The sequence below is a fragment of the Tasmannia lanceolata genome, unplaced genomic scaffold (genome assembly GCF_043159265.1).
Source record: "Tasmannia lanceolata isolate RefF3 unplaced genomic scaffold, GAP_Taslan_0.1 ptg000003l, whole genome shotgun sequence".
Taxonomy (NCBI): domain Eukaryota; kingdom Viridiplantae; phylum Streptophyta; class Magnoliopsida; order Canellales; family Winteraceae; genus Tasmannia; species Tasmannia lanceolata.
Window position 1 is genome coordinate 40099518 of NW_027518680.1, and position 72089 is coordinate 40171606.

Consider the following 72089-nt stretch of genomic DNA (forward strand, 5'->3'; position numbering starts at 1 on the left):
AATGAAAGCCTTTGGCCTATTCTCTTTGTGTTGCTCTCTAATGAATCTATTCATTGAAGTAATCATACTAGGGGCGTCTTTTATGACTTACGTCATAAAAGATGTCAAACAAATAATGATATTTGAAATGTTTATTCTCAGCAAATAGAGACTAGAGAAGATTGAACACATTCTTTTGAGTTAAACTCCTCAATCAATTGTTTTATTTTGGAGTCAAGTTTTCATAAACTCTTATCCCAGCAGAGTCTAGAATCTATTCTTGCAATCTTCAAACCTCAGCGGAGTACTGTTTCACCTGTTGAAAATGGTTACAACCTAGAAATTCCTTCAAGTTGCTTGAGTCCGGTCTTTAGTAAAGATCATGCATTCTCCTTATTCTCTTTGAGAAGCGATTCTTCCATCAGTGAAGTTGATATGATTTGTTTTTACTAAGAAAAAAATTATTAAATTCCTTGTTGCATGGTCTGATCTTTTGTTCTATATTTTTGAAAAGAACAAAAGAAAAAAACTTTGGTTTACAAAAAAAAAAAAAAAACTCTTTCAGTAATTAGTGTGTACTTGTTTGATTTGTACTCTTTGAGTATTTGGTTTATGTTTACTTTAGTAAAGCTTCAATCTATAAAGAAAAACTCTATGAGTGTTACAGACTCTTTGAATGTTACATGTTGAGTTAGTTTAAGTGTTGCATTACCCTAAAGTACCAAGTTGAGAGAGTGGTCCGCAATGTGTCGCTACCTAACGGGTTAGGAGTCAGGCATATCTGCGAAGAGGTTTGTATGGAACCGTATTGCATGACGGGCATACAAATCTGTATTTATATGGGACAATTTAGCAGTGCCATGTAAATCTGGGGGTGGCCCGCAATGTGTCGCTACCTAACGGGTTAGGAGTCAGGCATATCTGCTAAGAGGTTTGTATGGAACCATGTTGCATGACGGGCATACAAATATGGATTTATATGGGACAATTTTAGCAGTGCCATGTAAATAAGAGATGGTCCCCAATGTGTCGCTACCTAATGGGTTAGGAGTTGGGCATATCTGCAAAGAGATTTTTATGGAATAGTGTTGCATGACGGACATACAAATCTGGATTTATATGGGATAATTTAGCACTGCCATATGAATCCGGGATGACTCGCTACCTTGAAAGAGAGGAGTCATATTTACCTGGATAGTTAAACAGATGGATTCGCAGCAATGGTCTATATAGCTATCGCCTGATGAAACTTTGCTTCACCTTGGTATTAGAAATTTGAATTTTGCATCAAATATTCAAGTACCACAATAATTGGCAGAATAAATTCTGGCTGGGCAAAGATAAAATATAAGAGACTCATTGGATAATTGATTTGAGACTCTTTGAGTTATTGATTTGAGACTCTTTGAGTGATTGACTTGAGACTCTTTGAGTGATTAGTTGGTATCTGTATGAGTGATTGGTTTGTAATTATGTGAGCAATTTGGTTTGTACTGTTTGAGTGATTAAGTTGTGTTCGCTTTTGTAAGGCCTTGGTTTAGGAGTAAAATAGGTGTGGTTGTGTTTTGTGTTTGCTTGCTTTAATAAAGGTCCTTATGAACTGGCTTAGATAGTTGAGTCATGAATGTTAGAGAGATGCTATTTCTTTGAGATATCGTAACTGTCATGATAAGAGTTAGTGAGATACTGGTTCCCTATTGCTTGAAGTCTTAGAGTCTTGTTAAGAGTGATTTTGTGGCTTTACCCTTGTGAATACTATTCTTAGGAATTGAAAATCTCAAAAATTTGCTTTGCTTTGTTTTCGGGTCGATAAAAATGTGTTGTCTGTTCAGTTTTGGCATTCGCGCATCAAGAACGCTCTGCCAAAGAGGGGCATCTATAGACACCTCATTTTGACCAAACCCTAATAGCATCATTAGAACAAAAATCCTTTAAACTAGTGTTTTAGAGTCCCAAATTGTGCCTCAAGGTAGGTTAGGATCCCAAGTAAGTACCTTTAAAATTTTGTTGAAATTCGTCGTGGTTTGCCTAGCAAACGAGCGTGGTAGGAAGCGTAATGTAGTATAGCGTAGCAAAAGGGGAGTGATTTATCTGGTTCAGGGATGGTCTTGTTAATGTATTTTCTAGTAGATAGGTGTGCCTAGGTACTAAAGAGTTGGTGTTTATTTCTTTATTTTTCATTAAAACTTTTCTTTTAGACCACTCATTTTTAACTAAAGCAAAAGCCCAGTGTATACATGGGAGTTGTCTATGTAACATTAGAGGGTTAATATTTTTCAGAAAAATCTATAAATAGCACATTAGGGCTCATTTGAAGGATCTTCTTGTGCAAGCTAGATTTTTTTTTCCAAAATTTAGAGAGAGAGAGAGATAGAGGGGGGGGCTTTTGCTTAGAACCGTAACCCTAGTTCGTTTATACCTTCTTCTCCGGCTGATTTCTATTCTCCGGCGAGCGAGAACTCTAGCTAATCCTTTCCTTCTTCATTTTACTAGCTTCCTTTGCTCTAGCTGAAAGCCTAAAACTTTAGATCTTTGTTTTTTAACCCTAATTTTAGATTCAAACCCTAGTTGTGAGAGATCTGAGTTCTAAAACTTTAATTTCCACAAGATCAGCTATCTTCCTTTGTTTCTTCGGCAAGATCTGCCATTTTTAGCCAATCATCTCTGTCAAGTTTACAGGATTTCTAATTAGCTCAGATCAGAGGTTTGGAAAGGAGCTCATTTCAGATCTTGCTGAATTAAAGATCTACGAAAGTCCAGTGCTAATAGCTTTGAAGATTTTAGCTATTTTACATCAGATCAGAGGTCAGTGGAATTTGAAGAGCTCATTTCAAGTAAGTGCTATGAATTTTCTCTGTTTTCTATCTGATTTATATAAACGTGTTTAGATTCAGAAGTTGTTTCCTTAAAAAATGTTCAATTGTTTCAGGTTTTAAATGATTTTTATTATCTAGTAGATGTATTTTCATTAGAATCAATATAATCGGTATAATTATATATGTGTTGTGAAATTGTAGGTTGAGCTACAAAGTCCTATGATTTATTGAATCATGTTATGCTATTTTTAGTTCAAGTAACTTCCTCAATAGAATCAATGCTCTGTTTTCATTACATGAGGAATATTTTGCTATTAGCGTGAATTTCTTGGATGATATGTAAGAGAATTTGATATACTTGTTTTGACCTTTGTTGTGTTTTATTCAAGTTAAAAGAAAATATCTTTTTTGTAATGATTTCAGAATTAATGAACTTATTGATTCCATCAATTGTACGAAATAGTGGTGAATTATGAAAAATGAGTCAATTTTTCAAAGCTAACTGATTTCGGAAAGTATTTTTATTTTAAAAAATGATGAAAAGAGAGTTAGCTCTGAAAATTTTTAAGAATATAATGTATGCTTGCATTTGACAGCTAAGTAATAAAGATTTTTTTTAGCCATTCTCTTAGTGATTAAGTCAGTATAGTCATTGTCATGTTACTAGCACAGTCCTAGCATAATTTCTTCATCAGTGCCTTCTTATTTATTTCATGTGTCTGCCGTATGAAATTAGTCTGTCATGTATATGGATTACTGGAACTAGGTAATGTCGCCATAAAGTAGGTGCAAACATCGGAATTGGATAATTTTATGCTGATGTCTTTCATTTAGTCTTGCTATGGAGCTATCACTGGTTGGGGTATTCCAATCCTTTTAATGATCAGCATTGACATGTTTTAATACTTGTCTGAAGTTAAATTTTCCCCTCCTAATATTTCAGATAAGCTTACAACTTTTAGATTGTATATAAAGCCATTTATTGAATGTGGTCATGAGGCATAAACATGTTTCATTGAATGTGGAATAGTCATTTATGGAACTATACCTATTTCAATTCTGTAGCTGATAAGCATGGAAGCTTACAACCATTGTTGATTCAGATAAATGGAGGGTTAGTTGTTGTCATCTTCGTGCTCCATTTTATTTCTGTCTTGCTTTTGGCATTAGTGTATACTGGAATTTGATATGAATAAAGGTTTAACCCCTATCAATCTTTACACCTCCAAAATAGTTCGGTTCCTTGTATGATTGAATTGTGGCCCATCTTGCTATGTGTTGTTCATTGAATATATATATATATATATATATATATATATATAGAGAGAGAGAGAGAGAGAGAACGGTTCCTACACATATGTGTAGAGAGTTCTCTACACACTAGCTTAAAATACAGTGGGGGCCCACATTGTTTGGGTGATCCAAGCCATCCATTTTAAAGGCCCTCACATAGATAGGGTGTCTACAAAAAATCAGATCCCTAGGATCATCCCAACCCTACGATTTGTGGAGGTAAAATGGATGTCTTTAAACCTTCACAAATTAGTCCATTTTTTGCCTCTACAGTTCGAATGGTTAGGATGATCCTATGGATCTGATTTTTTGTGGACACCCTATCTATGTGAGGGCCTTAAAAATGAATGGTTTGGATCACCCAAATAATGTGGCCCCCAATGTATTGTAAGCTAGTGTGTAGATAACTTATCTACACATATGTGTAGGAACTGTTTTCTCATATATATATATATATATATAGAGGAAAGTGTTGGTGAGCTTAAGCCCCCAATCACATTGGGGCCTACTTTGCTAGGATGATCCAAAGCATTCATTTGAAAGGCCCTTACATAGATGGGGTGTGTACCAAAAATCAGCTCCATAGGATCATCCTAACCCATCCATTTGTGGAGGTCAAAATGGACAGACATTATTTGTCCACAAATCTGCCCATTTTTGTCCTCCACAAATGGAGGGGTGAGGATGATCCTATGGAGCTGATTTTTGGTACACACCCTATCTATGATAGGGCCTTGCATATGAATGGTTTGGATCACCACAGAAAATGTGGGACCCATGTGATTGGGGCGCGTAAGCTCACCAACACTTTCCTCATATATATATATATATATATATATATATATATATATATATATATATATATATATATATATATCAAACTATTTTGAAGATGTCTATTTCAACCATATGGTAATGAGGGTTCAATTTTGGTACCAACATAACTTTGGGTTAACAATTCTTGTATGATTGCTCGTTTGCTTTGTATATTGTTATAGATGTTACATCCATTTCATGGTAAAAGTCCAAGGTTCGTCTGTCAGTTGCATTGCTAATGAAAGAGCTTTGAGTTTATTAGGTGATATGGATAAGTGTCTCATTCATTTATTTGCATAGCAGGTTATTTAGATCTTCTTTGAGGGATACTTGGCTTGGGTTTTGAGAAGATATAATAACATACTTTGAATCCATGCTCTTTGGGGTATATATTCTTACAATAGATATGCGCTTGAAGTAATTTTTTTTAGAGTGGTTATGATGTCTATAGTTTGTAATGTGGTCCTGATAATCTGATTTAGTTACCAAAGTAATAATTGAATAGCATGTGTATATCTAAGCTGTTTGAAATGTTTACAAAGTACCCGAATTTTTTCTCGATGTGCATAAGGCCTGAAGCTTCGAAAATATTTTTTGTATGATGCATTTGGAGTTGAAATATCTAAGCTTTATTGGAAGTGGATATGTTTTTTCTCTTAAATACAAAATCAAATTGTTTAAAAGAAGACAAAGAAACTGTGGTTTCCTTTTCCTTATTTATTTATTTTTTAAATCTTTAAGTCATTGGTTCATGTTCCTGTGGGTAGGGAGGATATATTAGAATGATACTAACAATTATTTGTTATTGTCTTGTGACAAATGTCCAATGACTTATAAGTTGTAATTTAGTTTGTGTATTGGCTCTTAAATTAGGAAAAATAAGAAAGTTCAGAACAAATGCTAAAAAAATTGTGGATGAATACCTTATTGGAATTTAGATATTTTCCAATTGGCTAAAATTTCTTATTTTAGATGCGTGAGTGTATGTTTTGATGAGCATTTCATTATCGCATATGCAAGTTCAGGGGGTTTAGGACGATTATAAATGGCTGAGATTCCCCTCTTCATATGCCTACATACATAGTTTAGAGACTGTCTTTTTGGTATTCTATACAAGTTTAATTCATTTGGACATATGTAAAACAACAGAGATTTTATTTCTTATATGTGAGTTCAATTCATTAGATCATTTGTAGAAATTTGTTGAGATTTTCCCTTTTTGTGTTCTGGTAATGTCCTAAAGATTATTTCATTTATGGTATATGTGTGAGTTCATTTTGATTTTCAGCTTTTACACCACAACTCCACTCCTTAAGCCATTTCCACCAAAGCCCCCTACTATTTCTCATTTTAGCCTTTCATTTGCACCTTCACCATTTCTAATTCCCTTCATTTACCATCATTCCCTTAGCCATGATAACCCCTATCAGCCACCTTTGTACCATCAGACCCCATTCCAGCCACAATCTTTGTTGGGCTGCGAAAACTTTACATCTTAGCTTTACTTTAGATGAAAACAAGACCTTGGGCTGGTTTTGACCTTCAGATGAACACTTAAGATTCTATAAGTAGCAAAAAGTGGTGCTTATTTGATTGCTATTGTGTACACTTGAGTATGTTATTGCAGATTTTCATATTATTCTTTTGTTCATTCCCATTGAAAATCATATTTAGAGTGGCTGTATTAGCTTCCCTTTTAGGATTCAGGAGGTGATTTTGTGAGTTATGTCTTACAAGTTGGAGTAATTTTCTTTAATGGAGATCTAGATATGTATTTTATCTCTTGGTTTAGGGAGTGTGCTGTAGTTATAAAATTTGGATAATGTTTGTAAGAAAGGTACCACTCTGTTTTGGTAAGTGAATTTAGATGGGTTGGTTTTGATCCGGGTATCCATGACCATTATACCCTTGATTTTGCTAGCCCTTATACTCTTATGATATTAGCAGCCCTCTTGCATTTCTTTTTCTTTCTAATTGATATTAGCAGAGCCCTCTTGCATTTCTTTTTCTTTCTAATTGATAATGACATACCCTCGTTTGTCCTTTTTGCAATGATATTAATCTTGGCTGTAATTTCTTGCTATGATTTTATTACCTTGATTTGTATGCTTATGTTGGTAATACATATTATTAACAGAGTGTAGAAAATGTAATTGGAACTTTACTATTTAGGTTAAGTATATTTGGATACTCGAATTAATGTTATATCATTCTTAATGTTTTATACATACACCCTTCATTTTGGCATATATTAGAATAGTTATAAAGATTAAGGTATGTGATACATCTGTGTAGTGATGGTGAGATAGATATGTAAGTTTGTTTTCTTTGCATTTTTTTCCAGTTTGTCACATGGTATATATACTGGAGGTATTGACATTTTCTTGAAGCAAATATTAATAGTGTATTTTAATAGGATAAGTTAAAGTATCACAGTAGTATGGATGTAAAAGTAAGGTAGCTTATCTGTGAGGAGGGGATGGGCTCTATCCTTTTGCATTATCTTCCTTTTATTGCGTTGAGTTTTTTTTAGAAATTAGACTTTGGTCTATGTTGTATACACAACAATTTAAGCAATATTCCTTAAAGAAGAAGTATTTGGATCTTTGAAATCATAGTTTTGGATTTAAGAATATTGTGCTTTGAGTTGGCATAGGTCATAGGATAAGTTAAAGTTTGTGATAGTGTTTCTCATCTTTACGTAGCATTGAGTTGATCCAATTGTCCTCTAGCTTAGGAGTATGTCCTTTAATGTTGTTATCACTCCCCTTTTTCTTAGAGACTAGTTTCAGTTTTGTTAGAGTCTATCTGCTTGGGATCTTAGCATTGTTACTTGGGGAACTAGTTTATTTGTTTGTGATCATTTCATTTTGACACTAGTTTACTTGTTTTAGGGTTTCCCCTCTTGCCCTAGGGTTTTGCCCCAGGATGTTGCTTTGTGTGTTCCCTTTGGCCTTTGACCAAAAGGGTGAAAACGTTTTAAAACTCAAAACATCAAAAATTTGAAACTTAAAAACATTTAGAAATTTAAAAATCTAAAAAACATTTGAAATCTTGAAACTCAAAAACACTTTAAAATTCAACAAAAACTTTAAAACATAAGAAAATTTAAAAGTTTTTAGGAGAATAGTTAGGAAAGTTTGCTTCCGAATTACGTTGGCTTGATCCTCTCCCACAAGGTACGTAGGCAGCTTAGGAGTCCAGCCAAACTTTGTAGATAGAACTTTGTAAATCTTTAAAAAAATATTCAAACAACTTTAAAACCTTGTTTTCAAAAGGTTCTTCCTTTAGAGTTAGGATTTTGTCCTAGATATGTTGAGTGTTTTAGATGTGTTGTGTTTGTGTTAGAGTTAGGAGTCTATCCTAGCTAGGAGTTTGTCATCGCCTCTGTCCGGTGAGTTGGCGATCTACATCGCTGACTGATGACTAGAATAGGGTGCGTTAGATTGCCTACCTCTTCCCTAGGGTCACAGCCTAGTGCACATAGGATGTAGGGCCCACCTGCATTAGTTCAGGGCTAAAAACTTGCATTTAGTTAGGGCATATAGGGAGTCTTAAAAGTTACAATCCACTTGAACTTAAATAATCGCTCAAGAAGCTTTAACAACTAGTCGAGTCTAGGATAGTGGTCCTAGATGTGTTAGGCATTATAGTTTAGAATAGGCGCGCAAGAACCACATGGCCTTGATTTCTGCAGAGGCGGGGATACGCAGGCGACTTGGATGGATGTAAGGCCTTCCAAGATTCGGGCGAAAACATTTAGAGTTTTAGGATTTGTTGTTAGCATTTTCAGATTTGAGTCTGTTATTTAGCATTGTTTCTTGCTCAGGATCATGATAGTGTGTTCTCTTTTAGGCAGTGATCATTTCTTTTCTTACTCAGTCACATGCTCAGCTGTAGCTCATTACTGTTTACCAGTTTATTACTTCTTGATTATATTGCTTAGTTGTAGCTCTTTTATTGCTTTATTGTTTTTCCATCTTATCATATCTGCTATATTCTGCTTAGCTGTAGTTGTACATGTGTTTGTTACTACATTCCTAGATGTGTTGAGTTAGCGCTAGATGTGATGAGTTAGGACTTGGATGTTTTTTTTTTTTACCCATCCTCAGGTTTTGCATGCTTAGGTAGACATTTTTTCGGAGATATTTGTTCCCATTTCACATGATTTTTGTCCAAAACTCTTCAAAGTTAATAAATAAATGGCATAAGAGACCGAGTGCGCTCGCGCAAATGGGATGCCTAATACCTTCCCCATTCGTAATCAGGCACGAGCCCTTTTGTTTCTGGTTATCCAATGCAAACAGAGCATATTTTTTGGTTCTATGGCCTATCTATGGATGGTGACTCTGAGTTATTTAGGTACGTTTTGGTTTCAAGATTATTGTCTCCGGATTAAGAGGTATCTCATTTATATCGCCACTCTTGCTATGCTTTGAGGGTGGCACTGTTTCGAGAGTTCCTTGGTGTAGACATCCCCTTTTTGTTATGCTTTAGAAAGTGAAAATATTTAGTTGGTCTTTTGAATCCCAAGTCAGTATTCTGCATTAGGGCAAGCATTCTTGCATTTTAAGGTAAATTTTATCTCATTTCAGGTGTTTTGGTATTGATTCGCATTCCCAAAAGTCTCTAGGGGGTTCCATTAGTCTTCGGAAGATGAGAATTCAAGTTTCTAAGCAAATGAGAAAACCTGCTAAATTTAGAATTTCTCAAGGTTTTCCTTAATTGATCAACTTTTGCATCTCAGGGGTATTTTGGTCATTTTCAGTGTCTCATGTAATCCCCAGAGTGTGTCTACGAAATCATGAGTTATTTTGAGTATTTTGAAAAACCTGCTATTTTTAAAATTTCTCAGGGTTTCTATCTCTTTTTGAAATTTTGTATCCTAGGGGTATTTTGGGTATTTCCAGGGTAGCCCGAATGGTCTTGGTTGACGTTATCCTTCATCTCAAGTGAGTTTCAATACTTTCTATTTTTGAAAACTCCCCTCACATAATTGCTATTTTTAACTTCAACCTTAAAGGGGTATTCCGGTTCAAGGGCATTTTGGTTACTTTTTAACATGTGTTGATCAAACAAGGTCATTTTGGGCAAAAATGATTTTTTCAAGGGGTGAATGAGGTTAGGCCATGTCTGTAGGACCCACCATGTGCATCACATCGTGTGGGCCAACAATTATAAATTTTGAATTATTATTTGAAATGGGTTGGATTTCATGAAAGATGAGAAAGAGAATGGGCTAATATGATCAGATCACTAAAACGGCCATAACTTTTTAACTACTTCTTCAAAAAATTCGTAGTTTTACTTGTTGGAAACATCTCGAGAAGGGCTCTAACTTTCTAGTTTAAAACTTTTCGCGATTCTTCCACGAAATAAGTCAAAAATGAGCTTTAAAATCTGGCAGTGCCATTTGGACGGGAATTACAGCCCACTAAAATTGTCATAACTCTTTAACCGATTGGCCAAATTTAAAGCGTAAATATGTTCGAAGGGCTACAACTTTGTAGTTTACAACTTTTCGTTATTCTTATGCTAAATAGGACAAAAACGAGCTTTAAAGTTAGGCAGTGCTTTTTGGACGGAAATCTCCAAAAGAATCTTTAGAAAAGAAGCTTTCTTATGAAGAGGTTTATAGAAAAGTCATGAAAAGCCTTGTTTTATACAAAATAGAATGTCTTGGAAATTAAGATAGCTTCTTATGATGAATTTAGAAACATAAATAATTTGGTAACAAGAGGGAAAAGGAAGCTAGTGGAGAAAATTAGAAAGAAAACAAGAATGGCAACTCTCACATGGGAAGTTGTTATACTAGTTTTTGCCCTAGCTTTCTCTACAAAAAGAGATTGAACCAACCCTTTTAGCACTCTTGGAAAAACATCCACCCATCCCTCTCTCCCAAAAAATTCGTCCACCTCTTGTGGTGGAATAATTGGCCATATTTCTTTGAAAAAGGTCCATCTCCTTCATCTTCTTTTAATTGTTATTCGAAGCGGCTCTTCTTTATGGGAACTTTGGGATTTCTTCTTGCGTATCAAAGAGCTGGACAAAGCGTATATCTCGGATTATCAAAGGTTAGTATCTTAAACTCTTTTTGGTTAAAAACTAATAACATGTTTATGAGTATTCCTTTCTTGTTCTTTCATGTTTCTTGTGGAAAATTCATGGAATTTCTTTTTGCATAATCATAATAAGATTCTTGATGGGCCAATTCATGTTATTATTAATTTTTGTGGAAGAAAATTATTTTTTCATGAAGAAAATAAGATAACCAATGAATTAGGGTTTTAATTGGGTTTATAATCGATTTTCAAAGCAACTAGTTTAAAACCAAGGGTTTTTTACGAAGTTAAATTTTTTTAGTGTTAATCAAGTTAAAAGAACATTGAAAATCCAAAATTAGTGGAAGAAAAACCGCTTTACGTGTAGAAAAAAGATGTTCTACGAATTAGGGTTTCAAATGGGTTTTAAGTCGATTTTCAAAGCAACTAGTTCGAAACCAAGGATTCTTCGTGAATTTATATTTTCTGAGTTTAATTTGAGTTAAAGGAGTAAAAAAATTCCAAAAACTTCAGCGGAATTCGTTCATCTAGATAGTTTTAAAATTCGTTCAAAAAATACATAGAAAAAGAATATTTGATGAATAAAAATTCGTTTGCATGTCAAAATAATTCAAAATTTGACAACATTTTGTTTTCAGTAGCTTTTTAATTTTCTAAGAACATAGGTAAAGTTTGAAAGGATTTCAAGTTTATTTGTTATTTTGTTTGGATTTTTTTATGAAAAAGCAATATTTTCTACATGTTCATAGGAGTTGTCACCAAATGAACTCTTCGGACGCTAAAATTTTGTAATAAAATGAATTGGCTTAGCGAAATCATATTATGAATTTCTCAGAATTTAACTGCATGTTTTGTTATTTTTATTGATTTTTACTTGATTCGTCCAGAACATAAATAAATCTGTTAAAAATAGTAAAATCTAGAAATAATATATGAAATTTCTACTGTGATTTTCTATTATTATGAGCATATTCTTGTATTAATTTGGATCGATTTGGATGATTTTTGCTATCAGTTTCTTTGTAGCACAACTAAAACGGCTTGATTAATTAAAATTATTACAAATTCATTTTAATTCTAAAAATCGTGAAAATTTCATAATATCATAAGCTTCCCTTAAGTTACTGGAACAGAAACCTTAAAAATCATTAATTTCTTTCATAACTTGCTATTCTAGGTCATCTTAAATGTGAGAGTTGTATTCATATTCGCTTCTTCATTCTGATCGACCTTAGACTTTTTAGCATCTAAATTTAAATATATTATTAGCTCCGAGGTCTTTGTCCATGGAAATCCTGAGAAAATGCCAGGCAAAAGTATATCATAATTTATTTGCCGAACTGTGTAAGGGTAGAAAGCACGATTCCCTTTCATAAATTCAACCCAAACATGGAAATAGCCAATCCTTAGAGCCTTTTCTAGATGTTAGAAACCCTTAAAAGACGGAAAATCATTAAATTAGTAACTTCGGTTGGTCTAACCCATATTCAAATCAATTTTGGAACAGTTAGATCACGGTCCCACCTTATACGAGCCTTTAGACCCCCTTTAAGAACACCTCCGTCATGATGAGTTCTACGTCTTAGGGAGTCCTAGAGTTAGGAGTCCAGTTAGCCACATCACGGCCGATTGCTATTATTAGCAACTAAACCATAGATTAGGTTTCACTAGTTAATCTCTTTTTCCTATAGGACAAGCCTAGTTAATCTAGGATGTAGGTCACACCTGCATTAATTTAGGGAGCGTCTTGCACTTAGATAGGATCATATAGCATCTTAGATGGAGTCTTAGGATAATAAAATATAATAAACTTTATTTAAATAATTTCTCTAAAACCGTTGAAACAGTCTGTCCAGTCTAGATCGGTGTCCTAGATGAGTTAGGCATGTAGCTTAGTTTAGGCAACCGAACTACGTCGACTTTGATCCCAGTGAGGCTTGGGTACGTAGGCAACTTGGATGTTTGGATGGCATACCAAGCACGAGTCGACCCTACACACATTTTAGTAAGGTTTCAAGCTTTTATTTTATTTCTTTATCATTTTCCAACCCTAAATTAAAGTGATTAAATCACTTAGGACTTCCTCCAAATTAGAATTTTAGGTGGACTTTCACACAAATTGAATCTGAACAAATCAAGAAAATCAAAAGACATATCTAGGAATCACATTAAAATTATATCATCTATGATACATGTCCCTTAGTTTGCATATTAAGAGAGTTAAAATGAGCCTTTTAAAAAAATTTAAATGAGTTATTCATTGGAATTGAAGACCGGATTATTGGGCAAGAATGGTGCATATGGTGGTAATCTACCATACCTTCCATTCTTGTAATCAGGTAACGAATCTAGATTTATGGGATCGCAGATCATTGCAGTGGCACTTATGGGTCCTATGTCCTTTATCTAGGTGGCGACTCTGATCATTTGCTTTTGCGTGAAATTCGAATTTCTTTTGTGATCCCAAGTTCAAGGAAAAGATGATAAAATCGAGAATAAAAAGCACACGTCATTCGCGTGGATACGAGAAACCAAAAAAGAGGCGGGTTGCGCCCCTATTACGGGATTGGGTCCTACAGTCTGACAACTCTGTTGGGGACCACCTAACTAAATTTAAAATTTCAAGGATAACTCATTTGAATTTAGTTTAATTGGCTCATAAAATCTCTATCTTATATGCTTGTGTTGCTCTTTGCTAGATTGGTTTGTCTGTTATGCTTTATTTTCTTATCACATGATACTGCAGACTAAATCTAACAAAAACTTGAAGGCATCTAGATTGCGAGAACTTGTTGCACACACTTACATCACTTGCATCCAAACCCTTGCATCTCACATACACACACACGTCCAATTTAGGAACCCAGAGTGTTATCTAGCATGGTTGACTGGGAGGCTTCTCACACGTCCAATTTAGGAACCCCTGCATCTCACATACACACACGTCCAAGAATTGAAAATCTGCTGGAAATAGGCTTCTCGGAACTCCGAGAGAATTCTCGGAGCTCCGAGCTCGGAACTCCGAGAAATTCCTCGGAGCTCCGAGATTTGGTCCAATAACATTTTTCTATCTTCTGTTTCAATTCCTGGAACTCCGAGAGAAATTCTCGGAACTCCGAGACCACTATTTCGGGAAGAAATTATAGTCGTTGGGGTTTTTGCCAAATTTACCACTATGCCCCCAAACGGTCATATTTTGGTTTTTCTATATATATGGGTATTCTAAACTTCCCAACTATCAATCCTAACTAGACTTGGCAAACTCGACCCGTGCCCGCAGGTCGACCCGACCCACCCGCAAATTTGCGGGCACGGGTCTGAGTTTTAGTGACCCGTAAATACTAACCCGCGGGTGACCTAACCCACAAAAACACGGGTCGGGTTGGGTCAACCCGCGGGCACCCGCGAAAAAAGACAGGGGGGGTCATCACAACCGTTCATACTGTGGGTCCTACCATAAAAGGTCAAAGTCCCACAAATTGCTCCAATCAAACAATCTCAATCCTTCAATAAAATCCAATCTTCTACTGTGTGTGGGCCCCAAATGGATTACGTAGACATACTAAAAAAGGCACGCACTATTGGTTGATCACTTGATCCTAACCCTCTATAGATCGGAGGGTTGGGATCAACCTATTGAAATGATTTTTGAGGCACAACCTATTTAGGCTGTGGGCCATCTAATGGACGGTTTGGATCATCCCACGGTGCCGGCCATACCCTACTTTTAAGTTTTAACATTTTCCTAAATTAAAAAAATCGTTTGAATTTAACCACTGTTTGAATTTGCGGGTGACCCACGGGTTGACCCGGCCCACCCGCGGGCCGCGCGGGTCACGTAAATTCTGACCCGCAAAAATGCGGGTCATTTCCTGACCTGACCCATGTGACCCGCACCCGCATCACCCGCGGGTTGACCCCACCGGCCCACCCGTTTGCCAGGTCTAATCCTAACACTCTAAAAACCTATTGGAATATCATAAGAGTGAATCAAGCTTGTTTATGCCTCTCATCCTCTAGATTTAGGATTTGGATCATTAGGCTCAAATTTGTACATCTTCTACAAACCTTGTAAACCCTTGTGAGGGATTTTTTTTTCTTTCTTTCTTTATCAAGAGGATTGTATTTGGGCGAGTGTTCAGAGAAGTGGAGCCCACTCTCCATGGTGAGGATTGCCACTAAGGTTAAAGGCAATTGGAATTGTAATCGGCACCGATCTTCGCCGAAGTTAAGAAGATCAAATAGTGAAGGCATCAACGGGTTTGGTTGGTGGAGTGTAGTAGGCCTCACGTTGGAGGACCGAACCACTTTAAATCTTGGGTGCACTCTCTCTTATCTCTTGCTTTTCTTTTATTGCACTTCGGATTTAACTTGTGTGCTTAATATTTTCATTTTTGATCTCTTAATCTTCAAAATTGGGTTAGAGTTTTCAAAAGCTTAAAACTTGTTAGGAATCTAATTTTCCCTCATCTTGAGTTGCCATTAGAATAGTACTCGGGCCTACCCTTGGAATTTCACTTGGTATCGGTTAAGATTATGTCTCCATGGATTCCTAAATGGTGATAAAATTATTAACATAATCTTGAAGAAGGCTAGTCATAGACCTAATCATGTATTGTATGATAGGACTAGTCTATCTAACCCTTATGTTAGATGCCATTATTGTGGAATCAATGGTCACTACCAATTCCAATGTGCATCTAAGATTAGGAATTGTGGTGGAACCAAGAAAGCTTGGGTTCCTAAATCCTCCATATGATTCTCTTCATATGTGTTTAGATTAGGGGGAACTTAAAATTGAATATCTTTTTATGGTTATTTAAATATCCCTTCTTGTGTTGAATAAAAACTCTAAATAGGGGGAGTTCTATGTTTGTCTTTTTCCTTGAAAAAGGGGGAGCGTAAAATTGTAAATTTCATCCCTTTGATTTTCTTTTACCCCATCTTTTTGATTGATGCCAAAGGGGGAGAAAAATCTAGTGTAAGCAAATATATGAATGCTTTTATTGGAAAATCTCTTGTGCTTGTCATCATCAAAAAGGGGGAGATTGTAAGCCCAATGGTTCCCACCTTGGCATTCCCATCTTCTTTTGATGATTCCAATACACAAGTGATTTTATATCACTAATGTGTTTGAATGTCTACGTTGTAGATTATAGTTGTGCTAAGACAAGATTGCTTGGATTGAGGCCAAGAAGCTCTCATTGGACCACATTAGGAAGGCCAAAGACATCGGAGATCCAAGATGCATGAAGACTTGAAGCATCGCAATTGAAGATCGAAGTCGTTTTAGAATGTAAAGATCCAATCCTAGTTTAGGTGTTTAGAGTCATAAATAAAGTAAATCACACACCCCTAAATGTTTAAGAGATTGTCCTTGTTGTGTTCCAACACTTTGGAACCCTCATAACAATCCCACTTGGTGTAGAGTTGGAAGCCCAAATGAATAAAGAAACAAGAATTGAAAATCTGCTGGAAATAGGCTTCTTGGAACTCCGAGAGAATTCTCGGAGCTCCGAGTTCGGAACTCCGAGAAATTCCTCGGAGCTCTGAGATTTGATCCAGTAACATTTTTCTATCTTCTGTTTTAATTCCCGGAACTCCGAGAGAATTTCTCGGAACTCCGAGACCACTATTTCGGGAAGAAATTATAGCCGTTGGGGTTTTTGCCAGATTTACCACTATGCTCCCAAACGGTCATATTTTGGTTTTTCTATATAAATGGGTATTCTAAACTTCCCAACTATCAATCCTAACACTCTAAAAACCTATTGGAATATCCTAAGAGTGAATCAAGATTGTTTATGCCTCTCATCCTCTAGATTTAGGATTTGGATCATTAGGCTCAAATTTGTACATCTTCTACAAACCTTGTAAACCCTTGTGAGGGTTTTTTATTTATTTCTTTCTTTATCAAGACGATTGTATTTGGGCGAGTGTTCGGAGAAGTGGAGCCCACTCTCCGTGGTGAGGATTGCCACTAAGGTTAAAGGCAATTGGAATTGTAATCGGCACCGATCTTCGCCGAAGTTAAGAAGATCAAATAGTGAAGCCATCAACGGGTTTAGTTGGTGGAGTAGAGTAGGCCTCACGTTGGAGGACCGAACCACTTTAAATCTCGGGTGCACTCTCTCTTATCTCTTGCTTTTCTTTTATTGCACTTCGGATTTAACTTGTGTGCTTAATATTTTCAGTTTTGATCTCTTAATCTTCAAAATTGGGTTAGAGTTTTCAAAAGTTTAAAACTTGTTAGGAACCTAATTTTCCCTCCTCATGAGTTGCCATTAGAATAGTACTCAGGCCTACCCTTGGAATTTCAGAAAGACTTAGAGAAGACCAAACAAGATTCAAAAGAGTCTTTCTTGGCATTTGGAAAAAGATGGAGGGAGTTGGCAGCACAAATAATTGACCGTTCCACTGAGAAAGAGCAAGTTCAGATGATACTCAAAAACCTGTCCCCTCAGTTCTACTATCACATGTCTCTCCAGTATTATCCTGACTTCGAGCACCTCATTAATGCTGGCACACAAATTGAAGAAGCAATGTCACAAGGGGTGTATAACCGAAGCAATCATAATATCTGGGATTTTAAGAAGCCTACACCCGCACAGGTCAAAAAGGTTAGCAATGTCACTCGTGCCAATCCTCAACGGCCAAGACCTCAGAACCCTATAGTCATGGATTATGATCAACCCATGGTCGCACCTCAGCAGAGTCACCAGTCTGTGGAACCCAATCCTGCGAGAGGGGCCCGACCCGCCTCTCTTTTAGTCTCTCGTACCCACTCAAATGGCGTGTGCCTTTTATTCTCAATATACATCATCTTTTTGGTGAACTTGGGATTACAAAAAAAATTCGAATTTCACGCAAAAGAGAATGACCAAAGTCGCCACCTAGGTAAAGGACCTAGGACCCATAAGTGACACTGCAATGATCTGCGATCCCAGAAATCTAGAATCGTTATCTGATTACAAGAAAGGAAGGTATAACGGATTACCACCATATGCATCATTCTTGCCCGATAATCCGGTCTTCAATTCCAATGAGTAACTCATTTAAATTTCTTTAAAAGGCTCATTTAAATGATCTTAATGTGCAAACTACGAGACATGTATCCTAGATGATCTAATTTCAATGTGATTCTTAGATATGTCTTTTGATTTTCTTGATTTGTTCATATTCAATCTATGTGAAAGACCTCTTGAAATTCTAATTTGGGAGAAGTGCTAGGTGATTTAATCACTTTAATTTAGGGTTGGAAAATGATAAAGAAATAAAATAAAATCCTAAAACTCTACTAAAATGTGTGTAGGGTCGACACATGCTTGGTATGTGATCCAAACATACAAGTTGCCTACGTAGCCAAGTCTCACTGGGATCAGAGTCGACGTAGTTCGGTGGCCTAAACTAAGCTACATGCCTAACTCATCTAAGACACTGATCCATACTGGACAGACTGTTTCAATGGTTTTAGAGAAATTATTTAATTCAAGTTGATAATATTTTATTATCCTAGGACTCCATCTAAGATGCTATATGATCCTATCTAAGTGCAAGACGCTCTCTAAACTAATGCAGGTGGGACCTACATCCTAGGTGTAGACATCCCCATTTTGCTACGCTTTGAAAAGCAAGAGATTCAAAAATTTCATCAAGTCTTGAGTCGGTCTTCCACATTAGATTAGGTATTCTTGCGTTTTTAAGGAGTTTTGAAGTTGGTTCGCAATTCTAAAAGTCTCTACGGGGTTCCATTGGCCTCTGAAAGATGAAAATTCAAGTTTTCGATGAAGTAGGAAAACCTGCTATTTTTAAAATTTCTCATGGTTTTCCTCATTTTTCATCGATTTTTGCATTATAAGGGTATTTTGGTTATTTCCAATATGTCACATTTGACCCTCGAGTTGTGTCTGAGAAATCTTGAGTGATTCCACGAATTTTGAAAAACCTGCTAAATTTAGAACTTCTCAGGGGTTTCACTTCATTTGAAAATTTCACGTGTCGAGGGCATTTTGGGCATTTTCAAGGGGTTCCAAGTGATCCTGTTTGATATCACCCACCAAAAGAAGAAAACTTAAAAACTTTCTATTTTTTAGGTTTGCACATGAAGACTTTCTATTTTGAACTTTTTCCTTTGGGGGCAATCCAATCCAATTTAAGGTCATTTTAGTCGCTTTTGGGTGTGTAATGATCAAACATAGGCATTTTGGTCCGAAAAATTATTTTTTCTAAAGGGGATGGTTTGACCATTGCGAGGAATTCGAATTGCTTTAGTGATCCCAAGTTCACTAAAAGGAGGAATTAAATCAAATAATAAAAAGTACACGCCAATCGTGTGGGTACGAGAGACCAAGAGAAAGGGAGGCGGGTCGCGCCGCCCCTCTCGCGGGATCGGGTCCCACACTAGGTTAACTAGGCTTGTCTTGTAGGAAAAATGGGTTAACTAGTGAAACCTAAACTATGGCTTGGTTGCTAATAATAGCAATCGGCCGTGATGAGGCTGACTGGACTCCTAACTCTAGGACTCCCTAGGACCTAGAACTCAACGTCACGGAGGTGTTCCTAAAGAGGGTGTAAAGACTCCTACGAGGTGGGGCCGTGATCCAACGGTTCCAAAATTGATTTGAATATAGCTTAGACCAACCCAAGCTACTAAGTTAATAATTTTTCATCTTTTAAAGGTTCCTAACATCTAGAATTTAGGAAAGATCTAAGGCTCTAAGGGTTGGGTATTTCCATGCTTGGGTTGAATTCATGAAAGGGAATCGTACTTTCTACCCTTAAACAGTTCGGCAAATAAATTATGATATATTGCTGCCTGGCATTTTCTCAGGATTTTCATCGACAAAGACCTCGGAGCCAACAATATATTTAAATTTAGATGCTAAAAAGTCCAGAGTCGATCGCAATGAAGAAGCGATTATGAATACAACCCTCATATTTAAGATGACCTAGAATAGTAAGTTATGAAAGAAATTAATGATTTTTAAGGTTTCTGTTCAAGTAACTTAAGGATTACATTTATTCTGGAAATATATGATATTCTGGAATTTGTCACGATTTTTAGAATTAAAATAAAATTTTAATGATTTTAATTAAATCAAGCCGTTTCAATGGTGTTACAAAGAAATTTATAGGAAAAATCATCCAAATTAATACTAGAATATTTGCATAATAATATCAAATCACAGTAGAAATTTCATACATTATTTCTTGATTTTACTATTTTTAACAGATTTATTTATGTTCTGGCCAAATCAAGTAAAAATCAATAGAAAATATCAAAACAAGCACTAAAATTCAGAAACAATTCATAATATGATTTTTCTGAGCCAATTCATGTTATTATAAAATTTCAGCTTCCAAAGAGTTCATTTGGTAACAACTCCTTTGTACATGTCGAAAATATTAGTTTTTAATCAACAAATTCAAAACAAATAACAAATAAACATGAAATCCTTTCAAACTTTCCCAATGATCTTCGAAAATTAAAAATATATAGAGAACAAAATTTCATCAAATTTTGAATTATTTGGACAAGCAAATGAATTTTTATTCATCAAATATCATTTTTCTAGGTATTTTTTGAACGAATTTTAAAACTATCTAGATAAACGAATTCCACTGAAGTTTTTTGATTTTTTATGCTCCTTTAATTCAAATTAAACTCAGAAAATATAACTTCACTAAAACCCTTGGTTTCAAACTGGTTGCTTTGAAAATCGACTTAAAACCCATTTGAAACCCTAATTCGTCGAACATCATTTTTCTACACGTAAAGCGATTTTTGTTCCACTAATTTTGAATTTTCAATGTTCTTTTAACTTGATTAACAGTCAGAAAATCTAACTTCGTGAGAAACCCTTGGTTTTAAACTAGTTGCTTTGAAAATCAATTCAAAACCTAATTAAAACCCTAATTCATTGAACATCTTATTTTCTTTATGTAAAAATAATTTTCTTCCACTAAAATCAATAATAACATGAATTGGCTCATCATGAATCTTATTATGATTATGCAAAACGAAATCCCATGAATTTTCCACAAGAAACATGAAAGAACAAGAAAGGAATACTCCTAAATATGTTACTCGTTTTTAACCAAAAAGAGTTTAAGATACTAATCTTCGCAAATCCAAAGTCTATAGGGCTGGTAATCCGAGATATACGCTTTGTCCAGCCCTTTAATACGCAAAAGGAAAACCCAAGGTTGTCGTAGAGAAGAGCCGCTTCGAATAACAATTGAAAGAAGATGAAGGAGATGGACTTTTTTCAAAGAAATATGGCCAATTATTCCACCAGAAGAGGTGGGCAAATTTTTTGGGAGAGAGGGATGGCTGGACATTTTTCCAAGAGTCCTAAAAGGTTGGTTCAATATCTTTCTGTAGAGAAAGCTAGGGCTAAAACTAGTATAGCAACTCCCCAGTGGAGTCGCCAGTCTGTGGGACCCGATCCCGCGAGAGGGGCGCGACTCGCCTCTCTCTTGGTCTCTAGTACCACGCGAGCGACGTGTGCTTTTGACTATTTATATGAATAGTCTTTTTCGTGAACTTGGGATCACTAAAGCAATCCGACTTTCACGCAAAAGTGAATGACCAGAGTCTCTACCTAAGTAAAGGACCTAGGACCCATAGGTGACACTGCAATGATCTATGATCTCAGAAGTCTAGATCAGTTACCTGATTAGTAGAATGGAAGGTGTGGTGAATACACTATATGCACCTTTCTCGCCCGGTAATCTGGTCTTCAATTTCAAAGATTAACTCACTTAAATTTCTTTTAAAATGCTCATTTAAACTCTCTTGATGTGCGAACTACAGGACATGCATCCTAAATAATTTAATTTTAATGTGATTCCTAGATGTATCTTTTGATTCTCTTGATTCAGTTTGGTTCAATCTATGTGAGAGTTCTCCTAAAATATAATTTTGGGGAAATCCTAAGTGTTTTATTTGATTTATTTTCGCCGTTTACAGTTTATACTCATGCGGACCAGGAGTGCATCTTACATGCCTACTTTTTTTGATGTTTTATGAGATTGATGAGATTTAGTTTAAGTTGGATTAGGCTGTTTGAACTACATTACATGTTCCTAAGACTAATGCAATGGACTTAAATTGCATTTTTAGTATTTTTGTGAAGTTTGGATCTAGAAGTTCTACTGGGGAACCTAGAGTGTGATTTCTAAGTTTCCAATCCTTGAACCTAGAACTTGAGATTTTAGAAGTTAAGATTTTGAATTAAAGTTTTCCAATATAAATAGCTTGAGTTTTTTAGATTCTTAGGACTTTTGAATTTTTTTAAGTTCCAAATTTAACAAAGCAACTAAGCATGCAAAAAAAGCGAACAATTACTCTAAACATGCAAAAGAACGAGACAAATAATTTACGCATGCAAATTCTAAACATACAAATGGAGTAACTAAACATATGATAGAACGACTAAACATACGAGATAACACAAGCAGAATTAACTAAACATGCAACTACGAACGATGCAAAAGATGGGCCTTGGAAGGGGAAGAAAAGAGGTAAAAGAATGGTTGCAGGATATGAGTTATACGAGCTGTTTGGTTGTAGAAAATGGCTTTTGGCACTGGTGGGCGTTGTCGGGCATTGGATAGGCAATTCTGGATTGTGGCTTTAGGCACTGGGTAGGCAATTTAGGCACTGACGGGCTTCCTCAGGCACTTCATAGGCAATTCTGGGTTGTGGCTTAGGCACTGGGTAGGCAATTTAGGCACTAGATAGGCAATTTAGGCACTAGTGTAGTATAAGGTTAGCGTGAGTTGGGCACTAATCTAGACGAAGGCCGAGCATGGGTGGATTCGAATGTTGGGCGAGGGCAGTTAGGATTGGCAAAATCGATGTTATGAGCCGTTGGATCAATTTAGGTTGGGTAAGGGGCCGATGATGTTGAGAAAATTAGGTTGGGTTACAAGCCGTTGGATTAATTTAGGTTGGGGAATGGGCTGATGGTGTTGGGCAAATTAATGAGGTATGATGGCATGTAAGGAATAGAATATTGGATCGGGTATGACTGTATGAGAGTATTGTCATGTGGCCATGACCATGATGAGGTTGATGGGCCATGGTGGGAGAAAGTGTTGTTGAGACCGAATGATGAGGGAATGATTTTATGGGCTATGGGTGATGTCTAATTGGATCAGGTTGGGGTGAATTGGTTCGGTTTGGGCCCGGGTTAGGCTAGGCTAAGGCGAGTTGGGTTAGGTCCTGGTAGACTCGGGTTGAACTTGGGCTGAATCGGGTTGGACCTGGTTGAGTATAGTTGGGCTGATTTGGATTTAACTTTGGCTGAATCGGGTTGAACTTGGGCTAACTCGGCTAACCTTGGGCTGACTCGGGTTGGCTTGCCCTCGGCTGAACTTGGGCTGACTCGGGTTGGCTTGGGTTGGACCTGGGATGAACTTGGGCTGACTCGGGTTGAAGTTGGGCTGACTCGAGTTGGCTTGGGTTGAACCGGGTTGCGGTTGAGTCTAATCCAGGTTGGATTAGGACTGCGGGTTGCGGGTTGCGGGTTTATGGTATAGGTCTGGGTTGGACCGGGCTGAACTGGATGGGGCCGAGTTGAGGTGAATCGGTCGAGTATGCACAACACATACTTTTGGGGGACCAACACAATGCATCTAAGCTCATACAATACGTTATTCTTAATCCTCATCGTATACAGTGTATGGTTCCATTCCACTAGATTAAGGACTTCTTACCGTGTATTGGTGTATATCACTAAATACATGGGCTTACTCCCTTGGGGCTCACAAGCATGGCTCGACTTCTTATTTGAACGGTGCACGGAATAAACACATGGATTTCGACCTACACTCGAGTTGGCTCCATATGGGTTTCATACACTAATTTCGTGGGGGTACAAATTAGGGCCATATGGGTCTAATATCCTGTATAGAAGTATGAAGTGCAGCCATTAGGCTTGGCTAAATTGATTTTTGACCATTGGAGTGGATTTCAACAGCAAGTGCCGGATGACCTTGGGGGAAGAGTTGCACAAGGGTAACCACTACAAGAAATATGATAATTTCCGACGTTCCAGTACCAACGTTCCAAAAAACCGTTCCTAATTTTGTATTTACACCCACGGTCATAAAGTAGAGCGACGCTAATCTTTGTTTATATTAAGCAACGGTCAGTGCACGTCGGTGACTATAACAACAAGGCATTTGTTTTCGGAACGTCGTTGAATTGGGGATGAAGAGCGCGCCCCACTTTTCCATGCCCCCGCTTTCTTAATCGTATCAGCTAAAAATCCTCTTAAAAACCATTCTTTTCGCCTTAGTTTTCCAAACCCCTACGCTTTGTAAAACGTATCAGCTTATCCTCAATAAAAACCCATCTTTTCCCTTCTAAATAGAAACCCTCTAGAAATCGTTCCCTATTTTGTCGATCCCTATTTCCTGCAAAAAAATCCCATTAGAAAAGAAGAGTAAGAAGAAGAAGAAGAAGAACAAGTAGAAGAAAGGTACGCATTTTTTTTAGGGCAGCGATATTTTCCCCCTTCTGATGGATATTTTCCTCCCCTATAACAGAAATCGTTAACTTTTATTGCTTTTGGAGTTAACGGTGGCTCCTCCACCCTTTCATACGATATCTGCTGTTGAATTTTTTATTGTTTCTTAGTCAGAACCATTTGATCTTAATTTCACAATTATGGCATTTTAAATACTAATCGATACTCTTTTTTCCCCTTTTAATTTGATTGCGGGCGTTCCATCTGTTGATTGGTATCTGTATTTCCTTTTTTCCGCTTGAAGATAATGGCGATTGCCGATTAGGGTTTCAAAGTTCACTGTTTATAATTTTAAATTTCTAATCCAAGCTGATGACACCATTATGACATTACCCTCTGCAGCTGAGTAATTTGAATTGTTTCATGTACCCTATTTAGATAAATTTATTGATGCCATGCCTTATAAACAAAAGGAAAAAGAAAAAAACTAGAACAAACTGTGGACTAGGTTAGGAGCACATTTAGTCAGGAATGTTGCATTGTCATGGACTATGTCGGAAACCAGATTTCCCAGAGCTTCTTTATGATATCAAAGACAATACTATATAAAGTTGTAGCATGATGCAAAAAGACCCTGGTAAATTAATGCATTAGATGCATATTAAGTGAGGCGATTCGTTTTAGGTCTTATATGTTCCTAATTTCCAATATGTGTCTCCTGACAAGTTCCTCATGGACTTAATAAACACGTCGGAGCATTGTCGTCTCAGATGAGTTTTGAATTCTCTAGCTGCAGTATGTCTCAGATTTCTTATAGGTGATGATACTGTTAAACCTTAAAAAGACATCTTTTTTATTCTTAAATGTGTTAATAGGTCAATTGGAACCAGAGAGATGAGGGAAACATAGTGGCATTGATGAAATTTTGAGCAATTACTTTTTTTGGAGGGATTGGAATAACAATCCAAATAGGATCTGTAGATGCTATTTCATCTTATTTCTGTAGAAGATCACTTGTTTTTTTTTTTGTCCTTTTTTGGCTCCTCGATATTTTTAAAAGGATCAGGTTGTTGATTGAATCAGGTTGTTGATTGATTAAATACTTGGGAGTCAGGGAGTCCCTTTTTGAGGATGTTTGCAATTATTAGCACAATGGTCAAAGAAACTCAAGTAGAAGCTATATAAGAAATGATGGAGTTTAGAGGGGATATCTCCTCTACAGAATTCAAAATCAGTTGTATAAGCAGAAGCTGCATAATATGTCAATCCCTTGTTTTTATGCCTTGTGGAACTTGAAGTATTTAAAGGAGAAGAGAGAGAAGGCATCATTTTTCACCCTTTTATCCCTGCATTATGGCAGAGCATGTAAGGCATAAGATGAAAACATTCTGAACTCTTCCTTGCACCTGGTTTTATTTTTGGGTTCCTGTACCCACAATGCCCATTATTGACTCGAATAGCCATGACTGGACAACAATCTATCTTTGTTTGGCAAACTTATGGTGGAAGGTGACTCTAGGAACGTGATCATGTGGGCATTGAAGCTATTGCCAGGCCTGTTGAGACTTGCTCAATTCATTGGGTCTGCCCACTGAATGATCTTCATCATGTTTTCATTGTGTTGCAGAGTATTTTGTGTCAACAAAATGATTTTTGTTTAGAACTATAGGTCAACCCATTTACAGGTTTACACTGTGTATACTTGTTAAATCCTTAGCATTGTGATTTTCATTGGGTAGTTGGTGGTTATGAGTTACCAAACCATTCCTATTTGCGACATTGGGACTACACATTAAGTGATATTCATGGTACTTCCAATTCAATTTCATGGGCACTCACAAAACTTTGGACCTTGTTTTATTTCATTTTGGCTGTACAACTTGGAATGAATTTGAGATTTCCTAGGCTTCACTTTAGTTTATGAACAAAAGAGGTTAAGAGGAGAGCAGTCTATTGTAGGGGTTTGGGTCATAAGTTGAGGGTATGATTTAACCCACTAGGACAATGGCATTGTGTGTAAATTGCCAAGCTAAAAGATTTTTTTTTAGGAAAGCAAAGCAGAGCACCTCCTTTCATTTTCCTTCAGGAATGTTTAGAAAAGTATCAGAGGTGCATATGAAGTCGTCCAACCTCTTTCCTCCTAAGATTTTTGGATCTTCAAATGACCCTCCTATTACAGCACCTAGAATCAAAAGTCATGGATGGAAAGAATCAGACCTGCAAAGAAAATGGTGTCCCAAAAGTCAACCAAGCATAAGGTTGTTTATGTTCAGGGCTTTAACTCTTGCAGACATGATGCATGGCATTTGTCTTCAGAAATATTTGAAGAGCTAGGAATCTATTTGGTGTCTTTTGGCAGAGTAGGGTATGGAAAGAGTGCTCCAAATCTTATCAGGACCCTAAAAAGCGTAGGTTTGGGAACCCATGACTGCTTTGGTGAGTGGATGCTCTGAGGAGAGAGAAAGTCCTTCTTCTTCTCTTCTCCCTCCCCTCCTCCCCGGTGGGAGCCGGCGGCGTCCGGCGTGAAGCAAGGGCCCATGCCCTTCACGTGAACAGCATGGTGGGTTTGGGTTAGCTTCTTCTCTGTTTTCCTTCTTTGTCCAACTAATTTGTCCCTGGTTTTAGATCAGTTTACTGCCATTTTAGTTCCTTTTTTTGCTTGCATCTTCTCTTTTCGGCCAAGATCTGTTTGGATCAGTTTCCAAAGCACCGTTCAGTTCAGCTCAATCACAGTTTCTTACGATGGTTGCTATTGATGATCCTGCTCAAATCCTTCCTCATGCTGTTTCTATTGTTGTTCATGGTGACAATCCTGAAGATGCCACTCCTCAAGCTCTTGTGAATCATAATCATAATTCCTGTTTGGATTCGTCTTCCTAGCCTTCATTTGAAGTTTTGGAACCATCATTGCTTAAGTAGGATTACAAGCTTGATAGGAACCCCGCTATACATGGACACTCACACCGCCGAGGCAACGAGACTCAATTTTGCAAGGATTTGCATTCAAGTAAAGGCTGGGCAGCAGCTGCCCGACTCTATAAATCTCAAAACCTCCAAGGGAGAAGAACTCCAAAGCATAGTTTATGAATGGAAGCTAAGGGCCTGTTCTTTTTGCAAGGATTTTAGTCATTCCTTTAAGCAATGGATAAAAGTTGGATGCAACTGCCAAGGTACGACCCTCTGAATGGGTGATAACCTTTTCATATTCATATTTTAGTTTTTCATTATATCAACCTACACGTCTCACATTTCTTCTATTATGTTTTAAATAGGAATGAACCAGCGTATAGGCGTGGCTGGTTCAGGCTCAACAACCAGATCTCAGCCCCGGAGTTGCCCCAAATGACAGCTACGGCCAGGTATTTGGGGTAGAGAGACCCGGCAGGGTGCGGATGATGGGGCCCGGACCTACGCCGAGTAGGCTATTTGGCTGTACATCCAAAGGAGGGATGTCACAGGAGAGGGCTGCGTCTTATGGTTTTGCAAAGAAGGGATGGCACATACGCTCAACAAATCATGTCTTTCTTCAGGATATGGATAAACTTTTTAATTGCTTTGTTGAGTTGTAGACTGTTCTTATCAGCGACTATTATGTATTACTTATTTTGACCATGAACCTATATAGGTGTCCTACCTACCTTTTCTGTTCTGTTCTGGAACCAGGTTCTCTAGCATGCCTGGTAACTTTGATTTAGAAAAAAAATTCCTCATGTGGCAAAGTACCATGTTGCTCGACCCAAATTTTACTTTTATTAATAAGCTGTGTTTTATGGATTTGGTAGCTATCTTATTCCAAACACTGGTTGACTTTGGATGCTTTTGAAATCCTTCCTTGCAGGATGTGTGCAATCTACTTCCAAATCTAAATGTGAGTGAACTAATCAAGGCTTTTGCAGGTAATGGCATCAATGTTGTTGAAAACTGTATTTTGGCCTTTCATTCATCATATTGTAATTGTTACATCTAACTTTTTACTCTTGCAGTGAAAACGAATGATATGATGCTGGTTATTTTCCTTTCGTCCCTCATTCGGAGCGTAATTGCACTCCACAACTGGATAAACAACAGGGTAATGTTGTTTCTCATGATATCAATGGTCAGTTTTTAATATAAATTCATACTCTTAAATTTCTGCCTCCATGTAGTGGCCAATTCATTATAAATTCTGAGCTCTGTTAAAAATGAAAATTGCTGATAAGTTGATAAGTATTTGAATTTCATAACTACTTGAAGATTCACCTCTCTCTCTCTCTCTCTCTCTCTCTCTCTCTCTCTCTCTCTCATAACTACTTGCTATTAGAGGGGTTGGAGGAACTTCCTCCAAACTGACCAGGAGCCAAGTTTTGTTCATGTAAGTGGGGGAACGACTAAAGCAAAAATAAATCCGAGAATCTTGTTCAAAACCGTGACCCACGAGAGAGCCTGTTTCATGTACATCTCATTTTTTTTCAGGGCTAATTGATTGCGTTAATGTGTATTAATCATAAGTAAGCAGTATTTGGGTGTGGACCAACCGACTTAGACATATGCAAGTTCTGTTTGCGTGTGGACAAAATGACTTGGACTCATGTAAGTTCTGTTCGGGTGTGGGCGAACCGATTGGATGCAAGTCTTTTTCCCCTTTCATTGCTCGTTTATCACCACAAGCTGCTCTACCGTCCAGAAACAGTGGCCTCCCTACCTCAAGTATATAAGTGCACTTGGGGTTTCATCTTTCATTCACAACTTCATCTTTGTTCATCTAACAAAGAAAAGAAGAATTAGAACCCCTAATTGAGTATTTCTTACTAGTCTCTAAACTAGTAGCTTTCCCACTAGCTTTCATGGCTTTCCCCCTTGAATTTTGTCCTTCCACCCCATCTCCCACAACTGTATCAAGTGAAACCCAAAGGACCAAAGGCCCTTACATGTGCATTGCTCATCATCAAAGCTCCACCCATGACAATAGTTTGGCCTTTACACCATCTAACACTTACCTGGTAAGGCCACCATTACTCTTTTAGATTTAGATGAGATAATACAGTTAATTTTATTTTTGGTTTTACTGTCCTTACTCTTCCTCTTCCATGTTTGATGATCAAAAGATTTAATATTCTGTTCTATTTTCACTAACATTGTCACTCAAATAGGATGGCCTGCGGATCAAACAAATGGAGAAAGTGAAGGAAGTACGGCTTATGCTATGCGAAGCGGGTAACACGTTGGAGGGTATGATTATGATCGATTCTCTGCAACGCTTGGGCATCAATTACCACTTTCAGGAAGAGATCGAAGCCATTCTAGATTTCCATCATCGGAGTCTTGATGTTAGTACTGGTTTTACACATCGTAGCTTGTACGAAGTTGCGCTTTGCTTCCGATTGTTGCGCCAACATGGGCACTATGTATCCGCAGGTGGGTACTTCTATTGACATATCAGTATATCACTAAAATTATAGTTAAAGATGAGAGATCAGTTGGATATTTTCAAAATGGCATTATTTTTAAAATATAAAAAATGGGTAAAAGTCTTTTGATTCAAAAGAAACTTGATTTATGAAAGGGTGCTTTTTTTATATTTAAAAAATACTTATTTTAAATGAAAGTATATCTTTCTGTGAAGGTGTGCCTTCATATCCTTTTACTTCCTATAAAAGAAGGCTTTAGTGTCTCATTTAAAAACAATCTCTTAGTAGCGTCTAGGACTCTAGGATTTTGGATTTGTATTCTTCCTTGTCCCTTTCAGTTCCAACTAAGTGGGGGCATACTAGTTCGGTGTTGGACTTTATTTTCATGTGGCCACTTGCAATAGTGGGGAAATAAAAGTCTTTAAAATAAAGCCTTAATAGGCTTGCCTTGCCTAATTTTTGTTTTTTTTACCTCATTCCATTTGTCCCTATGTTTCCTAATTTGAACATTTGCATCTTCGTAATTTGATCATTCATCATACCAATTAGTCTCAACTAGATCTCCTACTGACTACTCTGCATGGAACAGATGTGTTTAAGAACTTCAAAGACGAGGAGGGGACATTTGGCCAATACGTAGGTAAAGACATAAGGGGAATGATGGGTTTATATGAAGCTTCACACCTCAGAATAGATGACGAGGATATACTTGATGAAGCTTATGACTTCACCTCCAAGCATCTTAAGGCTTCGTTGACAGTTATGGAACCTGACCTCCGGACCTAGTAAGACATACCTTGGAGCATCCTTTTCACATGACATTGCCAAGGTTCAATGCCAACTACTACCTCAAAAACTACCAAGGAGACAATGGGAGGACAGGAGTCTTACAAGAAATAGCAAAATTGGATTTCAACATCGTTCAGTCGTTGCACCAAGGAGAGCTTAGAGCCATTCTAAAGTAAGCAATTCTGTTTCCAATTGAATTTTACTTCAGACTAATATCAGACTTTCTAACTTAATGACTTCTCCTTCCAAATTCAGGTGGTGGAAAGACCTGGGTTTGTCGAAGGAATTATGTTTTGTTAGAGACCAACCAGTGAAATGGTTCTTGTGGCCCATGGCAATGCTCTCACACCCTCAATTCTCAAAGTACAGAGTTGACCTCACAAAACCCATATCGCTCGTTTACATAATTGATGACATTTTTTATGTTTATGGGACACTTGATGAACTCATCCTCTTCACAGAAGCAGTCAATAGGTGAGTAAGAAAAAACCCATATCGCTCGTTTACATAATTGATGACATTTTTGATGTTTATGGGACACTTGATGAACTCATCCTCTTCACAGAAGCAGTTAATAGGTGTGTATACAGGTTCTATTAATAAAATTTGTGGATGTAGTTACTTGTACTTGTCAACAGGTTATGCATAATGTAATGGTTGTGTATCCAAACAAGTTGTGGATATGGATATATTTATGTGGTTGTTTGTATTCAAATGTAAACAGGTGTACACCAGATTAACACATGTGTTGTAGTGTAAATGTACCGAAATTTAGGGAGAATTAAACAATCAGTGATTTTTTTTAAAAAAAAAAACCAAGATTCACCGATAGTCATGTGAACGTCGCTGTATAGTGACGGACTCACATTTAGCGACGGTTATGACCATCGGTAATATTAACGACGGTTACTAAACCGTCGGAGATTCAAACCATAAATCCACCCTTATGGTTCTATCACCGACAGTCGTGACCGTCGGTAATTATACGGACGGTCAATAAAACATCGGTGAATGGTTAATCTACACCGACACTTTATAAACCGTCGGTGTAGTTGCCATTTCCGGCATTAGGAAAAAACAATTTGCGACGTTAATAAACGTCGGTAGAAATATATACACCGACGTTTGTTAGAAAGCGTCGGTAAACACCTTTAGGCACGGTTGAATTGGCAGCAGTCCATGAAACCGTCGGTGCATCATATACCGACATTTTTTGGTATATACACCGACGGTCACGACCGTCGGTGAAACTCATTTTTCTTGTAGTGAACTCAAATAGGGATTAGGTTCAATCTTAGGTTTGAGTATCTATAGGTTACCAAACAAGGGATGGTTTCAAATTGGATTTGAGGGTCTAAAGAAAGCCAAGTAAGGATTTTGGTAGGAGAAAAGGGAAGAGGATAAAAGTTATATTAAATTCCATGCAAATCCCTTCCCTTTTATTCAAATTTTATGAAAATTTCCAAAACTAGAGGCTTTCTATTCTTGAGGATTTGGAATTTGAATCTTCGCAAATTCGAAGGATCGAACTTGTGAGGCTTACAAATCTGAAAATTCAAGAAGAAACCAAAAGAATTTGCATGGTTTTCTTTAAGAACAAATTAAAAGAAACACAAAGTTGGCCCACCTCCTGTGAAACCCGTTGATGCTTCTTTTAATTTCCAAATACTATGAAGATGATCCCTTGTTGATAGTGAAATTGCAAGGGTGGTCCCGAAATGGCAACTTTGAGGAGTGAAAATTATTAGGTAGCCAGCAAGTTTTAACCTTTTCAAAACTCAAACCTAATTTAGAAGATTAAGAGATCAACAATGAATTTCAAGCACATAAGTTAAATCTAAATGTGCAATGCAAATAAAGAGCAAGAGGTCAAGAGAGAGTACACCCGAGATTTAAAGTGGTTCGGTCCTCAAAACGCGAGGCCTACTCCACTCCAACAACAAAAACCCGTTGATGGCTTCACTATGTGATCTTCTTAACTTCGGCGAAGATCGGTGCCGATTACAAAATTCCAACCGCCTTTAACCTTGGTGGCGATCTTTACCACGGAGAGTGGGCTACGCTTCTCCGAACACTCGCCCGAATACAATCTTTGAATAAGAAAGAAGGAAACAAAAAATCCCTCACAAGGGTTTACACACTTTGTAGAAGATGTACAAATTGAGCCTATGATCCAAATTCTAATCTTGGATGATGAGAGGCATAAATAAGCTTGATTCACTCTTTGAATGTTCAAGTGTGGTTTAAGAGTGTTAGGATTGATGGTCTTGAAGTTTAGAATGCTCATATTTATAGAAAACACCAAATATGACCGTTCAGGGGCATTATGGTAATTCCTGCGAAAATTCCCAACGGCTATAATTATGGCCGTTATAGTGTTCTCAGAGTTCCGAGAAATTCTCGGAGTTCCGGGAATACAAACAGAAATGAGAAAAAAGCTACTGGACCATTTCTCGGAGCTCCGAGGAATGTCTCGGAGTTCCGAGCTCGGAGCTCTGAGAATTCTCTCGGAGTTCCGAGAAGCCTATGTCAAGCAGATTTTCATTTCTTGTTTTTGGGCTTCCAACTTTACACCAAGTTTGAATTGTTATGAGGGTTCCAAAGTGTTGGAACACCACAAGGACAATCCTTTAAACATTTTAGGGTGTGTTACATTAACTAATTTATGCCTCTTAAGATCTAAAACTAAGATTGGATCTTATACAATCTAACATGACTTCGATCTTCAATGCGATTCTCCAAGTCTTCATTCGTCTTGGATCTTCGATGTCTTTGGCCTTCATAATGTGGTTCAATGAGTGCTTCTTGGCCGCAATCCAAGCAATCTTGTCTTAGCATCGATGTGATCTACAACTTAGTCAATCAAACACATTAGTGATCATAAATCACTTGTGTATTGGAATCATCAAAATAAGATGGGAATGCCAAGGTGGAAACCATTGGGCTTACAATCTCCCCCTTTTTTATGATGAGAAGCACAAGAGATTTTTCAATAAAAGCACACATATATTTCCTTACATGAGATTTCTTGAGATTTTTCTCCCCCTTTGGCATCTATAAAAAAGATGGGGTAAAAGAAAAATAAAGGGATGAAATTTACAAATTTTAAGCTCCCCATTTTTCAAGGAAAAAGATAAACATAGAACTCCCCCTTTTGGAAAAACAAATTCAATACAAGAGGGGAAATATTAAATAACCATACAAAGATATTCAATTTAAGGAGTAAGCCCCTAATCTAAGCATATATGATAAAAATCATATGGGGGCTTTGGGAACCCAAGTTTTCTTGGGTCCACCACTATCCCTAATCTTAGATGCACATTGGAATTGGTAGTAACCATTTATTTCATAATAATGGCATCTAACATGAGGGTTAGTTAAGCTAGTCCTATCATAAAATGCATGATTAGGTCTATGACTAGCTTTCTTTAAGATTATGTCAATTATTTTGTCACCATTTAAGAATCCATGGAGACAGAATCTTAACATTTTATTTTCATTATGAAGATGTGTTATTTGATTTAAAAAATCATTAATGTCATCTTCATAAGATTTGGAAGAGCTTGCCACATTTTGGAGTTGGCAAGTTTTCTCATCCAAACAACCCTTAAGGGTTTCAATCTCAAGTTTAAAATTCTCAAGTTGTGCTTGAGATTGAGATTTAGAAATGGAAGAAGATGATTCATTTTTCAAAACATCAAGTTCATTTTCTAATTTAGAAATAGATTTTTTAAGAACTTTATTTTTTGAAATTTGAGAATGCAAAGTAGTGCACAATTCATTATAAGATATTATTTCATTATCACTACTAGATGAATAACAAGAGGGGTTAGAATTTACCTCAACTTCATGGGAGAATGCCCTGAGGCAAAGATCGTCTTTTTTGTCTTCCCCTTCGCTTGAACTTTTGCCCGACGTGCTTAACGCATCCCAACCGGCGGCAAGAGCCTTGTGCTTCTTCCAATCCTTCTTCTTACCCTTGTACTTTGAGGAAGATGACTTGAGAAGTGGACACTCCGGTCTTTTGTGTCCCGTTTTTTTGCAATTGTAACACCTTATAGCTTCCTCAACTTCACTTTTTTCTTTCTTCTTCTTTTTATCCTTTTTATGCTTATTTCTCCATAAGCTTTTAAATTTTCTTAGCGCTTCTTCTTCATCACTATCCGCCTCACTTGAGGATCATGAGTCCGCTTTTACCTTGGAGACCTTTAGAGCTAGAGATCGACTCTCTTTTCCTTTCTCTTTTGGCTTCTTCTCCTCTTGTCGGCTAGTGAGGAGCATCTCATGGATGATGAGAGATCCTACGAGCTCCTCCACAGTAAACGTCTTGAGATTCTTTGATTCTTGTATGGCGGTTACCTTTGGATCCTAATGTGGAGGAAGAGACCTAAGCAACTTACTCACAAGCTCATCAGTATGATAAGATTTACCAAGATTAGCTAATTCATTAGAAATTTTAGAAAATCGGGTATACATTTCGGAAATACTTTCATTTTGACCCATTCTAAACATTTCATATTTGCTTTTTAACAAGTTTATTTTGGAATCCTTAACTTGAGATGTTCCCTCATGGGTAACGGCAAGTGTGTCCCAAATAACCTTGGCGGAATAAAAAAGAGCTACTCTATTAAACTCCTCCGTAGATAGGGCGCAAAACAAAGAATTTATGGCTTTGTAATTTAAATTTGCATGCCTTTTCTCTACGACATTCCATTCTTCAAATGGCTTGGAAGGCAAAGTGTAGCCATTTTCTACAATATGCCAAAGTTCCACATCTATCGAAAGAAGATAGATGCGCATCCTTGTCTTCCAATGTCCATAGTTGGACCCATCAAAGAAGGGAGGTCTAGTTGTGGAATGGCCTTCCGGAAGTTCGGTTCCATTTGTGTTTGCCATTTCACAATTAGAAAAGTTGCTAAAGATCTTATGATCTTTTCCTTGTTGAAATTTAAAGAAAAATTTACCAAAGATTTTAAGAAAAGAAAATCTTTTAAGAGCCAAGGCTCTGATACCAAGTGAAATTGCAAGGGTGGTCCCGAAATGGCAACTTTGAGGAGTGAAAATTATTAGGTTGCTAGCAAGTTTTAACCTTTTGAAAACTCAAACCTAATTTAGAAGATTAAGAGATCAACAATGAATTTTAAGCACACAAGTTAAATCTAAAGGTGCAATGCAAATAAAGATCAAGAGTTTAAGAGAGAGTGCACCCGAGATTTAAAGTGGTTCGGTCCTCAAAACGCGAGGCCTACTCCACTCCACCAACAAAAACCCGTTGATGGCTTCACTATGTGATCTTCTTAACTTCGGCGAAGATCGGTGCCGATTACAAAATTCCAACCGCCTTTAACCTTGGTTGCGATCTTCACCACGAAGAGTGGGCTACGCTTCTCCGAACACTAGCCCGAATACAATCTTTGAATAAGAAAGAAGGAAACAAAAAATCCCTCACAAGGGTTTACACACTTTGTAGAAGATGTACAAATTGAGCCTATGATCCAAATCCTAATCTTGGATAAAGAGAGGCATAAATAAGCTTGATTCACTCTTTGAATGTTCAAGTGTGGTTTAAGAGTGTTAGGATTGATGGTCTTGAAGTTTAGAATGCTCATATTTATAGAAAACACCAAATATGACCGTTTAGGGGCATTGTGGTAATTCCTGAGAAAATTCCCAATGGCTATAATTCTGGCCGTTATAGTGTTCTCGGAGTTCCGAGAATATTTCTCGGAGTTCCGGGAATACAAACAGAAATGAGAAAAAAGCTACTGGACCATTTCTCGGAGCTCCGAGGAATGTCTCGGAGTTCCAAGAAGCCAATGTCAAGCAGATTTTCATTTCTTATTTTTGGGCTTTCAACTTTACACCAAGTTTGAATTGTTATGAGGGTTCCAAAGTGTTGGAACACCATAAGGACAATCCTTTAAACATTTTAGGGTGTGTTACATTAACTAATTTATGCCTCTTAAGATCTAAAATTAAGATTGGATCTTATACAATCTAACATGACTTCGATCTTCAATGCGATTCTCCAAGTCTTCATTCGTCTTGGATCTTCGATGTCTTTGGCCTTTATAATGTGGTTCAATGAGTGCTTCTTGGCCGCAATCCAAGCAATCTTGTCTTAGCACCGATGTGATCTACAACTTAGACAATCAAACACATTAGTGATCATAAATCACTTGTGTATTGGAATCATCAAAATAAGATGGGAATGCCAAGGTGGACACCATTGGGCTTACAGATAGTGATTCCTTAAAGATGATGCCCAACCAATAGTGATCTCTTAAAAGGATGAGTGTTGTATGAACTTTCGAGCCAAGTGAGAGAGATTAATTTTTTTGAATGGAGAGAGAGAGAGAGAGAATTCCTCCTAAAAATGTTGGCTACTTGCCTTCTTTTTTTTATAGAATGGAGAGAATTCCTCCTAATAACGTTGGCTACTGGCCTTCTTTTTTTATTGTTTTTTATGTTTTAATAATAGTAAAAGAGTAGCATTCCTTACTAGGAGAGATAAAGAATTGGATCTTTCCTTTTTAGTATTATGGTGTGTGAATATCAAACATGAAGAAAGCAAACCAAGTAGGCCGGTTGAGCCTTTTTCCTCTTTATAGATTGGCCGCATGTATCTTTCCCAAAGTAATTATGGCTTTTTATCCTTCCTTTATAAAATTTGAGCTAATGTCATCTTTCTAATCCTATTCACCATCTTTCTAATCCCATTCACCATGACAATATTTATTTCAACCAAAAATTTCCTCTTGGACTTTCGGCCACAATGTGGGGACCATATGTGTGGCCGACCATCACATGTTGGAGCCACACAGGTGGTTCCTCACATGTGTGGTTCACACATGCAACCTAAAAAATTCGGCTAATATTGGATTCTTCACTTATAGCACTATGAAATTTTATATTGGCACCACCATGTTGGATTTACACCATGAATTAATTCCTAGAAAATCAGTGGGCTCCACTATAAATTAATAATGCCCCCCCTAGATTCTCTCCACTAGATGATCCAAACCGTCCAATTTGTGGCCTACAATGTAAATTAGTTGCGCCCCCTAAATCTCCTCCATTGGATGATCTGAACTGTCCAGCTAATTGGGCCACCTCATAAATGGGTTGTGTCCTTCAAATTATTTTCATAAGCTGACCCGACCTATTCATTTGATGGGGCCGTGGAGTAAATGGTTTTTTGCACCCAAATTATGTCCATAAGATGATCTAAACCAACCAATTGATGACCCACGACTTGAATTGGTCGTGCTCCAAAAATCTCTTCCATAAGGTGATCTAGACTGTCCAAATCATGAGCCGCAACATAAATTTACATAAAACTCGAGATTTAAGGTTGTGGACCCCAGTCCAAATTTGTCGAATATCCTTTTCCCATGAAAATAAAATTTAATTTCTTTAAAGCCTTGGTGGGCCCATTTATTTGGGTAAAATCCATTGCAAAAATTCACTTTCACGAAATTTTGACGAGCCCAATCATTGTAACCAAACCCATGGGATAAAATTCAATTCGTTGGACCCACTTGTTAGCCGAAACCTTCCATGGAACAAAATTTGATTTTAAAAACTTTGGCGGGTCCGCCTGCTTCATCTTGAAAATCCATTGATAAAAGCACTCCTTGGTCGAATTCGGACCTTTTCAATTCGTCATGGCAAATGAACCCCTAGGAAAATAAGAAATGGGAGGAAAAATTGGTATAAAGTGATGGGAAAACACAGAAAACAAACTCTAAATTGAGGAAAACTAACGAAAGCCTTTGTTGGCTATAGCTGAACAAAATGGGGTGTCTACAGATGCCCTTCTTTGGCAGAGGTGACGGAGTAGCCGAATGCCAAAGCAAGAGAGACAACATCATTTTGCGTAGCTTTAGCCAACAAAAGAATCTCTACAGAAAATGCAACCTAAATGAAGACGTATGCTAAATGCTTCCTAATGCAAGACCCTAGATTGGAACCCTATAACTTTGAGAAATTGGATTATTTGTTCGTTGTCATAGGGGCACTAAGCTTTTTCTCTAAGAAGAAGAACGGATTTTTTTTTAATTTCTTTTTAAAATTTAAAGAAATTTTCGATTTAGAAGCTTTCGCTTTTTCTCTAAACAGAAATGAAGAATAATTTTACGAAAAGAGAGAAGAATATTTCGATTCAGAGGCACTTTCGTTTTTTCTCTGAAAAGAAAAGGAAGATGAATTTCGATCCAGAGGCACTTTCGTTTTTTCTCTGAAAGGAAAGAGAAGATGAATTTCGATCGAGAGGCACTTTCTCTTTTTCTCTGAAAATAAAAGAAAGATGAATTTCGATCCAAAGGCACTTTTGCTTTTTCTCTGAAAGGAAAAGGAAGATGAATTTCGATCTAGAGACACTTTCGCTTTTTCTCTAAAAAGAAATGGAAGATGAATTTCGATCCGGAGGCATTTTCTTTTTTTCTCTAAAAGGAAAAGGAAGATGGATTTCGATCCAGAGGTACTTTCGCTTTTTCTCTGAAAGGAAAATGAAGATGAATTTCGATCCAGGGGCATTTTCGCTTTTTCTCTGAAAGGAAAAAGAAGATGAATTTCGATCCAGAGGCACTTTAGTTTTTTTTCTGAAAGGAAAAGGAAGATGAATTTTAAAATTTGAACTGAACTCGATGTGATGAGCTGAAATGAACTTGAATTTGAAAATTTGAAATGGAATTGAGTTGATGATTTGAAATGATATCGAATTTGGAGATTTGACATGAACTTGAATTTGATAAATTTGAAAATTGATAAACTTTAAATGTGTGAAATTAGATTCGAAGACAATAGAAATTGTGCACGATGAAAATATTGACACTGAGACTTTGACGAATGACGAAACAACACACATCAGGAACTAAACGCAACATCGATGGGTATCTAGCCCTAGAGAAGAAACGATGAAACATGACTTATGGGAATGGTTATGAACGCTGGAGAATGCTTTAAGAAGAGTTTATTGCATAGATACTGTTGGTTTTTACTGCTGGGGATTCTGGGTACTGATAATTGGAACCCTAATCTAAATACTTGAACTGGTAATATAGAACAACGACACTTTCTTCTGACAGGTATTTGGACAAAAATTTCTTGATGGGGATGGCATTCAATTGACTTGAAGAAAATTCAGAATTTTAATGTTTCATCTTGCTGAGAAATCGGTCCAACCATCGTCACGTACGAGACTCTCCCAAGCCTATGGTGTCTTTCTGGGACATGCTCTTCTTATGGAAACTGCACTTTCCAGTGTTTATGCTTCTGAATGCTTTCAGAAGTGGCTTTGCTTACACCGAATCTTTCTCATGACTCATGAAGTTCTTCCCTCAAGATTTGTATATCTCAAGTACGTTGCAGATAAGCTGACGCCTTACCTCTTTCACCAAGACAGTTGCGACCTTTGGACTCAAAGGCAATGACCGACTCTATTCAAAGGGGAAAACTGGTAAAAGACACTAATTGAATAATCGAGGATTTCTGAACGAATGACCAAAGAATAACACGAATTGACTAACTAAACGGACACACATTGATGCTTCTGACTTAGTTAGCGTTTTGTTTGGTAGGTCTGGCCTTTCAAGGAGTAATTTTGGAATTGATACACATTAGACATTTTCTTTAAAACAGTAATACTCTAAGGATTTGATTACCACCCCTTGGATCGCTTGGTTTCATGCCCCTAGTTTCAAGAATGCAAAGTGTACCTGCTTGAACTTTTTGAATCCTTAATCTTGATACTAGAGATAGCCTTCTTGGATAACTTCTCTTACCATGACCAAGTCGCCTTTTTTAGGTTTTCAACATGGCAGACCGTTTGACCTTAACTTCTGCCTGAGTTGCCCTTTCTGGTTTTCACCTCAGCAGGTGATTCATCCTAAATTTTGCCTAGATCGCCCTTTTGGGTTTTCAGCCTAGCGGATCTTCAATCTCCGTATTCTTCTCTTTTCTCTTTTTTTTTTGGGTCTAGAACCTTAACTTTAAACACCTGAAGGACTTTGTAGGTTGGATATGGTTAGATAAGAAAAAGGCTAAAGGCTTGCAAATTTCGACCGAACCTGTAAATAAGTTGCCTACATATCCTAGTGTAGGAATCAGGTCATGCGTAGTTCAGGGCGATGCCCCAATGGGATTTATTTATTTGGACAGATCTGAAAATTCTGTGCAAACTACTGTGGGTTAAAAGATAATAGGTTTAAATGATGAAAGAAATCAGATTTTTAGGTTTAGGGAGCTGCTACGTTGGCCGTTACGCTTTCAATCTCCAAAAGCAAGTTTTGGGGCTTGAAAGGTGCGAAAATTTGATTGGCCTCGAAAGGGGTTGTAAAACTATGAATTTTGATTGCTATGACTAAGGTTTAATCCCAAAATAAGTCCTTCAAAGTTTCAAGATGAGATCTTAAACGATGTAGTAGATATTTGGATTTTGTATTTTAGGGTTCAAGAACACACAAAAATTGAAAAACTAATGACTTACTTGTTTAGGCTGATTTGAGGGGAGAATAGAAGTGAGAAGATGAGAGGGGATTGAGAAGAATGGCTCCAAGCCACCAAGAAGAGAGAAGAGAAGAAGTTCCAAGCTTCAATAGCTTCTTTTGCAAAAACTTTAATTCCTTATTCAATAGTCAAAAAGTCCATTACAATGCTTACATAACATATATTTATAAGAAAAGAACCTCTAAAAACTAACTTAATACCCAAGCAACTAATCATAGCCGTCCATCTAAAATAACATAATTAAAACCTTGACTAAAACTTACCTAAATAGTAAATCCCGTAATAGACCCTTACCATATTCTAAAACTGCCTATAACTTAGCCAAATCAAGTCTAAATCGTGTAATCTTGGGCTGTTTAGATAGGTAATCGAAAAACCTTTCTAAAAATACCAAAATTAGCCCAAAAGAACAAGATTTGATGCCCTAAAAATATACTGGAAATATAATGGCAAAAATAATAGTTAAAATATAAAAACTTGTTCAACACCAACGACTTTATGTAAGCATTGTAAGGGACTTTTTGACTATTGAATAAGGAATTAAAGTTTTCGCAAAAGAAGCTATTGAATCTTGGAGCTTCTTCTCTTCTCTCTTCTTGGTGGCTTGGAGCCATTCTTCTCAATCCCCTCTCATCTTCTCACTTCTATTCTCCTCTCAAATCAGCCTAAACAAGTAAGTCATTAGTTCTTCAATTTTTGTGTGTTCTTGAACCCTAAAATACAAAAACCCAAAATCCAAATATCTCCTACATCGTTTAAGATCTCATCTTGAAACTTTGAAGGACTTATTTTGGGATTAAACCTTAGCCATAGCAATCAAAATTCATAGTTTTACAATCCCTTTCGAGGCTAATCAAATTTTCACACCTTTCAAGCTCAAAAGTTGCTTTTGGAGATTGAAAGCGTAATCGGCCAACGTAGCAGTCCCCTAAACCTGAAAATCTGATTTCAATCATCATTTAAATCTATTATCTTTCAACCCACATCAGCTTACCCAGAATTTTCAGATCTGTCCAAATTACCAAAATGCCGTTTTGGCCTAAATTGGACCGATTTGACCCTGTTTTGTTGCTGCAGAAATTTATTACTATTTTTTTCATTGGATTATTGCTGATTTCTCATCAAAATAAGGTTTCATTCATAGGTTTTGATACTATTTTAATTATTCTACTTGGGTGCACGTTTAAAACCCCATTTTAGCCTAATTTTGCCCTTAACTAGTTACCCGAAGGACCCTTTAATTGTCGACTAATTTGTTTAAGGTTTATTTCATACTAATTGTGTTCTTTCTCATTATTTAATGCAAATTTAAGCCTCAATATTGCCGTTGTCTGCCAATTAATTCTGCCTTAAATCAACCCTAGTTAACCAGTAGGTTTCTTTAGCCTCTTAAGAGTTAGCCCTAAACTTTCCTAGAACCCATTATCCCATTAGGAGTGTAGGATTTTTCCTCGTTTAGGTATTGTCCTGCATCAACTTGGTAAAGCAAAGCTAAATAAAGATAAAAATTTACCAAAAATAGTAATCCCGTAATTGACTTATACTCCTTCCCAAAAACCCTCATAACTTGCTCAAATCACATCCAAATCATATGATCTTGGGCCCATTAGATAGGTAATTGAAAAACCTTTCTAATAATACCAAAACACACCAAGCGGGTGAGATTTGATGCCTAAAAAGTAGGCCGTGGGATCGATCCGACGAGAGGGGCGCGACCCGCCTCTCTTTTGTTCTCTCGTACCCATGCGAATGGCGTGTGCTTTTTATTTTTGATATAAATCATCTTTTCCGTGAACTTGGGATCACAAAAGAAATTCGAATTTCACACAAAAGAGAATGACCAGAGTGGCCACCTAGGTAAAGGACCTAGGACCCATAAGTGACACTGTAATGATCAGCTATCCCAGAAATCTAGATTCGTTACCTGATTACGAGAATTGAAGGTATGGCGGATTACCACCATATGCACCATTCTTGCCTAATAATCCTGTCTTCAATTCCATTGAATAACTCATTTAAATTTTTTTAAAAGGCTCATTTAAACTCTCTTAATGTGCAAACTACGAGACATGTATCCTAGATGATCTAATTTCAATGTGATTCCTAAATATGTCTTTTGATTTTCTTGATCTGTTCAGATTCAATCTATGTGAAAGTCTTCCTGAAATTCTACTTTGGGGGAAATCCTAAGTGATTTAATCACTTTAACTTAGGGTTGGAAAATGATAAAGAAATAAAATAAAACCCTGAAACCCTACTAAAATGTGTATAGGGTCGACTCGTGCTTGCTGTGCCATCCAAACATCCAAGTTGCCTGCGTACCCAAGCCTCACTGGGATCAGAGTCGACGTAGTTCGGTGGCCTAAACTAAGCTACATGCCTAACTCATCTAGGACACCAATCTAGACTGGACAGACTGTTTCAACGATTTTTAGAGAAATTATTTAATTCAAGTTGATTATATTTTATTATCCTAGGACTCCATCTAAGATGCTATATGATTCTATCTAAGTGCAAGACGCTTCCTAAACTAATGCAGGTGGGCCCTACATCCTATGTAACTAAACTTGTCCTACAGAAAAAGGAGTTAACTAGTGAAACCTAATCTATGGCTTAGTTGCTAATAATAGCAATCGGCCGTGATGAGGCTAACTGGACTCCTAACTATAAGCCCAAGGGTTACCATGGGTCTAATCATTCACCTTACCTCTTGTTTTGATGCTTGCAAACTCAAACTGATTAGCATTTATGGACTAATGTGTTGCTTTGAGGTGTTGTGTTGTATACATGAATTTCATGTCATAATCGCCATTATACAACTCAATTTAACACATGGCTTGTGGATCAAGGATCAAAGGAACCAAGAGCTTGTACATACAGTGAAGACATCACAATTTCGAGATGATCAAATCAAAGAAGCTCGAACATGAAGATTCTTCAAGTTCCTAGCAAATGCCAAGAAGGAGATTGGGGTTGAACATGACATGGTGACACCTTGTGTACCTCAACATGCATTGAAGATTGGACGATAAGTCACAAAAGCCAAGACAAAGTTCAAGATGTTCACTCAAGCTAAAGAAGTCCAAGGAAGAGCAAAGGAGCTGATACATTCCAAGAAGACTCAAGGTTCTTATTTTTAGAATCTATTTAGAGTCCTCTTGATTTTATGTTTAAATGCACTTTCAAAAGATTTTCAAATGATTTTTAACTTAACATTTTACATCTTTGAAAACCATCAACACACCCAAAAATGTGTTTGAAAACCTAGGACTTAAGCCCAAAGACCATGGCCCAAAGCCCCTGAATTTTAAAGTTAAAATGGAATTTTTACTAGGGCCGGTCGACCAGGGGTCTCCTGGGGACCACGGCAAGATGGCTGGATTTCCAACACTAGCGAAAAATAGCGGGCCGGTCGACCGGGTTGAGCCGGGCGACCGCGAAAATAGTTTTGTTGAAACAGAACATTCCGTCATGGGTTTGGACGGGTGACCACAGTGGGTCGGTCAATCGGGATAGGTTTTTTGAGCTTAAAATTTCAGCGAACAGGTAGCGCTCGCCGGACGACCGCCATGGGCAGGTTGACCGCGATGGTAAGAAATTTGAAATATAAAAGGGTGCCCAATAGGCGCGGGCGATCACGGTAGCTCAGTCGACCGCGACAGTCGGGCAAACTAGCCGTTGGGGCTTTCGCAGGTTGACTTTTTCAACCCAGTTTTTTATAGTTTTACCCACAAACTGTCATATTTTTAAATACACTATATATACATCATTAAAACCTATCTAAACAAGCTTTTGAAAATTTGAGAAAGATAAAATCCCATTTCTCTTTGACCTTCAACTTGAAAATCAAAAGTAAAACCTCTTTGAGCTTGCATTTCTTGTCAAGAGGCACTCCATAGGGCTTTTCTTTTGCTTATTTATTGGAAGTGATTGTGAGCTTAAACTTTGTAATCCGTCTATTAAGAGGCATTGGGAGTTTTTCACTTTTATTTGTTCTTCATTGAGGGTCTTATCTTCGGCACGTTAATAATTGTGAAGATGAGGGTCTTCGATTCGGCCCGTTAAGAATAGTCAATCCGGCATATGAGGGTGTGTCCCTTCTCCGAAGGCTTCGTGCAGATGGGATTCTGCTTTGGCCCTTGAGAAAGGAAAAGCTTGCTCATTGTAAATGGCTCATTGATCCGGCCTTGAAGGAGGATCGAGATAGTGGAACTCGCGCGTAGACGTGAAGAGTAGAGTAGGTCTTGTGATAGACCGAACCATTATAAATCTTGTGTTCGTTGTCTCCTTCTCTCTTCCTCTCCTTCTCTTGCATGTATGGTGATTAGTAAATTCTAACCCTAACTTGTATTTGTGCTTTTAATTAAACAAGGGTTAGTAAATGCACTTGATTAGAATGTTTAAACCCTTATTACATTATAATGTATATTTAAACAAGGGTTAGCAAATGTGCATGATTAGAATGTCTAAACCGTAGCTTTTATTGATATACCTATTTGAACAAGGGTTAGACTAATTAGTGCTTAATTAAATGGATTAATTTTCATTCTTCCCTTAATTAAGCCTAAAATTTCTAATTGACCAATTCACCTCTCCTCTTCGGTTGTCACACCTGTATTTCATTTGGTATTAGAGCTCAGGCTCTTAAAGAGATTTTTAATCTTAAAAATCTATAAGAAAAAAGATATGTGATAATCCAAATGGATTTTGAGAAAGGCTAATCCACCCTAATTCCTCCATTTTTTGATGGAACGAATTATGGATCTTGGAAAGCACAAATGTAAGCCTATCTCAAATCCATAGACTTCAGCATCCTAGATGTCATTAAAGAGAGAATTTCTTTCTCAAGGAAATGCACTGAAGGTGATTTAAAATTATTTCTCTTGAACTCAAAGGCAATGATTTTATTGTGTTGTGTTTTAACTCTAAGTATTTTTGACAATATTTCAAATTGCATCAATGCAAAAGATATTTGGATTTCATTAGAAAACATTTATAAGAAGAATTTGTCTCTTTTCAAATGATAAAATTTTTAGTCAAAAAAAGACTTCAAAAATCTTTTGCAAAAGAAAGTTCTTTCAAAAGTTCAATTTTCGAGTTGGAAATGAAAATTTAAAATCAGAAATAAATGTATGTTTGAAAAGAAATGAAAAAGGTAAATAGTCTTAAAACTAAACAAAAAGAAGAAGTATTCCCTACAGAATGCTTCTTCAACCCAAAGGCGAGGGACAAATACAAGCAACTAATGGATAGGCCCATTATCTCAGGAAGAAAAGTGATAATCACCGACTTCAAATGCTTCGACCTCCTAGATATTCATTGCACAAGGTTGGGTAAGATTCTTACAGTACATCTCTTTGATTTACCCCAAGCTTGTAAAGTATTTCTACTCGAATTTAGTTGTATCCCATGGTGGAGTGTTAATGAATAGCTACTACAAAGGGGAATTTGGGCTTAATCTCTCACAGTTTTAAAAACAGGAGAATATTCTTCTAGGGGAAGGATGAAATTGAAAAACATCCCTTCACAAGGATTGATGTTTATAAGACTCTCGGGACCATCCCACCTACAAGAGAGAAGTTGAACATCCAAGCCAATCAAATGAATTATCAAGCTAGGGTGATTTACAAATAGTAGCTTATAATTTCACCCCTAGAGCAGGAAACTTTGACGCTGTGAAGCCCTTCGAAGTACTTATGATTCATTGCATCATCAAAAAGATCAAATTGAACCTAGGATTCATTATCTTGGGGTATATGGATGAGGCAAACAAGAAAGGACAGGGAGGATTGCCCAATGGGATGCTCATCACCAGATTACTTAGGTATCATGAAGTGGATCTCACAGATGTCTTCTCTAGGAGGCCGGACCCAGTACTCAACTCTACCACCATAACTTAGATGAAAGTTAAAGAAACCCAAGGGGCAGGTAGTAGTGGAGGTGGTCCCATTGTGTCAGAGATGAGGACATCGATGGGGCTATGAGAGAGGTTGAGGTACAGGCTGAGGAGCATGAGGATGCCCCTGGACACTAGGGATCATATGAGCAGCTCGTCAGAGAGATGGGACTTATGAGGACAGAGCTAGGACAGCTCTCTACAAGCTTTACTCAGGCCGAGACTCAGAGGCCCACTGATCATTCGCAGCTGATGGAGGCCCTAGCCACTGATAGGAGAGCCCATGCTCAGGCGCATGCCGACCTGGTTAGAGCCATCTCATAGAGTCGGACGATGAGATACTACTCTAGGACTCCACCCCGTGATCAGCCCCCTCCTCAGATATGATGGATGTACCAGATCCTTTTTGGATAGCAGATGGACTGTGGATTGGTATGCAAGAGACGGTGTACTTTTTTGCTGCTAGGTCATCCTTTTTTTAGAACAGTTTCTTCTTGCTCTGGATGGGCTTTTGATTTAGTGTTTATATTTTCTTTTTGGTTGGATGATGTGTTTCTTGCCCAGTATGGGCTTTATGATTGGATGTTTATGCCCATGGGGGGCTTTATTTTCATTTTGTTGTAGATATCCTTACCAAATGTGGCAAGTTTGTGGATGTGTAGGGATGTAGCCAATAGGGGCTTTGTGTATTTTTGGTTCGTTTAGGCTCAGAGCTCATTTGCGATATTTGATGTAGTAGTGATGTGAAGCACTAGACTCTCACACCCAATCATGAAACTCTGTAGGATTCAGGTGTGATGAGAAGAGGGATTGTCTCTTCAATCATTTGACATGTATTGGAGCCTTAGATAATCTTATCATCATATATACATGTTATTTCCTCTATCATAGATTTGTACTTTCATTTCATCTCACCATATCTATGTATCCATGTGCTTGTGTCACACTATATCCACAACACTCTCTATCTTATGTCCGATAGTCATTCATTTGTATCAAATTGTAACACTCTTCTAATGAATCAAGTTGATTGGTTAAAGATGTCAAACTAAAATTAAAAGCTATTCAATGTGTTCTCATTACTTCTTATGACAGAATGTCACAATCACTTTAATTAACAAATCTAACAACTTTGGCCTTAAGGCTGGCATCCGAAACCATCAAACAGGTGATTTATCCCTTGCACCTAGTGCATAGAGTCAGGGAGAGGCTTCAAAATTCACAAAGTACCGCATCTTATTTAGAATTCTTCATTTGAAAACTCAGGATTCCCACTCTAACCAATATCAAATGCCGAAACACTACCGTGGAAGAAAATTTTGAACTCAAAAATTTCTATAGTAGATCTAGGCATATCTATGCTCAGGAAGAGAGTTGTCTGCATTTCCTCACGGAAATTTCTAGGAAGCAAGTAAATGATTGAAGCCCAAGGGTTCAATCCTATCTCCTGAGTGACTCCATCTCCATCTAGCAATTCCCTGAATCATATCTTCACTTTCACATAAAAGGGAACAGCAAGCCCCGAGTGCGATTCTTAAGCTTTACTTAAACCGGATGATATCATCACACCTCATATAGGATTGCTATACACTTGCTAATCTTCAAATCCTAGAAATTTTGAACTTCGAAAAATCCTATAATAGTGTGGGGGTAATTGTCAGGCCATATGACTCACTAACTTCGCCTAACTGGCTGGCAGTTTTCATGAGAATGATGACCACTGCATTATCTTCGTATTACATACTAAAACATGCTCCATGCGTCTCTTAAGTATTTTGCATGGTAACTCACTCTCAAGAGACTAACAAAAAAAAACTGCCTTTCATGACTAAACTTAATATTTTACTCACTCTCTCTTTCATGATAAGGGCTATAGATTAGAATAAAAAGCTATATCTTGCATGTATATAGATATATTGGGGCACATATCATACCCCTTACATATTTCACCTCTTCTTTGAGCCTTAAATTGTTTAAAACTGCCATTTTTTGTATGTATGCCGAAAAGGGAGAGAAGTTTTGGAAATTGATTAGTAGTCCTTAAAAAGCTATATCTTGTATGTATATAGATATATTGGGGTACATATCATGCCCTTTACATATTTCACCTCTTCTTTGAGCCTTTAATTGTTTAAAATTGCCCTTTTTTGAAAGTATGCCAAAAAGTGGAAGCAAAATTTGAAATTGATTAGTAGTCCTTAAATCATATGTACCACTAGCCTTTATTTGTTAAAATATACTTGTGTATATGCTTAGGGGAAGGATACTAGCTTCATTTGATTATATTTATGATCCTCCTGTATCCTAATCAATTTGAGTTTGTCATCATAAAAAAGGGGAAGAATGTTCTCCCAAGGGCTTCTCATACTTTCACCCATGTTTTGATGATCATAAAACACAAATTGATTAGATTTAAAAGGACTAATATGTTGCCTTGAGTGTTGTGTTGCAGCAGGATAAGTTTATTACATTGCGTGACACAACACATTGCATGACTTGGAGATTCATGTGTACACCACTTGAAGCAACTCAATCTTGATGGGGGCAAGCTCAAAATGGCATTTGATGAAGGATCCTACAAGATGGAGTGAAGTTTTGAAGATCTCAACCAAGTCAGGTATTGAACGGAGTGTATTAAAGATCATGTTCAAGAGAAGACTGAAGAGATGTAATTTCCGGATATAGGTTGTATGTCTAACACTTTTGATGTTTTCTCTATCAAGGCACACTCTCTTGGACCCCCCAACTTTATGTTTTTAATGTCCAAGAGAGAACCCAAAAGGATTGCAAAAGAAATATTTAAAATCAACTAAAAAAATACAGTTTCTTTAATCTGCAGTCGACCGACCCTAGCACCCCGGTCGTCCGGCCCCTTATAAAGAGGTGAAATCAAAATGGTCAAAAAGCATGCGGCGGGCGACCGACCCCTTCATGGGCACCCGACCCGGTCGACCGTTATACCTCGGTCTACTGCAACGCTTTGAAAGTTATTTTTAAAAATCTGACCAGCGCATGGCCCACGGGTGACCGCCACACATCGATCAACCGCGACCATGCGAAAATAGATCCATTTAGACTTCATGTAATGCTTTTCAAAAGTTTACAGTTTTTACTCTTTTGTCCCCCCAACGGCTATTTTCTTTCAAGAGCTATAAAAAGAAGATTCTAACTCCATTTTAACTTGATGAAATCATTCTAAAATAGCCTAACACCCACTAACCTATTAGTTTATCTTTTTGGGTTTTAAAATCTATCCCCAAACAGTTGTACCTTGATCTTGATCACATCCAAAGTGTTGGACTTAGGATTTTCTTGTATATCTTTGAGAGAGTTTGTAGTGAGCTTGATTGTATTATTTGCATATCCAGAGGCTTGAGAGAGCTTAAATTTTCTTTATCTTCATTGTACTCGCAAAGAGGAGCGGTTCCCTTTTAGGCGGTTTGCGAAGAGGGTTCATCTCCTTGGAGGCGGTTCGGGAAGAGGAGCAATCACCTTGGAGGCAGTTTTGCAAAGAGGTATTGTTCCTTGGAGGCGGTTTGTATAAAGGGGGTTTGTTCCCTTGAAGGAGTCAAGTTGTAAAGCCTGGCAATTTGTCGTGCGGAATCTCAATAGTGATAGAAATCCCAAGGAAAGACCAAGTACTTGGGTAGTGGAGTAGGTCCGTTTATGACCGAACCACTCTAAAATAATTGCGTCGTCTCCTATCCTCTTCCTCCTTCATATTGTGGTGATTGGTAATATCTAAACCCTACTTTCCTTTAATATGATTATGTGAACAAGTGTTAGATCTATAAATGCTTAATTGGTAAAATCGATTTTAATATTCCACTTAATTAAGGAAAATATTTTTATTACCCAATTCACCCCCCTCTTGTGTTACCTATTGGGATTTCAATAACCTTGATCAATAAGGCATCTTTAGGAAATAAAGTAAAGCTAAGCGATTGATGTTTCATAGGCATTGTACTTATAGGTAGGGTATTCAAGAGGCATGAGACTAAGAGCATGTACGTCTACATCAACTACTCGGAGCAACACACACGTGCAATGTGGGACCCATGATCGTTGTAGCTGGGTCCTGCAAAAAACTATATCTTTTTTGCACAAATATATAACAAGAACACCTCATAAATGAAAATTCCTTTAGGGCCCGTTTGGATGCCTCATATTTTGTTTTTGGATTTGGAATTGAGTTTCGAATACAAACGAATATATCCGCCAGCTCATTTTGAGGGTGATAGAGGGGGTACTTCCTACTGGAGGGGAGAGTTTGAGGAGCAAAGAGGGTGAAGGAAACTGCCAAATATGTTTATTTCCATAGCATATTTGGAAATTTGATTTTTTCACTGTCAGTCTTTGATTTGGAAATTCAAGGATTTGATCCGGATCGAAATCACAACACAAAAGGGCTGCAAATGTGAGAAATCCAAATCAAAATCTTCTCGGCATCCAAACAGGCCCTTATAGATATTATGTTGGTGTTTTTAATGTGGCCCACATCGGTGGGACCCAATTTAAGTGAAAACGTTGGCTCTTCTATTCGACCTTGTATTCTATTCACTAAGGGAGTCTTAAGAGATAAATCTCAAGCATTTTGAAACTTTAGAATACGTGAGTATTTCAAGTGTGGAAGGACACAAACTCTTGTGATCCGAAATCTATATATATATATATATATATATATGTGTGTGTGTGTGTGTGTGTGTGTGTGTGTGTGTGTGTGATGCGTTCGATGGGAGCAACACACATACAATATAGCTAAAGTTCCATCTAAAGAGGGCCCCTAATCTGAGGGGAAAATTATGCCCGCTATTACGCCCGGAATTGGTAACAGATAAGGCAATGAAGTAAGAGCTGATCTGGAGAATCCTGATAGCTGAGCTGATAAAGAGGCAATAACCTGTACAATGGCACACGTGGCCCCTAAGCAATACCTTGATGGCCAGTGCTTTGCCCCCTAGATGTTCTCCACAGATCCCCTCATGAGTCTCCTGGAGAGTGTAGGCAGCATCGCTGGGTCGGAGACATTTTAGGTACGGCAGGGTATACGATCTTTTGTAAAGATTTTCTCCGTCGAGTGAGAATCTTGCCGATATCTGAGTCACCTGTCGTGCTTTCTTTTTCTCTTCGGGGAGTTCGCCATTGCACAGGTAATTGATAATATCGTCCATCCAGCACGGTTCGTGATCTACTTGCATTACTTCTACGACTTCACTTTCAATGCTGGATTTTTTCAGGAATTCCACACATATGTTTCCCAGAGCGGTATACCAGAAGGCCGCGAGTTTGGAGAGTATATCTGCTTTCTCATTCTCCATTCTCGGGACACGCATTACCTCAAAGGTTGTAAACTTGTCGGCGAGGGTGCGAACTTGTGCCAGGTATTTGCGCATGCGGTCGTCGCGCGCCTCGTATGATCCCTGTATCTGTTTAACGACTAGCTGGGAGTCGATGTACGCTTTCAATCTTTGGGCCCGGGTTTGGATTGCCAGCTTCATTCCGGCCAGAAGCGCCTCATACTCCGCCTCGTTGTTTGACGCCTTGAACCCGAACCTTACGGCGTAGTCCATGACGAAGTTCTCTGGTCCTGTGAGGATTAGTCCTGCTCCGCTTCCCAGGTAATTTGATGATCCATCCATGTGTAATTCCCAGAGCGGCTCTTCCTCCATTTTGTCTTTTTCCTCGACTCTTCCAGTTCCATTAGTTTCTCCGAGTGTATCAGCTTCTTTATCCAGATTTTGATCAGAGGTCGCATCGCTTTGCCCCCCGGGTGTCTTGTCAACTTCTTCACTCGGAGGTTGATTTATTTCGGCATCGGCTGGCAGAGTGCATTCGGCAATGAAATCGGCCAAGACTTGGGCCTTTATCGCCGGCCGGGGCAGAAACTGAATGTCAAATTCACTAAGCTCTACCGCCCACCTTACTAACCGCCCTGAGGTGTTCAGGCGATGTAGAATTTTCCTCAGTGGTTGCTCAGTCATAACTTTGATGGTGTGGGCCTAGAAATACGGCCTGAGCTTTCTGGCAGCCATTACAAGAGCGTAAGCCAACTTCTCTGCCTTTTGATATCTGGTCTCGGCCTCATGTAAAACTTTGCTGATGTAGTAGATCGGTTTCTGCTGGTTCTGGTCTTCTCTTATCAGAACGGCTGCCAACGCTACCGGACTCGCCGATAGGTACAACATCAGCTCTTCACCGAGTTCAGGTTTGCTCATCAGGCGCGGTGCCGATAGGTATAACTTCAGTTCTTCAAAAGCACTCTGGCATTCCGGAGTCCATGGGGCTGCTTTAATTCCCCTGTCATGCCGATTTAGAGATGAAGCGTCCCAACGTGGCTACCATCCCCGTTAGCTTTTGAATTTCCCTTACGGTAGTGGGCGGAGTTAGATCGACCACTGCCTGAATTTTCTCCGGGTTCGCCTCTATCCCTCTCTGACTGACCATGAATCTAAGAAACTTTCCCGCGGCGACGCCGAAAGCGTATTTAGAAGGATTTAGCTTCATGTTGTGTTTCCTCAAGACCTGGAATGCTTCTTCCAAATTGGGTATGTGACTGGAAGATTCCTTGCTCTTCACTAGCATGTCGTCCACATACACCTCCATGTTGCGTCCGATTTGTTCTCTGAAAATCTTGTTCACCAATCTCTGATATGTTGCTCCGGCATTCTTTAGGCCGAAGGGCATTACACGGTACCAGTATATCCCCTGGTCTGTTACAAACAAAGTCTTAGGGATATCCGCTTCGTACATGCGAATTTGGTTGTATCTAGAAAATGCATCTATAAAACTAAGAAGCTCGTGCCCCGGGGTGGCATCTATCAGTTGGTTGATCTTGGGCAGCGGATAGCTGTCCTTAGGACAGGCTCTGTTTAGGTCGGTGAAGTCTATGCAAATTTTTCATTTTCCATTAGTTTTCCTCACCATGACCACATTCGCCAGCCAATCGGGGTACTTGATCTCCGGTATGAAATCAGCCCTTAGGAGTTTTTCCACCTCCTCTCTAATCGCTTGTTGTCTCTCTGGGACGAAATGCCTTCTTTTTTGCTTCACCGGTCTGCAAGTGGGGTCAACGCTGAGTTTGTGCACAATAACATCGGGATCTATCCCAGGCATATCAGTAGGCGCCCAAGCGAATACGTCAGCATTTTTGCTCAAAAACCGGACTTATTCTTCGCGGGAGTCGTCGCTCAATGTTGACCCTATGCTGACCAGTTTTTCCTGATCATCTTCGTACAACGCGATTGGAATCAAGTCTTCTGCGGGTTGGTTTATCGTAATCCGGGTTTCATCTCTCAAGTCTTGCAGTTCAATCGGTAAGGTCTCTGATGCATTTTTTCCTTCTAGTGCCGTTGCATAACACTCCCTCAACTGCGGTTGGTCGCCTTTCACTTCGCTGACACCGCAGGGTGTTATGAATTTCATTTTCTGGTGATAGGTTGAGGCGATTGCGCGTAGTAGGTTCTGTCCAGGTCTTCCTAATATAGCGTTGTAGGCCGAAGTGGCCCTCACTACCAAGAAATTAACCATTGCGAAGGCCTGGTGGGGAGATTTTTCGACCAGGATGGGAAGTTCGATCTGTCCCTCTACCTTGACTATCTCCCCAGAGAATCCGAACAAATCTGAGTTCGCCGGATGCAGGCAGTCGTCCCCGACCATCATTTGCTTGAAGGCGTGGTAATATAAGATGTCGGCCGAACTGCCATTATCCACCAAGATTTTCTTCAGTTCCCAATTGGCAACTAGCATGGTTATGACCAAGGCATCATCATGGGGGAGTATCAGGTTGTCCAGATCCGCGTCCGAGAATGAGATTTCGTTTTCTACTTTCAATTTTTTATGGCTGGTATGGACCGTGTTGATCTGCCGAGCGTAGGCTTTACGGGCGGCCGATGAGGTTCCTCCTGCTGCCGGGCCACCCATGATGGTGTTTATGACTCCAGTAGGCTGCGATCGTTGCGGCTCTTACCGCGGGCTGTGAGGAGCGGTAGAGTTTCGATGGGCTGGCGGTGCCCGTGGTTGCTTGGGGCTCCTTCTGCCTTGAGGATTTCTTTCTTGGCGCTCTCTTCTGTCACCGCCGTGCTCAACGTATTTCCTGAGATATCCCCTTTGGATCAGTAGCTCGATTTCTTCCTTAAGATGCTTTCACTCATTGTTGTCATGCCCATGGTCCTTGTGGAACCAGCAATACTTAGATTTGTCCCGCTTGTTTCCCTTAGTTAGCATTTTCTCCGGCCATTTGAGAAAGTCTTCTCCTCTGAGCCTAGCCAGTATGCTGTTCCTGGATGTATTGAGGGGGTAAAATTTCGCTCCCTTCGGTCCGGGCTTCTTTCTCTCCTTAGGAGCTTATCGTCCCTACGTTTCGTAGGGTTCTTTTCCTCATCTGGCATTTTTCTCCTCCCTGAGTCCAGGGCTGCCAACGTTTCTTCTATAGAGATGTACTCTTCCACCCCCTCAACTGCAACGTTTCCTTCTAGTGCCGTTGCATAACACTCCCTCAACTGCGACTGGTCACCTTTCACTTCGCCGACACCGCAGGGTGTTATGAATTTCATTTTCTGGTGATAGGTTGAGGCGATTGCGCGGAGTAGGTTCTGTCCAGGTCTTCCTAATATAGCGTTGTAGGCCGAAGTGGCCCTCACTACCAAGAAATTAACCATTGCGAAGGCCTGGTGGGGAGATTTTTTGACCAGGATGAGAAGTTTGATCTGTCCCTCTACCTTGACTATCTCCCCAGAGAATCCGAACAAATCTGAGTTCGCCGGATGTAGGCGGTCGTCCCCGACCATCATTTGCTTGAAGGCGTGGTAATATAAGATGTCGGCCGAACTGCCATTATCCACCAAGATTTTCTTCAGTTCCCAATTGGCAACTAGCATGGTTATGACCAAGGCATCATCATGGGGGAGTATCAGGTTGTCCAGATCCGCGTCCGAGAATGAGATTTCGTTTTCTACTTTCAATTTTTTATGGCTGGTATGGACCGTGTTGATCTGCCGAGCGTAGGCTTTACGGGCGGCCGATGAGGTTCCTCCTGCTGCCGGGCCACCCATGATGGTGTTTATGACTCCAGTAGGCTGCGATCGTTGCGGCTCTTACCGCGGGCTGTGAGGAGTGGTAGAGTTTCGATGGGCTGGCGGTGCCCGTGGTTGCTTGGGGCTCCTTCTGCCTTGAGGACTTCTTTCTTGGCGCTCTCTTCTGTCACCGCCGTGCTCAACGTATTTCCTGAGATATCCCCTTTGGATCAGTAGCTCGATTTGTTCCTTAAGATGCTTTCACTCATTGTTGTCATGCCCATGGTCCTTGTGGAACCGGCAATACTTAGATTTGTCCCGCTTGTTTCCCTTAGTTAGCATTTTCTCTGGCCATTTGAGAAAGTCTTCTCCTCTGATCCTAGCCAGTATGCGGTTCCTGGATGTATTGAGGGGGTAAAATTTCGCTCCCTTCGGTCCGGGCTTCTTTCTCTCCTTAGGAGCTTATCGTCCCTACGTTTCGTAGGGTTCTTTTCCTCTTCTGCCATTTTTCTCCTCCCTGAGTCCAGGGCTGCCAACGTTTCTTCTATAGAGATGTACTCTTCCACCCCCACCATAAGGTCTGCCAACGAGTGTGGATTCCGATGAGCTATAGTTCGGCGGAATTCGATTGATTTCGCACCCGCGAGGAGTGCATTTGCAGCGGCAGAAGGGTCTAAGTTCGGGACTTGCAGGGCTTCTCTGTTGAATCGGCTGACAAACACTTTTAGGCTTTCACCATCTTCTTGTCTCAGAGCCATTAGCAACGCCGCGGTCTTGCGCGGCCTTCGGCTGCTCATGAAGTGCCTGACTCGTCCGCAAATTCTTCGAAACTATCTACAGAGTTCGGTTTGAGCCTTGAGTACCAATCTCTTGCGGCTCCTGTCAAGCTAGTCGGAAATGCCCTACAGAGGAATCTGTCCGAAGCTCCGTGCAAGAGCATCATCGTTCTGAATGTCTCCAGATGATCCACGGGATTCGTGGTCCCATCGTACTGTTGGACCGGAGGCATTTTGAATCCTTTTGGAGCAGGTGCGTTTAGCACGTTATCTGTAAAAGGATGTCCGTTGGAGAACGGCTTTATGGAGGACCGATTGTGGTTTTTAGCCAGTTCTTCGATCCCATGGTCAATCTCTTCAAACCTTCGCAGTACGGGATCAGCTCTTTTTTCTGTCCGACTGCATGGCTTGCCCTTCGTTTCTACAGTGGGGCTTGCCGCTGAATCCGAGCGGCTCTCCGGACTTCTTCTGTGACGACTGGATCTCTTCCGCTCTGCATGAGCGGCCCGGGGCCGGTGCCGCTACACAAATCTGGACCGATATCGTTTATGAGGTTCTGTCTGCGCAAGTCCTGCCCGAGAGTGATGGTCATGTCTTGAGCGAGAATGATGAGTCTGATCGCGACGGGGCGGTGCGGGCTCGCCCACTGGCGGATCCATCCTTACCTCCAGGGGTGCAGAGACCTCATGGGGAAGGTCTTGAGGGACCTGCTGGGCTAAGCTCTTGTAATGGTCGACCAGCATGGTCATTTGTTGAAAAAGAGTTTGAACTTGCTCGGGCGTAGGAGCCAAAGCTGGAGTCGACTGAGCAGGGCCTGGCTCCGCTGTGGCCGGAGGAATGACGACCCTCGAGGTGAGTCATTCTCCCCTAGTGGTTTGACGTGGTGTAGGTTGGACTACCCGAACAGGAGGTGCTCGGGTACTCTTCCGTCCTGCCATTTTTCTTGAGACTTAGAACGGATCTTTGTTCAGGTCCCACGGATGGCGCCAATCTGTTACACCCGGAATTGGTAACAGATAAGGCAGTGACGTAAGAGCTGATCTGGCGTATCCTGATAGCTGAGCTGATAAAGAGGCAATAACCTGCATAATGGCACACGAGGTCAGAAGGCCAACCCGGAGTCCTTGCTCCGGACGGGCACTTCGACACTCAAGTTAGTGAAACTGAACTGCCAAAGCGATGAATAGTGATTTTTTGGGATTCGAGTCCCTCACCTTGTCTTTATGAGGGCTATTTATAGCGAGACTTTGAGTGTAAGTTTGCTTATCCTTTTGGGACAGGTGTCGTCCTGTTATTGAGCCAAATTGTGCCTCTGTTTCTTTGCCCTTAGACAGGTGTCAACCCATGGCTGGGTGAGGTGAACAGATGATTCCATTTTGGTTTGGCGCAATGACTACGATACCCTTTAGGGGATGAGGGCTTTTAGGGGTTTGCTCTGGTTCCACGTGTCGTATGACGATTGGGGTTGTTTTGTATACCCCATCACCTGCGATTCCATCGATCGAGTCCTAAGGTTTGGTACAAATTAGAAGAACACTCTTTCTTTGGTCTTGACAGAGGAGTGTTCATGGACGTGTAGAGATCAACGATGGATTCATCAACACGGATCGCCTGAGTTTTCAACAGGATCTAATTACCATGATCAAAGGTACGCTTCCGCATATAATTACATAGCAATTTACAGTTTAACAATTGGTATCAGAGCCACCTTCGAATTATGGTGATTGATCCATCCAGATCGATTAATTAAATTAATCTCTAAAATTTTGGATTGATTTATCAATTTTACCTTTTTCCAATTTTAGTCCAAGATCCCATCAATTTCTTTACGGCACATCAGATTTTGGATTTTGGATTTTGGATTTTGGAATTGATCCCGGTGATTCCATGCTCCACTGCATACAATGGAAAGGGGTAAAGATTGGAAAATATTGATCCATAATTTTAGAGTTAAAGAATAAGCATGAGATAATCTTGGACGATTGGGCTATGGGAAATTTCGACCATCAAGAAGGCATCTGCTGGATGTGCCTGATGTTAGACAACACCATTGAAAGGGGAATATTTCAACGCTTCTTTTTCTTCTTTCAGGTAATGGTTTCGGTGAAGGAGGATTCGTACCCATATCTGTGAGTGGGATGTCAATGGAACCATGCGGCCATGAATTTTGACCAACTTGGCATGGTAATTTTGGGTAGGTCTTTTTCCAAACTGGTAAGGTCTCTCGGTTTGCCGAAATTAAGATCCTAGGTTTGCTGTTAGGATCCTAATAGAGTTAAATAGAAAATAAACAAAAATAGATGAGTTCGTCCGTTTCGAGGGGGACGATGCCTCCTTACAAAAGCTTTGTTGAGAAAAACCAGTCTGTCTTCTGCTTCCTTCTATTCAAACTTATAAACATGTTGCACAAACTACAACTCCCAAACTTAACAACAAATTACAATAGGACAACACATACGATACCTAACCTGCTAATAACTGTAAAAGAACAGAACACACATTTTACATAACTGAAAATACATGTGATCCTATCATTCCACCCCCCTTAATGTCAACCTTGTCCTCAAGGTTGAAAATGAGGGAACCTTTCTTGAAATTGCTGAAAGTGCTCCCATGTAGCCTCATGTCTACTAAGATTTCTGTTGTAGCTCTATTATTTCTTTTCACCATCCTCCAGTCAAGAATAGCTGATGGTTCAGGCTGTAGTGTTCCATCTGCTTTAACTGGTGGTAGCAATGGATGTGCCACTGAATGAGCCCCAATTTTTCTTTTAAGTAGTGAAACGTGAAAAATTGGATGGAGTTTAGAATCATCTGGTAAGTCCAGTTTATATGCTATTGGTTCAATGCAATGTAACACTTTGAATGGGCCAAAAAAATGTGGGGATAGTTTCAGGTTGGATCTGTGTGATACCGATGTCTGTCTGTATGGTTGGAGGAGAAGATATACCATGTTTCCTTCATTAAATTCTCTCTCACTGCGATGTTTGTCAGCTTGCATTTTCATCCTTTCTTGAGCTTGTCGTAAATTTTCCTTCAAGTCGCGCAAGATCTGATCTCTGCTCTTCAGTTCCTTGTCTAAAGCATCAACCTTGGTGGATTCCGGCAGGTATGTAGTGATGGTAGGAGGTGGCCTTCCATATACAGCTTCAAATGGTGTCATTTTGGTTGAAGCATGGTATGTGGTATTATACCACTATTCAGCCCACGGAAGCCATTTTTGTCCATTGTTTAGGATGAAGTCCTGTGAAACAACGAAGATAAGTTTCTAAGCATCTGTTTACTACCTCAGCTCAGTTTGGCCATCTGTTTGTGGATGGTATGCTGTACTCATGCGAAGCTCGGTGCCTTGAAGTTTAAAATATTCTTGCCAAAATTGACTGGTAAAGACGGGGTCACGGTCAGAGACTATAGATCGTGGCATCCATGCAGTTTAGAGATCTCACTTATTAAAACACTAACCACTGTTGCTGCTGTATAAGGGTGTTGCAAGGCACTAGAATGTGCATACTTGGACAGTCTATCAACAAACACCATGATTGTGCTTTTGCCATGTGAAGGCTGTAATCCGTCTATAAAGTCCATAGATAGATCTGTCCAGATTTGTTCTGGAATGGGCAACGGTTGTAGTAACCCCGGTGGAGAAATACTCTCATGTTTATTGCGTTGGCAGGTGTCACATTCAGCTACAAAACGTTTGACGTCTTGTTTCATTCCTTTCCAATATAAGCCTTGTGTTATCCTCCTATATGTATGGTGGTACCCCGAATGTCCAGCAGCCGGTGCGGAGTGAAATTCTCGAAGAAGTTGGTCTTTAAATTTAGAACTTTAACTCAACACCAAACGGTTTTTACAGCAAAGCTAATTATTGGAGTATAAGCAACCCACGACAGCTTGAGGATCCTTTTTAAGTCGTCGTATGAGAGATTCTAATTGCTCATCTTCTTCCCATTCTTGTTTTACTTCCTCTAGCATAGGAAATTGAGGCATAGAAATGGCATTGAAACAGTTGATGTCATTTCGTCGAGACAAAGAGTCGGGAACCACATTTTCCTTCCCTTTCCAGTATACTATTTCATAGTCATATCCCAACAATTTGGATACCCACTTTTGTTGCTCAAGGGTGGATACTCGCTGCTCCAAAAAGAATTTTAAGTTGCGGTTATCCATAAGGATTTTGAAATGCTGACCTATGAGGTAGGGTCGCCACATCGTTACTGCATGCAAGATGGCAAGCATCTCCTTTTCATAAATCGATAATGCCAAAGTTTTTCCAGATAATGCTCTGCTAGTGAAGGCGATAGGTCTTCCCTCCTGCATCAATATTGCACCAATGCCACTCCCTGACGCATCACACTCGATAACAATGTCTTGGAAAAATTTGGTAGAGCCAATACGGGTGTTGTGGTCATAGCTACTTTTAGATCTGAAAATGCTTTCTCGGCTTCAGGACCCCAATGAAATGAGTCTTTTCGAAGAATTGTTAGGGGAGCACTAATTTTTCCATAATCATTGAGAAATTTTCTGTAGTACCCCGTGAGTCCCAAGAACCCACGTAAGCCCTTCACGGTACTTGGTCGAGGCCATTCAACCATGCTCGCAATCTTGTTTGGATCTGCTGCTACACCTTACAAAATTATGTGACCAAGATATTCTACATCTTTTCTTCCAAATGCACATTTAGATCTTTTGATAAAAAGGTGGTTGGCTTGGAGTACCTCCAGAGTCTTTTTTAAATGTAGCAAATGTTCTTCCCAATTAGTGCTATACACTAATATATCATAAAAAAAAACAAGTACGAACTTTAGTAGTTATGGTCTAAAGATGTCATTCATGAGTGACTGAAAAAGTAGATGGGGCATTTGAAAGTCCAAAAGGCAAGAAATTCGTAATGTCCGTCATGTGTGTGAAATGTAGTCTTTGGAATGTAAGGTTCATACACACGAATTTGATGATATCCGGATCGCAAGTCAAGCTTGGAAAAATAGCATGATCCGTGCAATTCATCGAGAAGCGCTTCAATCATTGGTGTTGGAAATTTGTTGTAAGCCCAAGGGTTCCCATTGGTCTAATCATTCACCTTACCTCTTGTTTTGATGCTAGCAAACCCAAATTGATTAGCATTTATGTACTGATGTGTTGCTTTGAGGTGTTGTGTTGTATACAGGAATTTCATGTCATAATCGCTAGTACACAACTCAATTCAACACATGGCTTGTGGATCAAGGAGCAAAGGAACCAAGAGCTTGCAGCTACATTGGATACATCCTCATTTGACGATGCTCAAGTCAAGAAGCTCAACATGAAGATCCCACAAGTTCCTAAGCAAGTGTCAAGAAGAAGGAGCTTGGAGTTGAATATGATATGGGGACACCTCATGTACCTCAACATGCATTGAAGATTGGAGGACAAGTCACAAGGGCCAAGACAAGATCAAAATGTTCACCCAATTAGAAGAAGTCTAAGAAAGTTCAAAGGAGCCAACACATTCCAAGATGACTCATGGTATTCATTTTTAGAATGTATTTAGAGTCCTCTTGATTTTATGTGTAAATGCACTTTCAAAAGGTTCTCATATGATTTTTATACTTAACATTTTACATCTTTGAAAACCATTAACACACCCAAAAATGTGTTTGAAAACCTAGGACTTTAGCCCAACGACCATGGCCCAAAAGCCCCTGAACTTTAAAGTTAAAAATAGAATTTTACACAGGGCCGGTCGACCGGACTATGCCGGGCGACCACGGTATGGTGCCTGGAATTCCAGGAGATCTCAAAATTTATTGGGCTGGTCGACTGGGTCAAGCCGGGCGACCTCGGATATGTGTCTGTTTTAAACAGAACAATCCGTCATAGGTTTGTGCGGGCGACCGTCGTGGGTCGGTTGACCGCGGATAGGTTTTTGAGCTAAAATTTTAAGCGAACAGGTAGCCCTCACCGGGCGACCGCCATGGGGCCGGTCGACCGCGACAGTAAAGAATTTGAAAATAAAAAAGGGCACCCGATAGGGGCGGACGACCGCCACGGTCGAGCAAACTAGCCGTTGTGACGTTTTCTGGTTGACTTTTTCATACCAGTTATTTACAGTTTTACCTCAAACTGTCATATTTTCAAATACACTATATATATATACATCATTAAAACCTATCTCTACAAGCTTTTGAACATTGGAGATAGAAAAATCCCATTTCTCCTTGAGCTTCATCTTTTCAAATCAAAAGCAAAACCTCTTTGAACTTGTATTTTCACTTTCTTTCAAGAGACACTCCATAGGGCTTTACATTTGTATTTTCTTTGAGTGATTGTGAGCATACGAAGTTGTAATCCGCCTATTAAGAGGCATTAAGAGTTTTTATTTTCATTTATTTTCTTCATTGTATTTGAGGGTCTCCTCTTCGGCCAGGCAACAAAGGTGAAGACATTGTGAGTGTCTCATCTTCGGCCCGGTAACAAAGGTAAAGATGTTGTGAGGGTCTACTTTTCGGCCCATTAAGAAAGGTGAAGACATTATAAGAGGGTGTGATTCCTCATCAAGGCTTCGTGCGAAAAAGGGTTTGTTCCCTTTGGAGTTGGAGGAGTCGGGTGTACGGCTTCGAGATTCGCCCTTTGAAGAATCTCATTGTTTTAGTGGAGCGCCCCAAGGAGGTAAACTTGGAAGAGTGGAGTAGGTCTTGTGATAGACCGAACAATTATAAATCTTGTGCCTAGTGGATGCTTTCTCTCCTCCTCTTCTTCGCACTTTGTGGTGATTGGTAAACTCTACCCCTTCTTGTATTTATGTTTTATTAAAATAAGGGTTAGGGCAAATAGGCTTAAAGTAATATCTAAACCCTAAATTTCTATCTTGTATATTTGAATAGGGGTTAGATTAATAAGTGCTTAATTAGTAAATTAATTTTAATTACTCACCTAATTAAGCCCAAAAGTTTTAATTGACCAATTCACCCCCCCTCTTGGGTTGCAACACCCGTATTTCACTTGTCTTTCACAGTCACTTGATTTAAAGCTCTATAATCGACGTAGAGTCGCCATGTTCCATCTTTTTTCTTGACCAACAGCACTGGAGAAGAATAAGGGCTCACACTAGGTCTTATAATCCCAACTTGCAACATTTCTTGCACAATCTTTTCGATTTCGGATTTTTGGAAATGTGCGTACCTAAAAGGTCTCACATTGATGGGCTGAACTCCAGTTTTCATCTGTATCTTATGGTCTTGTGATCTAGGAGGGGGCAATTTACTTGGTTCAACGAAAAAGGTCTGAAAAATCCTTAAGCAATTTAGGAAGCTCAGAAGGTTCAAGTTTGGTCATACCAGTATCAATAATGGGTCTGAGTTGTGCTACCACACCTGATTGTTGGCTACATAAGAGCTTTTAAATGCTATTCAAACTTCCCAATTTTGTCACTCCAGATGTTTGCCCAATGATGTAATATTCACGATCGCCAATTGAAAAGTTCATAAACATCTTGAAGAAGTCCCACACAATAGGACCCAACATTCTAAGCCATTGGATACCCAGAACTACATCAGATCCTTTCATGGGTAATGAATACATGTCTGTGCTTAGTGTGTATTGTTAGATTTGCAGGGGTACATTGGAGCACCGTCCTTGACATTTTATCTTTTTACCGCCTGCAACTGCTACTTCAAATGTTGGATGCTCTATCACTGTATATCCTAATCTTGAACCTAAGTGAGCATTCAGAAAATTATGGGTACTTCCAGAGTCGATCAAGATGGAGACAGTTAGTCTCTTGATTTGGCAAGACACCCGCATGGTTTGCGGTGGAGTCAGTCCAGATAGAGCATGGATAGAAATCTTCGGCACTTTTGATTCCTCAAATGCTTAAAGTGCTTCATCTGCCTCTTCTTTCTCGTTATCAGATCCTCCATCTAAGAGAAATAACTGTTGTCTTTTACACCGGTGACCTGGAGCGAATTTTTCATTGCAATTGTAACAAAGTCCTTTGTCACGTCTCTCTTGCATTTCAGCCGGTGTCATCCTTTTTATGGGCAGTCCAATGGATTTTGGAGTTGATGAACTTGGAGTGTTCTTAAAACGCCTTAGCCATTGTAATTTCTCTTCTTGCATTCGTGCTAGACCTATGGTAGCGGTCATAGTTTTGGGTTGAAACATACGCACTTCAGCCCCAATTTGTTCTTTTAGACCCCTAACAAAACATCATATGAGTGCCTTTTCAGTCCAACCTTGTACACGATTGGCCAACCTCTCAAATTCATTTTGGTATTCCTGCAATGTCCCTTGTTGGCGTGATTTTGATAATGCAGCGTCAAAATCCTCATATTCGGTTGAACCAAATCGAACACAAATGCTTCAGCTACATCTGTCCAGGTTAAGTGTTGTTGAGTCCGTTCATACCATTGAAACCACTGACTAGCATCACCCTCCAAGTGAAACGAAGCCAACAACACTCGTTGATCGTCGGCGATCTGATGATAATGGAAAAATTGTTCTACACGGTAAATCCAACCAGTGGGGTCTTCTCCATTGAATTTTGGAAAATCCAACCGAGTGTATCGTGGTTGGAATGAATTGGAAAAATTATCAGATCTGCCATGGCCTGTCCCTAGATTTCCTCCTTGCCCTGCATCATGATTACTAGCCTGTTGTTCTTCATTTACTGTATTTATAGTTGGTGCTAAATGATCATATTTAGCATTTACAGCTGCCAACGATTGTCAGATCTCTTCCAACGTTTCTTCTAATCGATCCATCCTTTCATCATTTTTCCTCGTCATTTTGCAAGATCGTAAGTGCTCTGATACTAGATGTTAGGATCCAAATAGAGTTAAATAGAAAATAAACAAAAATAGATGAGTTCGTCCGTTTCGAGGGGGACAATGCCTCCTTAAAAAGGCTTTGTTGAGAAAAACTAGTCTATCTTCTCCTTCCTTCTATTGAAACTTATAAACATGATCCACAAACTACAACTGCCAAACTTAACAACAAATTACAATACGACAACACATACGACACCTAACCTGCTAATAACTGTAAAAGAACAGAACACACATTTTACATAACTGAAAATACATGTGATCCTATCATTTGCCATACCGAGAAAAGGGAGGGAGTGGATTAAATTTTGTTGGGAACCATCCGTTGGAGGGTTTTCTATTACAGTGAAGAGAAACCCATCCACTTTTGGGTTCTTTGCAGAAGAAGAGGACGTGCTCGTCCTTTCTTCTTCTCTAAGGGTATTGTGGTAATTTTCATGATCTCCCTTAAAATAAATGTATGAGAGTGCTCTTTGATGATTTGCAAGGGCAATACAATTATTTTACCTGTATTATCCTTTCCACATTATATACTCGTATTGTCTTATGAAAAGTTGTAAAGGGCATACTTGTACATCACTATTTCTTAAGCCCATCATGAATCGTAAGCATATTGGACATGGCACGCATGATGCATCCATGTATACATGCATACATGCGTTTTTAGTATTAAAGAGGACATGCCTCTAAAAATCACTTTCAGTTGTTCACTTTATTTCATGTTACTGTGTGAATAATTAGTTGTTGTTGCATGTGCAAATGTGTGCACATGTGGTTGATAACACCCTTGCCTTTAATATGCACACCCGGCCCAACCACTTGAAAATTGTGATGAGATTTGATTTTCGACGGTGTTGGAAAAGTGTAGGATGACATTCTAGACATCCAATTTCGTCAAGGCGGTACTAATGATAGGTGGCGTAAGGAAGAACCTTATGACAAGTCCCAGAGCACTTGTTCGGTTTCTCTGAATCTCTCTTTAGAATATTTTCAGAAGAAAGTGATTTCCGAAAGCCGATTTTACAATCGAAAAGCCTGTTTTAATACAACACTCGCTTTTTTCGGCAAACCAAAAGCTTGTTTTACATAGCACCCGCCTTTTATGGTATAAACCGGTAAGCTCGTTCGCACACGGTATTTCAACTCGGTAATTTTACTTTGGGTCGGAAACTTCTATTTTTACTCAAAGGACACTCCATTTCCCGAAAGCGAACGATATTGGATTCATTGGAAAGTCCCTAGAATAAGGAATCCAACGGATCTGATCGCGTGCGAATTGTAATAATCGGGAAAGTTACGAACATTCGAAACTAAACCATAAAAGACGAAAAATCACTTTTCACGAGAACCAGGGAAAAGACAAAACATCACGCCAACCGAGGCTGATGTCATATGGAGAAGACCAGATGACATCACCTAATTTCGCTAAGGACGAAATGCGTTTCGCCCAGAGCGAAATTTGGCCGAAATTCCAAATTATTTACCCCCACAACTCCTATAAATAGGGAGCGGGGGTAAGTGTAAAACATAAATTACTCCTCTCCTCCCCCCTTGCTTTGGTTTTCACCCTTACTTTGGATATCCCGAACCCCTGTCAAATTTCAGAAAAAACCTTAGTTCATTTACTTTTTGGAAGAGAGAAAGTAGAGAAACACTAGGTAGCTCACACCGGGCGTCGGCACTCCACCGAAATTCAGAAAGTTCAGAGCGACAACCTTACTTTTACGCCATTGTTCTGCCAAATTTTGCAGAACTGCGAGCTGCTTTTCAATAGTAACGTCGTTGTTCTGCCGAACTCTCGACAACTTCGGGGTTCTTTTCATCCAAATAACGCCGTTGCGCTGCCGAATTTCGGAGAACCCAAGGCCCTATTTCTTTAAACAGCGTCGTTGTTCTGTCGAAATCTCAGCAAAACCAAGACCACCTCATCAGCACAACGCAGTTACGCTGCCCAAGTCTCTACTAGTAAAATTACATTTATCGCGTTAATGTAATTTCCTTTACAAAGTAAGGTACGAGGTGGTGACATAAGTTCTCCGGCTCGTGTTGCCCACAGAACTTATGATCTAAATCCCTCAGCCTTTCTTTTACTGCTTTTTGCAATTTCCTTCACAAAGTAAGGTACGAGGTGGTGACATAAGTTCTCCGCTCGTGTTGCCCCCAAAACTTAAGATATAAATCCCTCTGCCTTTCTTTTACTGCTTTCTGCAATTTTCTTTACAAAGTAAGGTACGACATGGTCACATAAGTTCTCCGTCTCGTGTTGCCCCCAGAACTAATGATATAAATCCCTCTGCCTTTTCTTTTACTACTTCATGCAATTTCTACAAAGTAAGGTGTAAGGTGGTGAAATAAGTTCTCCGGCTCTTGTTGCCCCCAGAACTTATTATATAAATCCCTCTGCCTTTCTTTTACATTCTGCACTGTCCTTTTCCGTTTGTTTTAAGTTAAACTGATCATGCGTAGCTGCGAGCTCTATACAAGACCGTATACAACTTACAACATCGATCAAGTTAACTATTGCTTATTTTCGGTCTTTTTTTATAAATTCATCTTTATTTACTTTCTGGAATTAAGCATAACCTAAGTAAAGGATAAAAAGATAAGTTATCCTGGTTCAAATTCTTTGAAAAATACCAATCTAAGTGAAGAGACCAGATTCGTCTGGCCAATAGGGGTGCCTAACACCTTCCTCGATTGTAACCATAACCCTTACCCAGATATCTGTAAAGACCATGCCTTAAGCAAATAGAGCAAAATATAAGGTTCAAAGGCCTAGAGCAAAAGAACCCCTTCGTTTACTGTTCTTCCAACGAAATTCGAGTACCACTACTCTTTTCATTGGAAGAACAAGCACGGGTCCGGCCCTACCTAGGCGTCGATTCTGAATTTCTCTAACTTGCAAAGTTAGGACTACGGTCCTGAGTCCGCAAGTACCGCAGATCAAATAAACACCCCTGAGAACTCGATGTGGTGATCCCCTGTCGTCCTACGTTGCACGGGAAAAAACAGGATACCACAGGCTGGCGACTCTGCTGTGGAACTTTTCTTGATTTTCTTTCAGCAGACTTGTTATCAAAATTACCAAAATAAAAAAGGTTATAACTCTGCATTAACCTACTTGGCATTCTCGAAGAATTCAACCAAATAATTTGGCTTTTTCACTTTTATTAGGGTTATCCTTGACCCGATGTTGCCTTTAGGGGTATCCGCAAGTTGCAAACACTTCGTAAGTTGCGAACACCCCTAATGTGCGAAATAAAACAAGTGTTAGACTTACTTTGCAATACCATACACTTGTTACACTTCTTCTGCAGGGATTACTAAGAGCCAATGCTCAAAATTGCCGCCAATTTGGCGAAAATACCCTGTGAGGCACCTAGGCTTACCCATTTTATTTATGCAAACACGCACACACCATTTGGGATTTCATCACCCTCTTGCATATCTATTTACCTTGGGGAGTGACTAGCACTTGGATCGGATTCGGTACTACGTGGGATTTTATCACCCAAAGTGCAGCTAGTATCGTCTCCATTTGATGTGAAAGCACCACCTCTTTGCACGTCACCCTTGTGGTGGCGTTAAAACGATGATGTATTGAACTTCCCGCCGCGCTGGGAGACATCTGGCATGGGTTGTTCAATCACTTCGGTGAGAGGAACCTTCAAGCCTTCATCCCCTGCATAAGCCCAGCATATGCACGTGGATGTTACCATGCCCGCATAGGGCATGCTGAGCTTAGAGTTAGGCAAAGCCTACTAGTTACTCTTGAGAGATGTGAGAGTCTTCCAAAATAGGAATACACTAAACCTTTGGCCCCCTTGGGCATGTCGAGCGAGTCTAGAAAGGTGTGCTCTGGTTGCCATTTCTTACTAGGGATGTCATTACCCTAGCCTGATGCACAAACGGTCGTAGTTTACTTTTACCCAAGATTAGAGGTTAATTCTAACCTTTAGTTTTGTCCAGAGTCATGTTTACAAACCCATCTCATCACATTCTTTGAATAAGTAACCATTGTACCCTGGAAGGATGTTCGTCTTACGGTTAATGGGCTTAACCAAAAGACCCTCATTCTGGTCCCATCTTTCAAAGAGCTATTACAATCTCTCAATCTTCTTCTTATCCAGACTGTCCTGGTCTCAGCTGCGTCAAGCTCTGCTGCTTTTTCGTGCTTCCATCCGTCCTAACTATCATTATAGTTAAGAAGGCGGAGCGCTGTTCGAATAAAGTCTATCTCTCCTTAAACTTATCCTAGCCACCCCGGTCAAATCCCTTTTAAAGTTGCCATTCTCAAATAGAGATAGACGTTCCCAGACTTCTATTATGATCAGTGGTGGTGAAGCTCTTCCGAAATTAACTCATCTTCTCGTACGAAGATAATTCTTGTCCTGACCACTATTGGTCACAGTACCCGAGTTCTGCTCAATTCAATTCAGTCCTTCCGAAAGGTTAGACTCATTCCGACCCCACTATGGTCAAGACAGCGGCATAACTCTGCCCGAATTGTCTTCATCTTCCTCTGGGAAGATACCTTTCTTTCTGACTAGTGTCTCGTTCATTAGTCAGGAATCCACACAGGTCGTGTTGTTTTCATCATTGAAGACAATCTTGTCCCGATCAGAGCTCTGTTCAAATGAGTATGTTTTCTCAGGAGAAGATATACCCGGCCAAAACATTGTCATCTAAAATGTCTGACCTCTATCCAAATGATCGTCTCAAAATTGTAGGTCTTTACCTCAACTCTAATCTTTCTGAGGGTGTCCTCCCAGTTCTCAGACCGCAAGGCAGACTTTGCTCTCAACCCCTCGCTTGTCCAAGATCCGTCCAAAATTTGTAAAAATTACAAATATATATATATATATATATATATATATATATATATATATATATATATATATATATATAATAACAAAAGCAAATGTTTTATCGGTCATTTTACCGTTGTTTTACCGTGTTTTTTATCTCTGTCTTCCGTGTAGGTAGATCATGGACCCAGACAATCTGATCGATTGGATGCAGCGATTCTACTCTTCTAAAAGTCTTGAACATGTCGGATGGATGATAGACCCCAATGAAAACTTTGTCCCCCTCCTACCCACCATCTTGGTAGACATGGATTTCCTGTTAGAGTAGGTGCCTTAAACCCCAATATATTTCGCATGTTAATCAATAAAAGTTTCTTTTCATGACAATTAATGGGTAACTATAAGTTAAATATGTGTGACATGCTACTTGTTATTGACATGTATTTGTCCTTAGGTAGCAAAGTAGGAAACCCATGCTCTTGGATTCACAGATCCTACGGAGCAAGGAGATATGGGATTCTGGTTCTTTGCAGACCTTAATAGTTCCTAATTGGGGTTGAGGTTGGACACCTCTTTCTCTATACAACTAGCATCTATCTCGCCAACATGCACGAGATGTGGAGTAACTTATCTCAATCACTCGGGTAGTGGACCCTAAGCAAGATAGAATGGGTATGACAATGAGATTGCATACTGAACAGGATAACATTAGAATAGCTTATAAACATGAGATAGTTGAGCTATTCTACCAGACAGGACCCTTTACATGTCCTTTGACCTGAGGGGTCATATTGGTCTGTTGGCGAGTCTCTCATTCTTGGTTTATCTAACCGTGATTCTTTTAGAGTCACTAGAGGGTAGTACTGGAGTGTTGGACAAACCTTCGAGGTCAATAGTGATATCCGACATGGAATTCTCCACCTATTTCATAGGATAACATCTATGATTTTTGTCAGAGCAGTATGCCTAGAAAAATACCTAGCCAGGTGGATTTGATAAAATGTTTATCAAAAGGATTTCATAAAATAAGTTTTAAAATATTTTTAGCAAATGCATTTGCGGGCCAAGACTGCTTGACTGAAAGGTATACTGTGAATGAGCCCAGGGGGTAGTTGATGTCCACCACCCGTACGACTCAACTCAGTAGATGTAGACTTGGAGAAAGGACTTGCATATTTGATGTGATTAGGGGTATGATGATTTGACGGTTATCTTCAAGGTTACGTCTCGATGGAGGCCACTGACTCAATGCTATTGTAGCATTGGCTACGGAACAATAATCGCAGTGGGGCACACTTGTGGGTTCTACAGGATCTACCGCTGAATCCCTGCTACGATCCCACTCACTACTCGATTGACCTATTATTATCTATTAGATAGAGGTCCCGCATTTATTTGGTTGCTTACACGAACTAGTTTCGTGGCATTGGATGCATTGAAAGGATATATATACAATGTATATAATGTATATGCACTATGTGATACATTGGGAATACCAAAATGGTTAAGTATAAACCATAAGGGTGTTTTGAGAATTATAGAAAAATATGGATGGAGCTTTTTATCCCATTGGATGGGAGAAAATATGTTTATTTAATTAAAAGAATTAAATAAATAATTGTAAGTTTAACTTGTAGACTGGTTTTACTAAAACAGTCATAACTTA

At 39.0% G+C, this 72089-nt stretch overlaps 3 protein-coding genes across 12 annotated transcripts; 1 reads left to right on the forward strand and 2 right to left on the reverse strand.

The window, feature by feature from the left end:
• Window positions 1-2317: 2317 nt before the first annotated feature.
• On the forward strand, window positions 2318-31247 carry LOC143854508 ((3S,6E)-nerolidol synthase 1, chloroplastic-like). Of its 10 annotated transcripts, none has more exons than XM_077364530.1 (7): window positions 22013-27614; window positions 27717-28340; window positions 28428-28540; window positions 28897-29423; window positions 29574-29838; window positions 30421-30792; window positions 30876-31247. In XM_077364530.1, exons 4-6 carry the CDS (start codon window positions 29268-29270, stop codon window positions 30615-30617), a joined length of 618 nt encoding a protein of 205 aa, XP_077220645.1. In that variant the 5' UTR covers window positions 22013-27614; window positions 27717-28340; window positions 28428-28540; window positions 28897-29267; the 3' UTR covers window positions 30618-30792; window positions 30876-31247. The 10 variants fall into 10 exon arrangements, with proteins under 10 accessions (XP_077220685.1, XP_077220700.1, XP_077220628.1 ...); XM_077364538.1 differs by having other exon boundaries at window positions 28428-28513; XM_077364547.1 differs by having other exon boundaries at window positions 22013-24456.
• A 7179-nt stretch (window positions 31248-38426) lies between these two features.
• LOC143869766 (uncharacterized) lies at window positions 38427-53006 on the reverse strand. The gene is made up of 2 exons (XM_077376322.1): window positions 51960-53006; window positions 38427-38540 (listed from the first exon to the last, which is right to left on the reverse strand). Exons 1-2 carry the CDS (start codon window positions 53004-53006, stop codon window positions 38427-38429), a joined length of 1161 nt encoding a protein of 386 aa, XP_077232437.1.
• A 1183-nt stretch (window positions 53007-54189) lies between these two features.
• On the reverse strand, window positions 54190-54945 carry LOC143869767 (uncharacterized). Its single transcript, XM_077376323.1, has one exon. It carries the CDS (start codon window positions 54943-54945, stop codon window positions 54190-54192), a length of 756 nt encoding a protein of 251 aa, XP_077232438.1.
• Between the last annotated feature and the right edge of the window lie 17144 nt (window positions 54946-72089).

Bases quoted from the DNA above. Each gene is read 5' to 3' on its own strand.
- LOC143854508 (XM_077364513.1), top strand. From the start codon at position 10,910: ATGGGAACTTTGGGATTTCTTCTTGCGTATCAAAGAGCTGGACAAAGC. The intron at 28,341-28,427 runs GTAATGGCATCA...TTACTCTTGCAG, and splicing joins ACTAATCAAGGCTTTTGCAG to TGAAAACGAATGATATGATG. The intron at 28,541-29,573 runs GTCAGTTTTTAA...TCACTCAAATAG, and splicing joins TGTTTCTCATGATATCAATG to GATGGCCTGCGGATCAAACA.
- LOC143869766 (XM_077376322.1), bottom strand. From the start codon at position 53,006: ATGACTGAGCAACCACTGAGGAAAATTCTACATCGCCTGAACACCTCA. The intron at 38,541-51,959 runs GTATTGCTTAGG...GTCTTCATTTAG, and splicing joins GCAAAGCACTGGCCATCAAG to GTTGCATTTTCTGTAGAGAT.
- LOC143869767 (XM_077376323.1), bottom strand. From the start codon at position 54,945: ATGGGTGGCCCGGCAGCAGGAGGAACCTCATCGGCCGCCCGTAAAGCC.